Genomic DNA, 51,182 nt, shown 5'->3' with positions numbered 1-51,182 from the left:
TCACACATAACACATTAAAATATAAAAATCATGAAAAAATTAGAGAATAAAATTCATTTAAGACTTACCTTGTAAGGGATGATTGAAGATCGAAGTCATTCTTAAAACCAAATGTTGTTTGTTGCTTGTTCAAAGTTGAAATCAAATGTTGCTTGTTGCTTTATGATTAAAAATAAGGGGGGCACATTTTTTATGAGTCTTTGTTAGAAAAAAAACAGAGGATATGAAGTTGAAGATTTTAATGAGTTAGTTCTAACATACTAACACAGTTGAGAGAGAGAAAGATGGGTTACCTCTTTGTTTTCCGACGAGGTGAGTGAGGGAGACGAACGACAACTAGGTTTTCTTCAAACTTGAAAAAAAGAAAAGTAGAAAATAAAAGAACGAAACTAAAAAAAGGATTTACTTATATATATGGGTTGTGTTTCGTGTACACATAAGGCAACTCATAAAGCAACAAATCAATACAGCCGTCGGATTAAAAAATGATCCAACGGCTTATGTTATAAAATAGAGAAATTAAAGCACGTGATTCTAATAAAAACACCTACAATTTTAACTACTTGTAAGTACCTCCCCCACACCCACAAAATCAGTCTCTAACGACAACCAAAGCTCAGGAAATCGTAAAACAACATCACTAAAGCCACCAGAACAATCCCCAAAATGCCCTCACTGTGATTCTACCAATACAAAATTATGTTACTACAACAATTATAGCCTCACACAACCAAGTCACTTCTGCAAGACATGTAGAATGTATAGGACTAAAGGCAGTGCTTTACGCAACGTTCCCATTGGCGATGGTTGTCGTAAAAACAAGGAGACTAAATCAAATTCAAGACTCACCAATAATACAAAAGACTTTACTGCATCGTCGAACATCTGTGGATTGAAGTTATTTCTTGGTCTCTCACTATCAATGGATTTTCAACTTGGTAGGCTCCCCTCTTTCTCTAGATTAAATCCATCAACTAGTGGTGTTTATAATCCTTATGTTTCAAGTGCTACTAATCCTCCAATTTTCGATGTCGATGCTTCAACAAGCAATGGTTCTTTAATGGGTTTTAATGGAGGGATTTAGGAGACTAGTTCAATCAATGTTAATATTAACCTTGCATCTTCGATCAAGTCTTTGAGTGTTATAAATCAAGATCTACACTGGAAGCTACAACAACAAAGATTGGGTCTGATTTAGGTTGGGATTCAGGAGACTAGTTTAATCAGTGTTGGATGATGGAGAAGAAGAAGAAGTTGATGAAGCGAAGCTCTGATTCCTCAATTGCAGCACCAAATGACAATCTCCAAGTCCTAAAAGGCCAAATCGATTGGGATTTTCTGAATTGGGCAAATGTTGTTCTTATTGATGAATTTGATGATATCATTCTCTATAAATTAGAAGGAGAGGGTCTTGTGTAGATGAGATTTGATTTAAGCTATAGAAGTAGGGGTCTCTGTTTTTTTCATCACTTTTTTTTTTTTTTACTGTTTTAAAAAGCCTTTGAGAGATTGCAGATGAATTGAGAGAAGAGGGTTTCGTCAAGATGAAAGTTTTCTTACGAGCAGAGAAACGAAGAAGACGAAGTTGAGAGAGGAGGATTTAATTACGGGGAGATAAAACTAATTTTGAAAATTTTATTTAGTGATAAATTTTTGTAAGTTTATAACCCATCTCGTTTGTAGATATGCGTTAAATCCGACGCTCCAAATGAGTTGTGACGATATGAGTAGAGATAAGTGTACACGGAACGCGACCCTATATATATATATATATATATATGGGTGGGTTCCGTAGACACATAAAGCTACAACGTGTTTGTCTTATATGGTTAAAAAGGTTTGGAATGGGCTGATTTTTTTGTAAGGATGATCTCTATGGTGAGGGGATTATCCTTGCAAAAAATCATTCAATTCCAAAACTTCTAACTCCATCAAAAGTGATTTACAAAAATTGGACGGTCTATAATTTTTTAACTTGTAAACATGGGACTAGAAATTTCATAATGGTCTGATTTTTGGCAAGGATGATCTCCTCACCATGGAGATCATCCTCATAAAAAATCAACCCATTCCAAATATTTTTGCCCATATAAGACAAAACATGTTATAGCTTTATGAGTAACTTTATGTGTATACGGATCCTAATCCTATATATATATATATATATATATATATGTAAAAGATATAAAAATTGGTTCGGTTCTCGAATTAGTTCAGTTCTATTATACCCCTAATCAGAAATCAAATCAAATCAATCTGATTTTTTTTTTAACAATCTGCACCCGAATCAAATCATGCTCAATCAAATCCAATCCAATCCAATCCAAAAGTCTCGGATTGGTTCGATTATCTGATTTAGCCAATCGAATGTGCACCCTAAGATTTACGCACCAGAATAAAACCTCGCTTGAGGTTAGTAAAATCCTAAGAAAATCCAGGTGTCGCAGCAAACACCACCGCACCTCCATTCTCAAAGTGATGGCGTGGGCGCATTGCGCCCTCCCTCCTTTCCCTCCATCTCTTTCTTCTAGCAATACTTTTATTACCAGTAAAACCCAAGCTTCTCTTTCTTCTCCCTCTCCATCAAAACCCACAAAGAGGAAAAACTACTTACGCCAAAAGCTCTTAAAAACCCTAACGAAACCCCAATCTACTCCTATCCTTCCTCAAGAGAACCCTAGAAATCTTAACGAAACCCTAGAATTTCCAGAAGAGGAAGAGCTAGATATCTATCCTGATCAAAATCATGGAGAGTTTTCTGGAGATCTTGATATAGAACAAGAAGAAAATGATGAACTTCGTGTACTCGAGACCACTGAAGCTGGATTCTCCGAAACTCCCGATATCATTTCTACCAATTCGGTGGTCGAAACGGTATTATATATTTTCGGCCTTTTTGTATTTCAGACTGTATGTGCTGTTTGGCTTTTTGGATCTATGAATTACGATAAGAAATCTGGAAATGCAGAAGGAGAAGCTGAATTGGGGATTTCGGAGGCGGAAATGATTAATGGGGATAAAAAGGACAATTTTTTTCTGGGTAGAAGTAACGAAGTTTTCGGGAAAATTTTGGGTTCTAATCACGGTGGTGGTGTTTATGTGGATAAATCTCAATTTGAAGAAAAAATAGTTGAAGTTAGGGCTATGGCAAGAGAAGCTAGAGAGAGTGAGGCGAAGAAGTCGAGCGCCAATGTTCAGGCCTCTTCTTCTGATATTATTGAGTTTGATGGGAATGACACTATGGATTCTAGAGTTAAAACCAACATTCAGAAAGAGGTGGATGGGCGCTTGAGTAATTTAGAGAAGCGACTTCGTTCACTTGGGGAGAACTCACCTATATTGGCAGTTAATTATTTGAATAATTCAGGCAAGGTTGAAGATAAGAAAGCTTCAACCCATTTGGATTCCAAACTGAAAGATGAGAAATTTGTGTTCAAGAAAAAATTAAAGTTCAAAAACTCTCTAGATAAACCTAGAGCTAAGCCCAAAGGGTTTCCAACCGTGAAGGATCATAAAATGCTTAATGAAAATATCAGAAGTGTGTCTCAAGATGCATCTTTTAGGACTCGTAGCGATGTTTCGGATTTATCGGTTCAAGAATCTGTGACAAATATACAGGAAAAGGGAGAGGAGACAAGAGAATTATCTATAAATGGGTCGAGTTCCTTTCAAGATTCTGGGAGGAATTTGGAGAAAGAAAGGGAAAACAGGTCTGGTAAGGCTCCTAAACCTTAATTCTATTAAACTGTGTAATTGTTAATTTCCTTCCATGACCAGTTGTTATTCAAAGTTCAAACCATGATTTTCGATTTTTCCTCATATGTTCTGAAGTAGGGTTAGTGTTCACCAGCATGATTTCATTGTGGTACCAGTTCTTGGGTTTTTTTGTACTACTTCTTTCTATTTTTATAGTAGATGCTTTACATAAAAGCATACTTCACTTTTAGAATTCTACAGTCTACAGGTGTAATTTTTGTTTTGTTTTGTTTTTATGAGTAAAATTTCATTTTAAAGGAGGTTTAGGTTGAGGAGACCAATCAAGGTTACAAAGAGCTAGGCACGCCACTCTATACCACAGGAATGTTACAAACCCAATCCCATCTACTAAAAAAATTCCTTAAAAAACTTACCCTAGATTTAAATGATAATATCTTAACGAGATTGTTCTCCATTCTCAAAAGTACGATTATTTCTTTCCTGCCATATGTCCCAACACATTGCAAAATGCATAGACTCCAAAGAATTCTCTTGGTAGCTGAGCGTTGCCCTCCTAAAAACAACCTACTCTCGAACAGGGAACTAGTGGAGCAAGGAAGGCAACACACAATACCAAAGAGAGAAATGAAATGGTGCTTAAGAATTAGGCTTGCTAGCCACCTTTCAATGAATGAGAGGTGATGAGCAAACTCCCCATCACATTAACATGAACACTTTAATTCAGCATCAAGACACCCCACCTAATGAGATTGTCCGAGTTAAAGATTTGACTTGAAACTGCCAACCTGACGAAAAATATAAATTTGAAGGTATCACAGGCGTAATCTGTAATCCAGCATAGAGTTCTGTGAATCTTTCTCTCGACTTTCTTGCACTTTGAACTTCCATCAATGTTTCAGGCCATAAAACATCTTATTTTGTATTTTTATTTGTTTGCTTCTCTTTGCACCATATATAATGAATAAGCTAATTTTCTTGAACCAGTGGTCTGTCAAGCTACCTGCCTGGTACTTCTAGTTCACCTCTTTCTTCTAGTATTTATCACTATTCAATATCATGGCTTTATTCACTTAAACTATCTTGTACATCTTTAAGGTCTGGGAACAACTGGATGGATATAATTATGTTATTTATTTTCTTTATTTCTTTTAGAGATTGAAGTATAAACTTATGATTATATTCTATACAAATTCACTTTTCAGTTCTTGCATATCTTCTAGGTGGCATTCAAGAAACTAGTCGGGAATTAGTAGAGCCGAGAGCATCAAGCAAGTTGAAGAAAAAAAATTCTCAAAGCTTCACAAAAGAAGTTGAATACAAACCAATGGTCAAGAAAATTAGAGATAAGCGAATGGATACTGAGAATGATTTGTGGTGGACAAATCTTCCTTATGCTCTTGTATGTAAATTGGCTTACTTGCTTAATGTTGACTTGATACATCCTCACTAGCATATGGGACTCTGCTATAGTATCATAAATACAATGTGATATCTGCCTTAGATGTGCTTCACATGCTCATTGATCTGGCCTAGTTTAACATGCCTTACGGAACATGCCATTTCATTTATTGATATTATATTACAAGCCATTGAGCTTATAAAACCTAATAGATGATCTTCTAGTGCGAAATCCAGATTGATCAATAATCTGAATCATTGGGTCATTTTTATTCTTTTGGATGGTTGTAGGCAACCACGCCTTGAAAGAGCCCATAATTGGATGGTTGGGTCATCAACTTGGGTCGATTTTTTGGCTTAAGAAGGCTCCACAATGGGGCATTTCGATTGGATGATGAAGACTATACAGCTTTCCACCTCATGTAGGTTAGATATACCATTTATAATACTATGTACCCTCTTTTCCTCAATATCTAATGACATCCGATAAATAACTAGGATAGTTTCTATCACATTTTTCTACATTTAATAATATTCAATCAGTTATTTACGAGAATGTCATAATATTTATATGAAGACCCACCACATCCCAATTTTCTTTTCTTTTGAATGTCTGTTTTATAAACACCCAGCTACAATGTACCCTATTTCAGGCTATTCTTTTGCGTAGAGGTTCTGATAGTGAAGGATCCAGAGGACTATATTCCTTGAAGATGGACGATGGTTCCTCATCTTACACTGTGGCCTTTGAGGACCGTCACGATGCCAGCTACTTTTGCTACATACTAGAATCATTTTTCCAAGATCTGGGTGATTTCAGTGCAGATGTTGTTCCTCTGTCAATAAAAGTAAGTGCAGATAAATTTACCTGGAATATCTGAATCCTAAATTTGTCTAATTTATATTTCACCCATTCGCTGGAATAGTCACCAATGCATTTAATTGATTGAAACCGTATCCTTCGTGGCGGGTCCCACATAAATTATCTCTTTGGTCAAAATTCAATTAGAGACTTAATTGGCTCAGGAAAACTTGTGGTTGCTTACTGTGATTTTTTTGCTATTTTCTCTGAATTTGTGCATGGTTTGGATTTGTTTCAGGAACTCAAGGACATGGTGAAGTCGGGTACCAAGAAGTTAATGGTTTTGAGGAAAGGGCGGATTAGGCTTTATGCGGGGCAACCACTTGCGGATGTTGAGATGACTTTGCGCTCTTTTGTGGGGTAACATCAGTGCCCAAAATAACACCAAAGGAAACCAAAGAAAAATGCTGCAAAAGAGGGAAATGGAAACCAGGTCTGCATCAACATATTGGAGAGCTCATTTTTTCGGTTGACTTTAACCCTCCTTGCAATGGAGATTTGCGAGAAACTGTATAAAGGTAGTAGGTATATAATCCAGTGCGAAGCCAATGAATCTAGATTTTCATTTCAGAACACACAGTATTTTACTTGAGATCCGCTGAGTCCCTCAATCTGTATGTATATGTGAGAATTTTGGTCTTTCAATATATCTGTTTTACTCGATCTTCTAGTTGAGTCAGACAGTCAAGTTGATTGATGTTCTGTAGTGTTCCCTTCCAACCTACTCATACATTTGGTTCTTTCATATCCTCCCAAACCCTTCTCTATAATTTATTTTTTGGTTTGATTGCCCAACATGATTTTATAAGAATAAGCAAGAACATTGAATCTAAATGGGTGACCACCTTTTATAATAGGAGCCATGGTCTCCCTACAAAATGAGGGAAGTTCAGTCGGGACTTACATGTGTGACAACTGAAGTGGACAGGTTTGAAAGCGTCCCTGTTTTGATTGGTATCCCGAGCACATTTGCATGAACTTGGGGATGTTTATTTACAGTGATATGTTGACTCTTAAAGTCTATGGCATGGCTTTTGGTGGAACACACTTCCCATGGATTAAGGGGAAAATGTATTTTTGGGGCAAGGGTGTTTTGGCCATGGCCTTCGATGGACCATCATCAAAGGTGGACAAATTATTTATTATGACTAATAATGAGAAAAAATATATAATATAATTTTTAACAATATTTGAAAGAAAATTAGATTGATTGGGCATCACATGCATTGCACATGTCCACCACTTGGTCTTAATAACAAGAAGGCCCAAAATCATATTTGGTCAGTATCATGGATTTTAATTCATGTGCGTCTACCCTATAAAAGGTGCCTTGTTCTGGAAACTATTCCTTCCATTGAAGTTAAAGTGGTTCTTGAAAGAACATTATTGAAAACGAAGAGAAGAGGAAAGACCATAAAATTAAGCCTCGTGATAATCTGACTCTTCCACATGGCATATAAAAAATACTCACTTGACATGGCACGTGTTAGAACCATAGATTTTATGTCTCGGGATACACAATTGTACATTTTCAAAAATATGTGTAATTGTGTATCCTGATAAAAGAAAATCTATGATTCTAGCACATCCCACGTTAGGATAGTATTTTGTGTATGCCACGTGGGGGTGTTAGATTGTCATTATTCTCAAATTAAAGTTATTCTTGAAAATGAAGAAATGAGAACTACCATAAAGTTAAAGCTGTCCTCCACAAAATATCCTTGAAAATAAATATAAGAGGAAAGATCATAAAATTAAAGTTATGCTTGGAAAGAAAGAGAAAGGGAAAGATCAAAGTTAAAGTTTTCCTCGTAACAAGATTTAACCTCATCTCCTCTTTATACTAAGAATACAGGTAGTGGGGTCTATTCTTGTGTTTTATTATATAGGTTTATAAAAAGAAATATAAAGAAGCTAAGATGTGTTTGATTTCACGTGAAAAATTGGATTTTGGCAATTGATCGGGATCCAATAATGGTAAGAGTTCGCCGGCAGATTGCATCTTATTGGCAAGTCAATTTCTTGGTAAATGACGAGGTAACGTATGATAACATGTTTGGGGGGTGCTTTCGACACTTTTTATCCCCTAAAACTGCTTTAGGATTTCATATCTTGGTTTGGAAAGATCTGCTTTCCACTTCACATGGAAGGCAATGTCGGCTAGAAATAGAAGCGATCTATACCAATTTCTTGCTTCTAATGTTTGCAGGATTTGATGAATGATTAAAAGGATCAAAACTTTTAATATAATTATCAAAATTTCAACAAAACTGTTTACCAAATAAAGCATTTCCCATAATCTTGCCAAACAATAAATTACAAACAGTGATTCTATTGCTGAAAGTGCAAGCGTGCCGCATTATTCTCTAACAACACATTTTTCTATGTAATTGATTTTTCTTAACAAACAAACACACCTTAACAAACTAAGGATACTTGTGAGGGTAATTATAAAAGCACTCTACGAATTAATAAGGACAACTCACACCATACCCGAATTGTTTTGTTTTATATGGGTTAAAAGTTTTAAACTAAGCTAATTTTTTATCATCCTCACCAAAATTCAGCTCATTCCAAAACTTATAATCCTATCAAGACTGGTTTAAAAAAAAAAAAAAACGATGATTTATAGTTCTTGAACTTATTTTGACGGGGTAAGAAGTTTCGGAATTAGTTTATTTTTTATGAGAATGATCTCGTCATCGTAGAGAAAACAATTCGACTATGGTGTGGTTGCCCTTATTAATTTGTGGGGTGCTTTTATAATTACCCAACTTTGAAGTTATTTTATGTTGCAAATTATAAAAAAGTGAGTTTATGAGATCCCAAAGAATGTTCTTCTTTTGCTTCATAGTTCCAAACTAGGTGGGAAAGGGGGAGAATAAACATATTGGGTAAAAGAAGGCTGTCAGTTATGAAAAGGACTTGGAAAATGATAAAAGAGGAAAATAATTCAATAGAGGGTAACTTTATTCCATTATTTATAGGAAGTTAATAGAATCCAAAGAAGGTTGGCTGGAAGTGATTAATATTTTCAAATATTTTAGAAGAAAAACTTATGGGGAGGCCTTAGAAAATAATACAAGTTGAAAAGAGTTAAAAAGTTGGAAACTTCAAGGGAAAGTTAGTAGTACCTTATGAGGGCAATATTTGACAGATTCCTTGACTATGGTCTTCTTTGAGATACTCATGAAATGACCTAAATGCCCTCATATTCAACCTCTCACCAAGAAATAACCTTGATTTTTTTTTTCTTTTAAAAACAACCATCTTCATCCTCTAGGCTCAGCTTCAACTTAAAATTCTCTCTTTAAACCTACAATAATAGGAAAGCTTGCAATCGACTAAATGAATCTTGTTCTTCCAGTCCACACTGTATAAAGCCGATTTTTTTTGTTATTGAAAGTGAGGTCATGTATACTTTTATCATCTCCATCCACGTTAATTTTATTATTTATTATAAAAAATGTAAGTATTTTTAATAAATTACTAAAAGAGATTTAAAACGCTAGACAGTCCAATGTCTTTTGAAATTGTTAGATTGTCCAACATTTTAGCCTCGCAAATTTTATGAAAAAAATAAAAATAAATACTCTTCTTACAAACTTAGTGAGATTTGAAATATTCGTTAAGCTCAAATTGATACCTACATTGACAATCCAACATCACATCCTTCTAGGCTTGATCAAAGGTTTGAAAATGGACGGTTAACGAATTTCCATGAAACTCTCAAATTTTAAAATAAAGCTCAATGGTGAAAAAAATAGAGGTTTTTTTTCTTCAAAGTTCGTAAATTTTGTCCTCTACAACCTTGTGCCTTCAGACCATGTTTTGGATGCCTTAAGGTGAGTTCAATGGCTTTTAGTAAGATATGAAATCTTACTAAGTTAGTAAAGATTAGCCTTGCTAATCTCCAACGTTCAACCTAACACGCTGGACAGTTCAATAATTTTACAAAACGTTGGAAAGTCCCACATTTTAGTTCTTTCTTGGTAAAATTTTGAATTTTGATATTTTTTTTATAATTAATAAGAAAATTAACCCTCTTTTGATAATTTTTCCTAAATGATATTTGACTATAGATCGAAGACGAAGGCATTTATGCTATTTTCTATTGGTCTCTTTAAAATAATCGTGAATGAAAAAGTTTTTTTTTGGGATGGTAATGAGATCAGTAACTTGGTGCTAGCTAAGCGAATATGAGTCTATCGTAACATCATCCTGGGGAGCATCATGAGATAAAGACACGAGTCTTACCCAAGCCCACAAAGCAAAGCTTGACTTCAAGACTTTGGCTCAGGAAATATGCAAACAGTAGGGGAATTAGTCTGGAAAGGACTAACACATGGGATCAATTTCGAATAGTGGGAAAGATCAGGTGGAACGAGAGTAAACTAACTCTAAAAGACAATTGATATTCGATCATGAAGCCATATCTATCCATTTAACGTAGAATCCACGACTACGAATCAAGGTAATGCTGACAACAACGTTCTTTGACTCATCAACTCCAAAACACAATAAGTTCAACTCAATTCACTAATTAATGCATTGAGACACCTCAAATCAAACTCAAGTGCAAATATTAACAAGGCATGTGAACAAATCCCAAGAGCGCGGCTAGCTACACTATCGAGCTCATAATCCACATGGCTTGTACATTTGGGTAAATCATTTGGTGGCATTTGTCCAGTTATGGGATTATAAACCCCTACTCAAAGTAAGGCAAGGAGTTCAGATTTTGGATGGAAAAATAAAAGTTAACAAAATCACCCTTATGAGTTTCATTATTCACCATCTTTTATAAGTTATATGAATCTAGTTTTATCCTCCAATATCATTCCAATTTAACTTAATTTTCGGAGAATCATTGGTAAGCACCACATTGGGACCTCGTCCTTCTCCATCATCAATACCAAAAGCTCGGATCCGACCTTACCTCTTGGAGCAGAGGAGCAAGATTGAAGGGAAATCCATTGGAGTAGAAGAGTCGGCAGATCAAGGCTTATTAAGAGCATTACATATCTCGAGTAGGGGGGCTTAAAAATCCTTCCACAATCACCTGTAAACTTTACCAACTAAGTTCTTTGGTACCTGCAAAATTTTATTTATTTATTTTTCATTAATCTAGAAGATGAAATAGTATAAACAAATTAATAATTATTGAAATTGGGCAGATAATAAGTGGTGATTTTGTCACCAAAGCCCAAGGTAGAAGATGAAAGTTTCATTTGATAATAATCAATGGTGGGTGATTTAGTCATTTATCTTGGTCTCTCATAAAAGATCACGGTCAAGAGATGTGTCATCAGCTTGAAAGACACATGGGATATTTCAAATACTTTCCAAAACCAGAAAGGTAAAACCAAGGAATATCGTACGGTCAAGATCTTGAGATAACGTTCCTACATTATTCACGTAAGGGAGTACAGGATATTTCCTCACTTCTAAAATCTTCCAAATCCCATGCTCTATATAAACCCCCTCTCTCTCTCTCTCTGTGTAAGAACAGCAAACAAATTCAATAAAATTCTTAAAATCGAAGTTTATTATTAATTGACCTTATTAAGTTCTCTCTCATCGTCTCTGATTCTCGAATTCGATTTTCGATTCTCTGCAACAAACAATCGGAACGAAGAAGAAGGGAAGCCATGGTCGAGACCAGGCGAAGCTCTGCTTCATCGAAGCGCACTACCCCCCCTTCAGACTTGCCTCCTCATCCTTCAAACGGCAAACGCGCGAAGGTTCGTTAATCTTAGATTACATCCAGGAATCTCTCCATATCTGTGTAGATTTGGTGAATTTTGTGGGTTTTGTCGGTTTGATTGATTTGGTTGAACTTTAGGTGGCGGAGGCATCGCAGTCGACAAACGACGTTCCTTCTGTTTCATCGGTTGAAGCCGTGGAGTTGCCGAACGAATCGAGTTCGAAATCTAAAGAACAAGAGCTTCGCTCAACTGATCCTTCTGTCGTTGATCATTCAAAGGAATCGAATGGCTGTGATGCGAAATTGACGGAAAAATCTCCAGATGCTAACGGAGAAGACGAGGTTGCGAGGTTGCCGTTAACTATAGGTTGGATCTCGTTTTCTTTTTTCATGCATGTTGAAATTTTCTTCGATTTTTATGCTCTCTTCTTCTTCTTCTTCCATTTTATTTTGAAATTGGTTGTTTTCTTGGGTGAGTATCAGAGGATTCTATTGCAGAGGCGAAGAAATCGCTGAAGTCAGTTAGTGAGGCATTGAATCGGGCACTGAACCGGCCATTGAGGAATTGTGCGAACTTAGCATGGGGAAAGCTCCTATCTTTGTCCTCTCAGGTGAGTTTTAATTTTCTATTTTGGATTCAGAGTTAGGATTTAGTAGTTCAGTTTGGGTGGAATGAATGGGCTTAGAATTTTTGTGTGTGTTTTTGGTTCTGTTTGTTGATTTCTCTGAATCTTAGTTCCCTTTTTGAATTTGCATGTTTCAACGGTTCTATATCCTAGAAATAGGACTGAACTGATATGGGTTTTAATCTGTCTAGAAATAGGACCGAGTCCTAAGTATGAACATGAGGAGGAAGGTGTGACCCGGAGGGAACAATGATTTTGCTGATTTAAAAGGTTGAACGTTATGAGTGTCTATAATGTAAAATGAAAAATGGATGACATGGTTTGATTATTGTCTTCTACTCAATGTGCTGAATTGTTCCATTCATCGAAGTAGAGTTCTTAGAAAGCAAGTCATGGTGGAGAAGGTATTGTGTAAGCTTCTGTCTCATAAGTTACTATGTATTTTGATGGAATTCTATTGCAATGTATGCGAAGGCAGGCAAGTCCATGAATTGTCTTGCAATGTATGCGATTTGTGCTACTCATGACAATGTTATTAAGATCATGACTGAGATTCTATAAGTGGTAGGATTGGGAAAGAATCCTTGACACTCAAATAAGAGAAGTAACATTAGGGTCCTTTATCTTTCCTAACTAATCTATTATGGGGATTCATTAGTTTCATCTAAGGTGGCCTCTTTTGTATAGACACAAAGCATGAAAATCCTCATAATCGATCAATTGATGAGTAGGGGGATCTTTATGGCTAATAGATGTGTTCCTTGCAATGCCAATGCAGAAACAGTCTCTAGAGTTTGTTTGGAGTCTATCCTTTTTTTGTTTGTTTTGTTTCAGAGGTTTTGGATCCTTCCGTGTTTTGTGGCTATTTTAGTGAGATTTTAGCCGACTGTGTGACAAATATGCTTGCTTACTTGTCATGAAGTCTTGACATGTTTTATTGCTAATGAGGATAATCACCTCATTTTGGGAGCATCATCATCTTTTCATACCCACATTTCTATAAATAGGACAATTAGGTTCATTAACAAGGGAATCATCTTCTTGAGATAAGAGACACCTCATTGGTATCAAAGCTCCTCTCTTTGAGAACTCCTCTTGAGCTAGCCTCCATTCCTTGAGATAAGAGCCAACTCATCCATTCCGTACTTGATGTATATGCCCACACGATCTTAGCCTTTTCCATCTTTACAGTCACACAGGTGCAAAGGAGTAATCATCAGTTCAACAATTATCCCTGCCATTTTAAGTGTAATTTCATTACTTAAGCAGTATTTGCATTACTCCTTTACTTAAGCAACATATGCATCAATGTGCCCTCCTCTAGTAAATCAGAATAAATTAAAAAGAAACCCCTGTGTGTGTTGGTCATTTGGGTGAACTGATGCATTTATTGGATAACTGGAAACAATGTTGATTTGACTTCTTATACGTAGATTCCAAGTTCTTTCTTTTTCTTTGTCGCATACCTTTTTTATTCGGCTGCCCTTTAATTTTTTTGTGTGCCACAACTTTTTATTGAGCAATGGGAGTCTTTTTTCTAGAAATTCTTTGTTACTGATCTCTTGATATTTGGCCATTTGTATATTTAAGCTTCTATCTCTTTTTCCATATGATTCATGATATTTTCCAGACTTCAATTCCGGGCATATTTGTATTTTTCTTCTTGTGAACATTTCTTTCCCTTTAAATTCCATGTTGCAGTTTGTCCTCATCCTAGTTATTTCCATGTTTCAGCGTCTACACATTGCCTGAAAAAATAAATTTTTTTTTTCTTCTTCATGGAACTCAAGCCCTGAATCCTTTCTGTTTTTTTGCTAGGCACTTAGAGATGTTCTAATTGTAAAATCTGCTCTTATGTTAAATTAGATGTCTTTATTTTGTCATAAACTAATGATCTACGTGGGTAAGTATACATCACACCCTTTGTTTAGATTTGCTTGTTCTTGGCCCTGCTGCATTATTATTTGGCTGCTGAAGATTATAGTAACCTTGATTGTTAAAGATACAATGACATTTTTGTGTATGTTCTTCAGAATCCTCACTTGCTCATTCGTGGGTCTCTGTTCACTGTTGGTCAAAGCCGACATTGCAACTTATGGTTGAGAGATCCATCTGTTAGTTCAACTCTGTGCAAACTGAGGCACTTTGAGGTACAATGTTGGATATACGATACCCTTTGCAACAAAGATAGATTGCCCACTCTGGAAATAAATTCAGAGCACGGCGACCATATCTATGGGCCCAAAATCATTTCATGGTATGGATCCTAAGAAGTAACACTTCTCTTTTATTGAATGGACAGGGAAGAAGTTCATCTTATGCTCTTCTAGAAATCTCAGGAGGCAAAGGTGTTGTCCAAGTGAATGGAAAGATTATCGAGAAAAATTCAACTGTAATCCTCCACGAAGGGGATGAGGTGGTTTTTAATTCATCTGGTAAACATGCTTATGTATCCTTTTTTTAAAGTAATTTTTGGTCCATTGTACGAGGTATGGAGTATTTCTTCAAATGTAGCTTGAAAACCCCTATTTTTTAGTTGTGGTATAAAAATAATCCCTAGGAACAAATTCCTTAACATATGATCAGATTTTCCAGCAACTCGAGAATGAAAACTTGACTTCTCCTTCAGTGCCTTCTGTTAGTATTACAGAAACCCAGAATGCTACACTTAAAGGAACACATATTGAGACAAGGTCTGGAGACTCCTCAGCTGTTGCAGGAGCATCAATATTAGCATCTCTGTCAAACCTTAGTAAAGATCGCTCGCTTCTTCCACCACCCGCTGAAAATGGTGAGGATTTACAGCAAAGTTTAGAAAGGCCTGCACTACCGTTGGGATGTGAAGCGTCGGAAAGCTGTATTCCAGATCTTGATACCAATTGCTTTATTAGGAAGGATAGTTCCGGACATAATGAGGGTGCTGGTGTTTCTTCAAGTGGTAAAGCTACTGATCTTGCTGCCGAAACCTTGAATCTTGATGAAGTTTGCTTGGATGCTCATCTCAATGCAGAAATTAGAAAGAATCCTACAAAAAAGTACGAATTGAGACCACTTTTGCGGATGCTTGCTGGATCGTCTGCCCCTGACTTCGAATTAAATGGAAGGATGTTCAAAACACTTGACGAGTTAAGGGAAGTTAGGGAACTTCTTAAAGATGGTGATCCATCAACAATTTCGTCCTCAAGTAGATGCCAAGCGTTTAAGAATAATTTGCAACGAGGAATTCTCAGTTCCAGTGATATTGAAGTGTCCTTTGATAATTTTCCTTACTATCTAAGGTATCCAGTTTTGTTTTTGAATTGATTTTCTTTTGACTGCTAGCCCTACGCAATTGCTTGGTCTTTTAATTGCTTTGGACATTAAGAGGTTTCGATACTTAATTTCGTCTTCGTTTCTTTTACGTTTATGATGGTTTTCATGAATCAAGAAGCATTTACAAATTATATATTCTTGTAGTTGTATTAGTACCATTAATCTTTATTTGACGTTCTCCTTGGTTATTAAAAAAATTGATGCTGGACCGTTGGGTGTGGTTTGAGGAACTGCTTGTTCGCTGGTCTCCCTGCATTATTAAAGATAAAAATAGGATCGATTGCATAGTTGCCATCTTAACATGTGTATTGCTTGTAGCGGTATGTGCGTTATTATAAGTTATTTCCATTTCATCACACATGATGATCCTTTTTTCGTGAAGTATCTTGTTTTGAGGTTCTTCCCCAAATCTTTGGGATAAGGCTTTGATGCATCACCTAGGCTAGCTGATCACAAAGACAAGGTAGTTGGGACTCTCTTCGTCAAAATACCGAGGATACTTTCGAAGCCCATTGTTCTACATTACGGAAGCTGCAGCTAGGAAAAGTTTAGTGGGATGTGGGGCTTGCAAATGAAAACCAAGGCTAAGCATGTGCAAGGCCAACTTCAGTTCACCAAAGCCAGGGCGCTATCCAAATTTAGATCTCATGAGAGGATGTTGGATTTTTCTAATCTCAAATGTACATTTTTGGGACTCAATAAATATCTCTCATCTTGACGGTTCGTTAGATGGAAAGGCTCATCTCATTTGTACATTGGATACCGTCCGTCAGACATAATTAGAGATTATAATTCTCCATCTTTTTTATTTTTTTGAGTTTCTTGACCAAATTGAATAATGGTTTTTGGGCGTTCTTAATTTTAAATCTGAGGCCTTTTGATCCATGTAGAGCTGAAATATTTTTCTTGAATGTCAAAACCTACTTTTATCACTTCTTGCAAACCATTATCTTCTTTAACTTTTATCCATATACTTAATATGTTCTTCATTTTTTGCTGTTCCATTCTAAGCAGGCTTATCATCTGTAGATGCACATGCAATCATAAAATAGAATAAAACATAAGCAAAATATAGTGTAAATACATGCGGAGAGTTGTGTCGACAATCATTTACCCCAAAAGACCGATTTGATGGAGAAGGCTTAACTATGAATACAAGAGGGTCACGGGTTGAATTGGGGCACGATATGTGAGCACATGACACCTGGGAGCGGAGGCGGATAACACAACACTCAACACTCTCCTTCACCCATAAGGGTGGAAAATTCCTTCGAGGAGACTCGAACCCGTATTAAGCCATATAGGACAAATTTTGTCTCCCAACGTTGTCCCCCTAAGATTGTCTGCTGAATGCTACCTTATATATATAGATATAGTGTAAATACATGCAATTCCTTTGGGGTCAGCATCCGTTATAAATTTGAATTTTGTTGGTCAAATGCTTGTAGGATAATGGGTACATCTATATTATTTTATTAGTCCCACCTGTATTTCTTTTTGGTGTTTTGAAGTGTGTGTACTCATTGCTGTACTATCTTTGGATCTGTTATCAGTATTACTAACTGCAAAGATACTAAAATAATACATCATCAGCTGTATGTAATGGTACATAAATATTTATGTGGGAATTATTGTCACATTTAACATTGTGTTTTGTGACAGTGAGACGACAAAGAATATTTTGATTGCGTCTACATATATACATTTGAAGCGTAACAAATTTGCAAAATACACCTCAGATCTTCCTACTGTAAGCCCACGAATATTACTATCTGGTCCTTCAGGTATCACCACCATTTCTGTAGGGCTTTTCTTCAAGGTTTTGCGCTACCATTATATTCCCTCTCCCCTTTCTTGCATATGCTGAACTTAATGATCTTTATTCTATTAACCCTCTTATAGGTTCTGAAATTTATCAGGAGACCTTGACAAAGGCACTGACCAAACATTTCGGTGCTAGAATGCTTATAGTTGATTCTCTTGTGTTACCTGGTGTAAGCTTCACTAACTTATCTATTTTGGCACATTTTCTTCTGGTTCTTGTTCATGATCCTTCTTTATGGTATTAGTGTTCTTAAAACCGCAGTTAAAGAACCAGTTCTAATGCTGTTATAACAGTAACACCCCTCTCTGGTTATTTATGCGTGACATAATGACTGAAATATAATATGCCTTTTTTACTATTTATAATGTCCATTGTTCTCAACATAACAGCTGGCATAGCCTATAGCATCTTTTGAAAACGTTATTTTAACTTCACATTTTCAAAGATTATGGATTGAAATTTAAAATGATATTTGACAACTTTTATAACAGCTATATTTTAAAAATGGGTTTTTTTTTTTTAAAGTCTTAAAACTGGTTTGAACTCAAAAAATAAAATTATTTTAAATATCAATTAATTTATTTTATTTATTTTTTATTTTTTATGTAGCATGAATAGTGGGCCTCACTTATCATCGTGACCATGGTTTGAAATCTTATTTGTCTTGAAATGTTTTGGTGGATCCATCTTGGTTTTGGAGACGTGACCTGAGACATTGGGGGTTTGTCTTGCATTTGTGTAGCTATGTTTCAGTTGAGATGTCTCATTCTTTCAAAATACCAAGATATACTTCAAGATAGGGACTTCAAACCATGGTTGTGATGACGATTATAGTGGCCATGACTTGTAACTCTAAAGTCATTACGTAATGCCAACCCACTGGTATACTTCAAAATCATGTACACCCTTGACTGTAATTATGTAAGTTTCAGTTGACTGTAGAAGTTGGCTCACATATAAGACATCCAAGTGTGGCTTAAGACACATTCAAATGGTTTCAGGGACCGCCTTCAAAGGATACAGAATCCAGCAAAGATAGTACAAAGTCAGAAAGATCAGGGATGCTTACAAAGCACCGTGTTGCACAGGCAGATGCATTACAGCGTAAGAAACCAGCTTCTAGTGTTGAGGCTGATATAGTTGGTTCGTCTACACTTAGCTCTCAAGTTCTACCAAAGGAGTCATCGACTGCATCATCCAAGATCCACACATTTAAAAAAGGCATATATTTCCTACTTAAAACTCCCATAACCAATAGATGCTGGGTTATCTTATAGACCTTTAATTTACTGTATTTTATCTTTTGCTCCTTTCTTTAGTTTGCACCCCGCAGTATCTTAGCCATGTCAACGTTTGTTAATTTTGCAGGTGATAGAGTAAGGTACGTTGGTTCACTACATTCTTCTGGATTCCCTCTTCTTCAGCCTGCTTCAAGGTAACAAATGGTCCAATTTTAGTCCAGTATGAATGCCTTTCAATTGATCACTTTACCAGTAAATTGGTCTCTAATCTATGTAGCCTAGCTTTGGATTTTATTTTTCCATAAGCTATAATGGGTAAGCTGTGTATTTTTTGCTCTTGTTAAGTTTTTTTTTTTTTTTCTGTGTATTTTTTTTCTCTTGTTAAGTATGCTTTTTTTTTCCTTCGTTTGTCTTCTTCCGGGTCTCCAAATCCTCCTTAAGTATTGAAGTTATCATACATATGTAATGTAGGAACTAAAAATATTCCCTTCCTAGGGATTAGCAAAATAGGTGGCGGAACCCCTTTATTACTCCCTCTATGAGGGGCTGACCCCCCCCCCCCCTCTCGATTTCACTAACGGTTCAGCCTCCTTGGTTGGCCCCCCTCTCGATTTCACTATAGGTTCGGCCATGATGGCCAACCCCTCTCTTGATTTCACTATAGGTTCGGCTCCCTTGGTCGGCCCCTCACTCGATTCCACTAATAGGTTCGGCCCCCTTGACCAACCCATCTCTTACTCTCACCATGAGGCTCGACCCCATTTGCCAAACCCTTGTCTATACACGTCTAGGTATTTCAATATCTAATTATGTTATGAGGTTTGGCCTTCTTGAGCAACCCTTTTGTTTAGACCTCAAGATGATTTGCCATCTTGGGCAACCTATTTGAGCATAACCATCTAAAGGTTCGGCCCTCTAAGCCTACTCTTCTCTATCATAATCAATTACAGTAGACCAATCTACTCGGTAACAAAAGATGTAATATTGTACAAAGTTACTTAAGTGGTAAAGATACTACAATTGATCATTATCATAAACAAGACTACTCAGGTAGCACAAACTCTATTGCCAAGGAAAAAAAAAAGGTGCCCGAAAGAGTTACAGTGACATAACTCGATTGAGTCAACTTGGGGAACAGATTAGTCGCTGAGTTAGAGCAATTACATATTTAAGGCCACTCCTTATGTATGTTACAAGAACTATGAGGAGTGGGTCTTCATGATCATCAAAGCATCATGGACTTTTATTATAATAAATTTTATACAATATGGGTAGTGGTTGCAACTGAGTTGTTTCTTTAAGGACTTTGTACTTTCTTGTACTTCATGGTCAAAGCCTCCAATACCATTGAAGAAATTGATTCAAAAATTTACTTTATAGATAGAGAGAGTTCTCTTCCCAAACCTCGCATTTAATATACTTGCCTTATAAAAAATAGATAAAATCAAACTAGTTTCATTTATAAATCTATAAATTATTGCATGCCTGAACACTCAATTGACAACATTTGCAAAATATTTTTCTTTGGTGCAAGGGCTGGCCTCGTGACTCACAAGTTTCCTGTATTTTAATTTGGAAAAAAAATATTGCATCATCATCAAATCCTTATCCTCAAGATTTAATGTTCCTCCATTCCAATCTGTCCAGAGCCGCATCATTTGATGTTGCAAGATTACATGATATACTTCATTGTATTGGGAAGTGATTAAATTTGGTTCTTTTGATATTTAGGGTGAAAAGTCTCATGTGTAATATGTTACTTTGTAGCAGGGGACCAACTTATGGTTATCGAGGCAAAGTAGTCCTTGCTTTAGAAGAAAATGGGTCCTCTAAAGTTGGAGTTAGATTTGATAAAGCAATTCCAGAAGGAAGCGATCTTGGAGGCCTTTGTGAAGAAGACCATGGTTTCTTTTGCACTGGTGATTCCCTTGACCAAGTCATCCTTTATTTCCTCTTTGATGATATATTTTGGTCATGTACTCTATATATACTAGTGCTGATTTTTTTTGCCTATGCAGCCGATTTACTTCGTTTAGACAATCCCAAGAGCGATGACACTGACAAACATGCCATCAACGAACTGTTTGAGGTGAACGCTTGCTTACTCTATATAGGTCAAAGGATTGTTGCAGTTGTATTATTTACATTTTTAAGTGTTCTCTTCTAAAACTTTATGTTATCACAGGTTGCTTCCACCGAAAGTAAAAATAGTCCTTTGATACTGTTTATTAAAGAAATAGAGAAATCTGTGTTAGGCAACTTAGACGCGTATACAAATTTCAAAATTAAGCTTGAAAATCTGCCACAGAATGTAGTAGTCGTTGGCTCACATACCCAGATGGACAACCGTAAGGAGAAGGTAAGAAATTGATATCTTTTTGCTTTGGCAGTCCCTGCTTCTTTTTCAGATTTACTTTAAATTCTTCTGGTCATTGGGAGCATCTTTATGGATCTATAACATTCTCTTCCTTTTTGATGCTGACATTAATTGAATTTGCAGTCACATCCGGGTGGACTTCTTTTTACTAAGTTTGGAAGCAACCCGACAGCTCTACTTGATCTTGCTTTTCCGGTACTGCTGACTTTGTCTTCCTTGCTGTTGTGTAATTGTACGGTTGTATGGCATGTGTACAAATTGTTTCATCTTTTATTTTCTGCCCATGGATTTTTCTTACCTTGGTGATTGTCATCATCTCATGGCTTTAACTACCTGCATGCTAGACCTTTTATAATTAAAAAAAATGTAAATAGTAAGCACCACTTCCAAATTCTTTAAAATATAATCGGTGATCACTTAAGACTTGTGTTTCCAACTAACAAAATCCCGATCTCCTTTGAGACGTGCTTTACGTATATAGTGGAATTATATACTATTTGTATTTTATATTTTGAAGTTTGAATCCATGTTTGCAGACGTGATGTAATTGAAACTTTGAAAATTGTTACATGACATCTATGATTTCTTTTCTAATGCTGGAGTATTTTCGTTACTGTTTAATCACATATACAATTTTAAAATCTTTAATAATGTGATGTATGTGTTCAACATTTCACCTAGATATCTCTATGTTTGGATTCACCAAAAGGGGAGAAGCTAGTAATATTGACCTTTCTTTTTTAAGGGTGTGTTTGAAAACCGGTTGTTGGGCGTGAGAGTCAGGAAATAGCGAAAGTTACACATTTTTGCATGTTTGAGAGACTCAACCCACGCGAGTTTACAACTCTCCGAGTCTCAACTTCCATTTTTCTTTGTATTTTAACTTTCATTGATTTTAATGAAAGTTGACAACTCTCAAGTTCAAGGAGGCCAAGTGCACACTCCCCCCTACCTCCTTCTTCTTCCCCAGCCCATACTCCTCCTCCTCTCTCTCTCTAACCCTCCCAAATCCCAAACTACAGCTGTTCTTCACTTCTCCTTTTGAGGTTGTCTCTAGTGCTGCTTTGCCGCCACCGGGACGAGGGTGGGTAGTGAAGGTGGTGGGTCTGGTTCTGCTCAATCTTGTCGAAGCTACAATTGTAATAATAGTAGGCCATCCTGGCTTCAAGCTACCCTTTCAGGTTCTCTCTCTCTCGACTAGAACCCAAAATGGGTATGAGAGAAATCTGATCTGGGTTGTGTATGAACCCAAAATAGTATGAGAGAAATCTGATCTGGGTTTGTGAATGAACCCCAAAATGGGTATGAGAGAAATCTAATCTGGGTTGTGTATGAACCCAAAATAGTATGAGAGAAATCTGATCTGGGTTTGTGAATGAACCCAAAATGGGTATGAGAGAAAATCTGATTTGGGTTTATGGCCCCCCCCCCCCCCCCCCCCCAAAAAAAAAAAAAAAAAAAAAACAAAACAAAAAGAACTGATCTGATCTGGATTTAATTAAATTCGGATCTTTATCTAGTTATAATACTGATTATAGTTTTTATTTTTATGGAATGAGGTTTTTAACATTGATTTGGGGTTTGAAACCCTCAAAATTTTGTGGGGACGAAGGTAATATAAGATCAGGTGGTGGTGGTGGTGGAGACGAGGAGAGGGTGTCGGCCTTTCAGAATTCAAAGAAGAAGAAAAATCTGGGTTTTATCTCTCTCTTAATTAAACACTTTGAATTGCCTTCATTGGTTCACATTTTTTTTTTTTTTTTTTGGGTTTTGAAATAACTTTGATTTTTTTTCTTCAATCTTTCATGGTATCCAATTTTAGACTTGAATTGCTATTGATTTCTGGTGGATTGGGGATAATCCATTGAGGGTTAAATTTTTTTTTTTTTTTTTGATAAAATAATTTTTGGATGAATATTCATTGACGACCAAACAAGCAAGTTATAATTAACTCTCATCATCAACTTTCAAGAGTTCTACATCAAAGAGTTGAACTTCTGAGAGTTGAACTCTTAGAATGGACTCTCACTTTTCATACACACTAAATCTTGTTTGAGAAAAGTTCTTCAAAAGCTCACCATTTTAGAGACGTTAGAGAGTTGTTGCCAAAACAATGGGAAGGCACACGACACCAATAGCTCATTATATCAATTAAAAAGTCATTTGTAGAGTACATATGGAAAATGAATAAAGCGCACATGTGCTTGCATCTTAAAGATTGAAATTCGAAGGCAACCTTTGTGATAAATGTTATGGGTAATGTCATTTAAGTGGACAAATTCAATTACATCATCTTTTTTTTTTTTGGCCAAGTATTCAATTACATCATGGAAGGCAAGTGATTCTTAACTTTGTCACGGTTCAAGGTTTTGATTTCCCTGGGATGTCTCAGCTGGAACGTCTTGGTCTCTGGGGCTTTTAGGTTTGTCTTGTACCATCTCTTTCGAGAAATCTCTCCTTTTTTTTCCCCAACTGATCAAGATATACCTCAAGATGGAGACACTAAACCATGAAAATTCTTATTCATTGAGACAATTGTTAGATTGTCCTTTGTGCATACATTTTTCTCCATTCAGATTCCCTGGATACATCCGTAATGTTGCATAATTCTAACTTTGTCTTTGTTATTTTTCATCATGATTTTCTTAGTTTCGTAATATTGAAATTAACCTCAACTGCTCAATGTGTGTCATATAGAAATGCTTGTCTTGGGTCTTCACCCTTAGGGACCACTGCTTTTGGATTGTTGTGGGAGGGTTCACTTCCTTTAAGAGCATCATAATCTTGTTTCCTCGTATCGTGCAGGATAACCTTGGTTTGCTACATGAGAGAGGCAAAGAGATTTCAAAGGCAGTGAAACAACTCACCCGACTCTTTCCGAATAAAGTGACCATACAGCTACCACAGGTTCTAGATGTAAATTTAGTTAATAGTCTAATATTTTGGGCTTCTGTCATTTCCTGTCAAAATCATCTAGTTTTATGTGAAACTGTGGCAGGATGAAGATCTACTTTTGGATTGGAAGCAACAGTTGGATCGTGATGTTGAAACTCTCAAAGCCAAGTCAAACCTCATAAGCATTCGCTCCGTAAGTGAAGCAATTTCAGGATTTGATTTATTCCAAATCTTTATTATGGCTTTTTCAATGCATGAAAGAACCTAAACTTTTAATTTTAGTAGTACAATAACTGTGCCATGATAAGTGTGCCTACCGGGAATAAATATTTAACTTCATAGGTTTGAAGACCTTTGTATTTAGCTTCAGTAGTAACTTGGTGTGTGTTATTTTTATGTTCTATTTTTTAGTATGCATTGGATGTATTTTTCTAGGAATGAACACATTCAGGGATGCAGTAGGTGATCAAGATGAACAAACTTGTACAACAAGACTAATGACAGCAGCATTGATAAGAAGTACGTCTGAACAAGTTAGTACTTCAAAAGGGCTAAAGGATGGTAAAAATTGAATTGGGTTAAGATAGTAAAAAAATAACTGATGACAATCCTTGACAGAACATACAGCTCCAAATGGAGTTGAATGGTAAAATCAGTACATGTTGGCGACCCCAAATAATTGGACAAGGCGTAAACGATGATGATGATTATTGATGCATGTTTCTCATCAAGCTTTTGTATGGTAAAAATCGAACGGGTGGGGTTATTGCTTGGACATGAAGAGTGTAGATATTACTGTAATTTAAAATTCAGAATCTCAGTTGTGCAAATTTAGATGTTTGAACTGTGGATGATGCTAATGTTTTAAATATTGTCTGCAAATTTGAATAGTAACTTCCATCTATTAGATGCATTTTCATGACTAACATCACATTTTACACTGATAGCACATTAGTGCTATCTGGATTCGAGAATCATCTTGCCAGTTTGCTTATGATAACCAAATCACATTGCTGTCGTAATATTTTTTACCACAAATTTATTAGTGCTTCCGGTAGCCTGATGAAGCCTATCTAGTCTGTTATTGACTTGAATACCATGTTAATCTTTTCTTGTTTTCCCTCTTTATTTGATGTTTACTCCATGGATATATTAGGTATTTCATTTCTGCTAACCACCTTCATCTTTTTAGATTCTAAACCGAAGTGGATTGGAGTGTGCTGACCTTGAAACACTATGCATAAAAGATCAAGCACTCACAACTGAAAGTCAGTACATTCGACCTAATATGTTCATGTTCTACCACATAGCACCGAGCAGATCTTAACCTTTTTTCTGTGTGACTGATTCATTTTACAGGTGTGGAGAAGATAGTGGGCTGGTCTTTAAGTCATCACCTTATGCATAGTTCTGAGCCTTCTGTTAAAGATGCTAAGCTTGTGGTTTCCAGTGAAAGGTTATTTTATTATTTGTGTTTATTTTTATCTATTGTGTTGGTAAAAATGAACTTTATGGACCTCTGTATGTTGGCATTTTGATATCATTCCCATCGATTTATGGTGCAGCATTAGATATGGGCTAGACATTCTACAGGGTATTCAAAACGAGCCTAAAAGTTTGAAGAAATCACTGAAGGTGAAGTGTTTTATCTCTTTAGGATAATTTACAAATCATCTTATGCTTTTCGCACTAATGTTTTCTTTTTAAACTTTTGAGATGATAGTCATAGGTTTTAATGTGTTCTGGTTGTTCTTATTGAGGTTTTTCAGGATGTGGTCACTGAGAATGAATTTGAGAAGAAACTTCTGGCTGATGTTATTCCACCTAATGATATTGGAGTTACTTTTGATGATATTGGAGCCTTGGAAAATGTCAAGGACACCTTGAAGGAGTTGGTGATGCTTCCTTTACAGAGGCCAGAATTGTTTTGCAAAGGGCAACTGACAAAGGTCTAACTATTTATCCCTTTCCCTTAGTGGATCTCCTAATGTAGAGTCTGCTTTTGTGATATACTCATGGAAGTGTACTAGGTCACCTCATAAATGATTCATAGCTTAATGAAGTCTAGTCTGTTTTCAGCCTTGCAAGGGGATACTACTCTTTGGTCCTCCTGGTACGGGGAAAACAATGCTTGCAAAAGCCGTTGCTACTGAAGCAGGTGCAAACTTTATCAACATATCAATGTCAAGCATTACATCAAAGGTAATTCTGCAAATTTTAGTGGTATCTATTCAGCTTTTTTACTAGTGTGGACTTCTTGAATTTAACAAACAACCTCATACTGCTTACAGTGGTTTGGTGAGGGAGAAAAATTTGTCAAAGCAGTGTTCTCACTAGCAAGTAAAATTGCTCCCAGTGTTATTTTTGTTGACGAGGTTAGTTGAAAAAGCAATAGCTTCTGTTGTATCCCTTGGTTGATGAATTGCCATGTTCTTGTATAAATTGATAAAATATTCTGTAGTCAAGGTTTTATTCTGATGTCTATTTCTATCAGCTTGGACATGGAAATATTTTGTGAAACGATAGTGATTGGGTTGCAAATATTTAAAATTTTGTACTGTATCATATAATTATTGGGGAAGGGGAAATGATAACTTGTATTGAAATTTTACAGAACAATAAAACAAGCATGAAAGGTAATTAAAAAGTCATCAAACTATAGTTAACAACCTTCTGGACCAAGAAAAATAAAATCAATAGCATTCTTTATACGTTTGTGCAAATAATTTAAGGAGTGAATACGTTTGTACATTTAATGTAATATAATAGTGTAAACTAAATAAATCAAAGGGAAAAACTACCAACGACTTGAGAAGGTCATATCATATGTACTGTATGCATTTGTTTCCGAACTGATTTCTATTTTTTTCGTTCTTTATTTATTTATTTTTACTTATAAATAAAATTAAGTTCGTAAATGAAAACTGTCGTTTAAGAACTTAAAATATACCTGTGGTTATCTAATCATGTGTGCATGCACTTGTGTCTCTATGGATTTCATATTTTTTATTTTGGTATTTTCAAATAAAATGATATTTGTAAATACAAAAAACTGATCATACATTTCTATAACCTACTGAAATTCAAATAGAGGTGGTGCAGTTTCGTAAGAAAGCACTTTCCATGGAAGCCTTCAAATGGATATAATTTCAAATCCTTTTTCTCTGAATTTACATTGTTGTAGAATAAGTGAGAGCTTTGGAAGCAGGTGGATAGATGATGGTTCCACTTTCCTCTCTTTTGGTTAAATTACTGAGCGACTTTGTTGGTTTTAGAGAGATGATGGCGTGACTTTTTGTTTCCAATCATCTACCCTTTCTCCTAACAAATGAAATATTGTGAAATGCCAATTTTCGAAGAAAATATTTTTATTAAATTTGAGGAAGATTTCCTGTTTCCGCCTTTTTTCCTCCCTACTGATTCAAATGACATGAAAATCTTAATTTCTGATTATTTTTTTAATGGGAGGAGTTCCTCCTATACCATATTTTTAGCTTGTAAATCTCTGGTTTTCATTTGTTCTCGCTTCTATTTTATAGGTTGACAGCATGTTGGGAAGACGTGAAAATCCAGGAGAACATGAAGCTATGCGTAAAATGAAAAATGAGTTCATGGTAAACTGGGATGGTCTACGCACAAAGGACAAAGAGCGTGTACTGGTACTTGCTGCAACCAATAGACCTTTTGATCTTGATGAGGCTGTTATAAGGAGGCTTCCCCGAAGGTAAACAATTTAATATTGAGTCACGATCCAGTACAGTGCCCCGTTCCAATAGATAGGAACAGTGTCTATGTGGCATGTTTTGCTTGGGAGATAAACATATTGGGTTGCGTGCATGATTTGGTTAGGATCCCCAGGTGTTTTAAACTCCAACTAAAGTGTGCCACATAGACTGGATCCTGAGCCTTTAATATTTAAAGGTTGGTTTGACACTGTTGTGGCTATGCACTTCATTGGAAACCTTTCTCATCAATTAATTTTGTGCAACAATTTCCTATAGGTTGATGGTAAATTTGCCAGATGCCCCAAACAGAGAAAAGATTATGAGAGTCATATTGGCCAAAGAAGAGATGGCAATCGATGTTGATTTGGAAGCAGTTGCAAACATGACTGATGGATATTCTGGAAGTGACCTAAAGGTTGCCTAGTTTTTATTTTCTTGAATCAGCAATATCTTAGCCTGCTTTCTAATTGAGAAGCTTTTACATGTATTGAGTTCTAATCTATCTTTTGGTTTCAGAATCTTTGTGTTACTGCAGCACACTGTCCCATAAGAGAAATTCTGGAGAAGGAAAAGAAGGTGGTTATCTCATTCTTAGAATCTGGAAATTGTCACTCGTTATTTTAAAGTGTTCCATGTAATTATGTGGACCAATTTTTTGTTTTCCATGTTCACTAGTACCACATGCAGTTACCAAACATATTTATTTTATGTGTTAAATTCTATTTATCAAAATTTTGATAGAGTTTGATGGTTTGCCAGAAAATCTAAAGCTTTCATTGACCTATTTTCAGGAGAGAAGTTTAGCACTAGTGGAGAATAGGTCAGTGCCTGCACTGCATAGCAGTGAGGATATTCGTCCTCTAAACATGGAAGATTTGAGATATGCCCATGAGCAGGTATCTTGTTATAAACTTCTCCTAAGCATCCTAGCTTACTGACCCAATTATAAGTTGGTGCAATGTTACGAGTTCTTTTAATGTTCAAGTCCTTCGTTGTTCATCGACCACTTTATGTGTTTTCTTGTAGTCTTGTTTACAAGGATTAAAATATTGACACATTAGCATGCACCATGAAGTACCAGATGATGTAATGTTATGTATCAAATAGCAAATAAATTTTTTTAAAGTATTAAAATAGTAGTGGATGCCAAAATTGAAATGCAAAAGTAATTATCAAAACTTAACCCACTTATACTTGGCGATACTAAAAACTGAGTTGTATTGTACTATATCTAACTCCATGCCCATCAGCATGCTCACATACTACTGACAAATTAATAGATTCAGGTCACACATTTCATGGTTCAAATCATAGTATTAAATTTCGACATATTTCCATGAAATGTACTGAAATATTTCCATTTCCCTAAGTTCCGAGACGAAATTTAACCGACAGTTTTCTTTTGTATATATTTCGGTGGAAATCACTTTTCATTTCACGAAATATTTCGATGAATAGTGAATTTCGACCGAAATATCAAATTTTAAGTATAAAAATGCGATATTATGAGGAATAGTAGACTTCGATCGAAATATTCTTTTTTGAAAAAAATTAAATGCTTTTAGAAAGAAGTTGTAAATTACATATTGTATTTACTAATAAAATATTACTCATAACATTCATCTGTTGGTATAAATGAATTATGATTAGTTAGTTATCTTATCTATTTCATTTTATTTTAATGTATTCTAAGCATATAAGTACGTCTATATAAGCACGTACACAATTAGCTATGGTTTAATTAGTTGGATACATTAGCAACTTATTCATACTTATTCAAAGAATAAGAAATATAATAACACATGAATGCAATTTAATAGTTTCTTTATTTCAATGTTTTACATATTAAGTTTTATGTAGTTGGCCTGGGACTAGTCCTTGGACAAGACCATGGTGCCATCTCATTCGACATGATGTGTTTTCAATAGTTTTGGGTTTGTGTGACTCAATTCATGTTTTTGTTATGAAGGTATGTGCAAGTGTATCGTCGGAGTCTTCAAATATGAATGATCTCCTCCAATGGAATGATCTATATGGAGAAGGTGGATCAAGGAAGAAGAAATCACTCAGCTACTTCATGTAGAGGAGGTATTGCAATTGTACAGCCCATTTTTTTTTTTCATTTCTCTTCTGCTATAAATCCGGAGAAAGGTTAGGGATTGCTATTGATGGGTATACATTGCAGGTTCCTGTGTATCATATATAGTGATCCATATTTTATCATTTGATATTTATCTTACTTGTAAGTTACATTTAATGAAAACTTACATTACCGAGAACTTAATTGACTTGGCTTTTGACAGAGTAGAATGGAGGAATGGGATTCAATTAACCATCTTTGGAACTAGATTTTGTTGTTGTTGTTGTCCTCCTTCTCCTTCAAAACCTCATTCCTTATGTTGGATGCTTGGTCAGAAAATGAGCACCTCTTGTCTGTTTCATTGACCTATTTTTCTTTTGGCAAAAAGCACCAAAGCCATCTATTTTTAGGGCTTGTCTTACATTAAACAAGGAGGTTTGAAGTTCTCCATCAAATGTGTTTGAGAAAAGAGAAAAACAAGGGTTGTCTACTTAGATTTTCTAAGGATCCACAGCAGACCTTTAGCATTTATGAAGCAGACCCACATTGGAGGAGGTTGATTCTTCTAATAATAGGTTCTCTACCAAACAAACAGCTGAGACGGGAGAATTGTCCCTGATGTGTTTTTTTTCCTCCCTTCTCAGCTGTATGTTAGATGCCCTGCATCAAACCTCATTCTGATTTGAAAATGCTTTAAATTATTGAGATCGGTTTGGGAAGGACTGGTCGATTCTGATTTAAATCTGCCTATTTGGATCAATTTTAGTATTTTTTATATGCACAAGGTTCTAAATGTTGGCGGTTGAAGTATATATAGAGATCATGGTTTGGATCGTTCTTGTTTGTTTCCTTTATGCATTAAAAGAAATTTGAAAATGTATGTTTATGGATTTAAATCAACAAAATTGAAATTGTTGATATAGAAGCCAAGTCAGATCTGAATAGACTCATAAAAAATTAGATGCATTAGCAACTTATCAAGTTGGCACCTTTGCTTAGCAAAAAAAATAAAAAGTTGGCACCTTTGTAAGTGATGGAAGTGTAGGGTGATGTAGACAGACCCATCCACGATTTGGTGAATATTTGATGCACGCCACCCTTTAGACTAGACAAGCGGATATGGAAATAAATATCCTCATCGCAGATCTTTAGCCAAAAACCTCAAGAATTACATCTCTTTGCACCTTCAAATGATGAAATACCTTTGGATCGAAACACTTTTCATATGATGTTTAAAGCTGCTTCTACTAAAAGGTTGAAGATGGAAGTAGCTAGGTTAGAAGAGAATCAATCACAAGGTTGCAACTGAGGGAATTTAAATGATTTTATGTTAGTCTCTCATAGAACACCACGATCAACTGTCGAAAACACAGATTTTTCAAAAACTATCATGGAAAATGTGTTTTTTCATGTATTTAAGTGATTTTTTCAAGAAAAAATGAATATTCATCTTCGTTAAAAAATCTAATAAAAATTATCCCCATGGAAAAAAAAGAAGTCATTCCCAAATTAAAATCCTAATCTCTTTTTTCCAACTGTCATCATCGTCTCTCTCTCTAAAAACTGGTGGAGCATCCAATTGATCATTGGGGCACCTCCCTGCCCTCCACACACACACACTACGTAATTTTTGAGATAAATCTCTTAGGTTATGATTAGATTGAGAGAAGTGGAGAGAAGAGAAACTCATTAAGAGAAGAGATGAAAAATTCAATTTCTCTCTATCATCTTTGAATTGACAAGGGAGAAGTTGGAACAACTTTGAAATTTTAAAATATCTTAAAAAAAAAATAGGGATAGAGTGAAAATTATAAAATATTTTAAAAGAAATTCCCTCATCTTCTCTCCACTTTTGGAAAAAGAAAACGTACATTTTTATCTATCGTCTTCTCTCCAATTATTTTCTCCTCTCCCCACTTAACAATTAAACTTGAAAAAAACTCATTTATTTTCTCTTCCCTTCTCTTCTCTTTTCTCCATTTCTCTCAATCCAAACACAGCCTTAGGGTGACCTAAGAAGGAGGGGAGGCCATGTCCCCTTTCCTCATTTGCTTAGTATTTGAAAAAAATTTCAAATAATTACAAGAATTTTTATTTATTTGAAAATTTTAGCTTTCGTATTTTTTAAATGCAATCAAATATTGAAATTTGATTTTTCTAATCTTCCCACAACTTTCACTAGCAATTTCCAGTAGATGGAAAATGAATTTTTGATGTAATCACATCGACCCTTGATTTGATAATTTAAAAATCCCTTTAAAATTGAAAACAGGGGAAAACCAAGGTCCACGCCTCAACACACAAAAAAAAAAACAAAAAAAAAACAACATTATAGGTACATATCGTCATAATCACCATCACATAAAACACAATCAACATCATCGAACCACGACCCTCACTGTCCTTCGACAGCTTCACCCCCTGCAGAAACAACAGTGGGTCCAGTCCCTGTCCCTGCAGCTTCTCCAAATACCTTCGCGATCCTCTCTGTGGGTACAAGCGGGAGATACGACGACACAGTGTATCCTTTCTCAGCCGTGTAACACACGGCTTTATTATACTTGTTAGACCAGTAGGCTGCGGTAGGTACCACTATTTGTGCCGCTTGGGGAAAGAGAGGAAGTCCGTTCAACTTGTGCCAAGCTGACACGGCGTACATCTCCGCCACCGGCTCGTATTTGGCGTATATCACTTTGGCTGTCGGCTCGCACTTGGTATACACGGTCTTCACAATCTCCGTTGCGGTATCTACCACGCCAGTACGTTTAACTTCTGAAGCCACTGCTCGAGCCAACTCTGGAGCTTTCTGAGCTGCTGAGTAAGCTTGGCTCGATGCCTCCTTTACCAGTGGAGGCATTTGACGCTCCAACTCGCTCACCGACGTGTCGACCTGCACAAACGTGAGAAATAAATCAAGGGAAATTTAGTCAGATCTATCCCCCTCCGGGTGGCATCGAATAATTTGAGCAAAAGATGGAGGGTGCGTGAAGTTAAGGTTACAGAGGATATTAGCAAAATGCACCACATACGGATTCTGGAAATCGATATAATTGCGCTGGGGGGGATAGGTTATAAGAGATTCGGTCTCTCACCTTGAGATCAACGAACTTGAGGAGTTCGAACGGCACGTCGTGGAACTTTTCATAGACAGGGCCAACGACGGTCTTCACGGTATCCTCGACGGTCTGAACTCCTGGTTTCAGAGGACCAGAGTTGTCTTTGGCATAGTTGTAAAGGAAAGAGAAGTAGACGAATAGATGAAGACTCGCGATTTGAACGAAATCCAGATACTTAAGCCTTTGTTGCTCACTTTCTTGAGTCTGTATAATCAGAAAAGAGAATAAGAAGAAACCCTAGAAATCTCGTTTAGGTTAAAACCCTAGTGAGATCGAAAACGATCAAGATCAAATCATCTTCTCAATCAATTTCAATTAAATCAAACGTAAACCTTCGATCTCTACACAACACAGATTTGTATAATTGAACAAAGTAAACAAATGGATTCAGACATCTCCGATGTTTCGCAAGAATTTCTGAAAACAAAGTACATAACAGAGAGACAATATCAACAAATCCTAATTCCTTCGTTAACAAGCCCTAAAGAACAAAAACGACAGATCGAAGACGAAGAAGAAGAAGAAGAAGAGATTCTTACCACTTCTAGTTGCTGTTTCTCATCTCCTTCCGCCATTATCGCACTGTTTCAAAAGCTCTTAATGGTTAAAATCTCAGTCTGAACAAATTCAACTTATATAGGAAAATATTAGAGAGAGAGAGAGAGAGAAGATCTTTCGCCACAAAATCATATAGAGGTTACAACAACTTTCTTTTATAAGACCTCAAAATTCCAAGTTGGCAATCTGTTTAATTGGACGGACACGGTGCATACAACTTGACACGCGGCGTCATGTTATTGGTTGATCTGGTCTTACGACTTACGAGGCTTCATTGACAACTTCAAGGCTAAGTTACTTCGAACGGTGCATTTGCTGGTGTGAACGTAACCATGTCGGATGAGATTGTCATTGACACGTGGCGTATATTGGAGGTATCATGACATCATTTTGATCCTGTTTTGGCACGGATATTAATGCTTTGGATTGGCACGGTTATGAAGGTGCGATTTATTGAAATTCCAATTTCCAAAAGTTTTTGGTTACGAATCTCGAAGACTATATGTGCGGTCTAAAACGATTCAACCTTTCAATATTAAAAACTCGCGTTTGCTTTTTCATTCGTATCTCACATAAAAACATCTATGATTCCCATACATTTTTCCGTTACGGTGTACAATATGGGATCCAATTTTGAAGTCGATTTAGCATTATTCTTAATTGTATTCTCTTATAAGAAATATTTTTCTCATTTAATAAGATTTTAAACCTTAATAAGAGTCAATTTTAATTCTCAAATAGGATTACTATATCATGGTGTGCAATGTGATTGTCCTCTATAATCTTGAAGCATTTGACCATGTGTTTAGATAACACAAAGTGAGACTAGAGATCTTAATGAGGTTGAAACCTTTACGAACTTAGTAAGGTTAGTTGGACTCTTCTTGTATTCTAGAAGGTTCTATAGAGGTATTGTTTGAACAACTATTGATTTTGATAAAAGAAAATGTTGAACTCACTTAATTCGCCATTGTGTTGATGTGGCTATGCAAAAAAAAATAATTTTGGATTGACCTTAAGATTCACACCAATTCACACATTGTTAATGTGGATGTGTGTACATAATTATATAGGCATTTCATCAAGATAAGAGTGAAAAACATATATGGTTGTGTGCATACCTCCCATGTCAACAAAGTATCAATAGTGGTCGCTCCAACACCATTCTTTGATAAATATTACTAATTTATTTTTTCAAATCTTTTAACATTTAAAAAAATTATTATATACCTGTTGTTACTTGTTTAAGATATACAATCTATTTGCCTGATCAAAATGAATTTTAGGGTTGTTCAACGAGTCTAGTCAGTTAAAAATTACCTAATTCAGACTAACCCTAACTCAACCTAATTTTAGATCCTTTGGTTGAGTTGAGCTCGAGTTAAGAGTTCTTCCAGCTGAGTTTACCCAATCCACCCTAGTTTCAGCCTTACTTTCTAGGGATTGGTCTCAGCCATTTGGTTGAGGGAGAGGCAAGTGTTTTCCTGAAATTTAATGGGTTTTGTTAACATGTGCCCTAAGGGCACACGTTTAGGTGCAATAAATACACCTTGAAAATTAAAATTCCTACCAAAAATACCCCCCAAAACTTTTTTGAAAACCAATGAAAATGATTAATTACATAGAACCAGCTTGTAAATAATTAAAAAAAATTTAAGACTCCAACCCAATTGATTTGTAGAAAAACAATTTGGGGATGGAAGAGGAGCAGAAGCGAATTCTTAAAGACGTGTTTGGGGAATCTTCTTCTGACAGCGAAGAAGAACAACAACGACAACAGCAGTTCGTCAATTTCAACAAAGTAGATTCTTCAGTAAAAAATAAGGAAATTAAAAACCCTAAGTGGGAACGAATCAAAGAGATCAAGGGTTTATGGTTTTGTAGCGATTTCCTCTCCTTGGTGCAGCAATCTTCGCTACTTTCCTCAATCGAAAACGGTACTTCTTCTCTTTCTCATCTATTAATTTTCAATTTCATTTTATTTTTGCAAGAATTACTATCACTGCTAGACATCAGCAGAGCTTGATTTACTTTTGTACCAACATGTTTGAAGTAAATATTTGTGAATCTCAAAGAAAAATGATGAATTTCCTGTAGAAACTGAGCAAAGTACCCATTTTGGATGATTTTTTTTTCTTGATGTTTCAGAAGATTGCAAAGATATTCAGAATCTGTTTAAACCCATTTCTTATACGCACATCCATAGTGACAAAATTGGGGTTCGGAAATAATTCAGCAAGAGAAACATAAGGAAAAAGTCTCGGGAAAACTCGAATAAATTAAAATATAAAAATAAATTTTTTAAGTATAAAAGATGTGAAAAATATGTGTTTCATATATTGAATGATAAAATAACGCTTGAAAAATAATAAAAATAAAATTAATCTATGTTTTTTTTTGTTTTTTTCCTTAAAAAAATCTTCGATTAAATCAGATTAATCATGTGATATTTTGAAGGAAAAAAAAAACAGAATTTTTTTCTTCAAAACTTGCTATTTCATCAATAATCATTAAAATTGTGTTTTTACAAAAATCATAGATTTTGTCACTGTGCCCTCAGAAAAGGGATATCTGCTGCACATTCAAACCTTGCTCCTCAAATTTGTGAGAAAACAACTAGAACCTCGAATCCTAGGATCACCTCTAGGCAAGCCATCTGTATCCAATTTGGTCCATTGACACGGTTGGGATGACTGATATGTATTTCCACGAATAAGTTTTCAAATTATTGGGACCATGTTCAAGGTTAGGGGTGGTGTGTGCCAGGTTCACTGCTATGTTAACAATGGCTTGTGGGTAACTTATTAAAATGACTTCAATTGCGTGGTCCATAAGACACAATATGAATATTATCTTCAGTTCTCAATAAGTGTGTTATGGGGCAATTCATGAAAACAGAAATCTATCCATGATTCAAGAGTTGGAAATGAAACATAATCACTGTGAACGTGTGAAGAAGTTACAGGCTCATGAGTCAAACGGCATCGGTAGTGTTGCACGTAAGGAAAAGATGGGTGGTTCTTCGTTCTCTTCATGGCAAATGGAACCACTGTCACTGACCAAGATACCTCTCCTAACTAAGGGACATGATGTAGAGAATATGGATGCCTTAAAAGAATGTATAACTATTCTTAACAATACACAGGATATGTGTCTATAAATATATTTGGATTTTGAAACAGAATCATGTTTCCAACCCCCAATATTTGGGACAAGGCATGGATGATCATGAGAAAGTGAACTACCGGTCATTGGAGATGATGGATATTTATTTATATATTGGAGTTTTTGTGAGCTTTATATTGTGGCATAAAATAGAAGAGAGTTTTGCAAAAATGACAATCTTGCTCGTGAACGTCCGCGTCCTGCCCCACTTCATGGATATTTATCAAAACCCTTCACTTCATTTTATTCTTAATTTTCTTTAATATGCTTCTTTGAGTAGCCATATGGTTTTGGCTCTTGCCAACTGATGTCATCTGGCTTAGTTACGAAGCAGAAAGTGAAAGATCCATTTTTATTCTTCTCAGGCCTTTTGAGGGGACTCTAGCACTCAAATCTATTGTCCCCCAAGCAGCCTTGGACATCTTTTTTTTGCTAGGCAGGGCCAGTGGTTAACAGTTAGCATTTAGTATAATAAGAAGTGGTTTAAGGGGTTTGAACCTACGACCTTGCAGACAACCTCCACAAGGTCTTACCACTTAGTATAATAAGAAGGGGCTCAAGGGGTTTGAACCTAAGACCTTGGGGACAACCTCCACAAAGTCTTACCACTTAGCTAAGTGGTCCTTCTTAGCCTTGGACATCTTCAATTTTCTTCTTCCTCTTTTTTGTTTTTTTCATTTCCTCTTTTCTAGAAAAAATGTAGTGCAAGATTTTTTTTTCTTGTTATGATATTATTTTCGTTATTAATCATTCAGTGGGTACACACAAACTATCAGGCCTGTTCATTTCCAAAATGTTGATTTATTCATTGGTTCTTATTTATACAAATGTAGAACATAATTTTGTATCATTTAGTTTATAATGTTAAACTCCCAAATATTTTTTTATTATTTTCTTTTCATATTATGTGCTCGCAGAAGGATGGTTTGCTGGAGCCTCTAATAATCAGGTAAAAGGTTCCAACTTTTCCAAATATGGTATTCTTTATCACTGTGGATCCCGCTATCACTCAACACAATATCACTGGAATTGGGGCAATGTAATTATCTCTATTTACCTCGCAGGGCAGGTTTTTATTTGCAGTAGGGTGCACCATTAAATGTTCATTTAATTTCTTGTAAAATTATATGTTCCATACTCATTTCTTTTTGCAGGCTATGAGGTTTGGAGATATTCCAGCATGGGCAACTGAACTTTCCGGATATATCCGCAAAGGAGTGTGTTTTAGTGAGCTTGTTTCAAAAGGTGGGGATTTGGAAAATGGTGATCTGGATGAAGTAGATGATTGGCCATTGCCATTAAATTTATTGTGGAGAGAGCCACTCTTTGATCAACTAATTGTCAATGTATACCAACCAGGTGAGGTGCGACACTATCTTCTTTGTGATATACAATGTAGTTAAGGCTTCGCCAAGCCAGGACCCCTCGGCCCTAGTGCAAGAGGTGTCACTTAAGGCGCAAGGTGTTTAAGCATTCTCCTTGGCTAGATGAATAAAATCAATATTCACATTAGAAAAATTGAGAAATATTTGTGTACGCAGGCACCCTTGTTTCTTCTTTTTCATCATCATCATCATTTGATCATTTTCATTATTCTTATTCTTCTTAAGTTATTTATTATAATAAGTAATTTATGGCTAGCAATAATTCATGTAATTGGATTAGACTTTACTGGCTAGCAATAAGTAATTTTCTATACTGGTTATAGTTCTTGTATGCAATTCCCTCCATGTTATTGTTTATAGATAAGATAGTTATAGTCTCTGAAGAGAAGAAAACTGCCTTGTAATGCTAATGCAAACTAGTATTTTTTTTTATTTTTTTCCCAAATTGATATAAGTTTTTTTTTTGGTTAATCTTCGGCAAGTTTTTGCATCTATTTGCAATTTGCAACACTCCTACACATATAAAGAGATGGGACATAGATATCATTGTGTATTTTTTATGCTAGTTAATACAAAGTAAAAGGAGATGATTCATTTTTTATTTTATTTTTTCAAATATCTTGCTGGTTAGAAAAACCCTTCTTTGAACTTGTGCAGGGAATATGTGCTCATGTTGACCTATTGCGCTTTGAGGATGGTATAGCCATTGTCTCACTAGAATCTGCATGTGTGATGCACTTCACACAAGCTGAGAGAGAAGCTTGCAGCATTGAAAACGGAGAAGAGAAAGAAGATCCTCCTGTTGAAAAGATACCCATTTTCCTGAACCCGGGATCTCTAATTCTTATGTGGGGAGAAGCTCGCTATCTTTGGAAGCATGAGATCAACCGGAATCCTGGGTTTCAGGTTTGGGAAGGGCAAGAAATCAATCAACAGAAGAGAACCTCTGTGACATTGAGGAAGCTCAGCCAATCAAAGTAAGCACGTTTTATCTCAGTAATGTGTGCATCAGAGTATTAGCTACTTTTTGGTGCCCGCCCTAGGCTTTTGGTGCATTTGAAGATTTGGGATTAATGAGGCGAAAAGTGCAACTGGAACATTGTTCCTTGTGATTTTGTGTACCAACTTTTTTACCATGAGAGGCAATGTTTTATTTTTATTTATATTTAAATTTTGTATTAAATATCTGATCAGGAAAGTGGATACAAACTTAGATGTGGCTTTTGACAGTGGAATGACTCCAAATCCTTGGGATAAAACTTTGATGATGATGATGAGCTTTTGTATGAAATCGTGTTTCTAAAACCAGGGGGGTAAAAGTTGGGCGGGGTTATTAAGTCAGTATGTTGGAGTTTAGGTTTGGTTTGTTCGAAATTCTTGCAGCCATGAAAATTGATTTCCAATGGGGTAAATCATTTATCATCTTAATATGATTTTCCTTGTCAGCAAATTCACCATTGAAACACTTTTAACTGAGAAACAATTTTCACCAGATTTGCCTGGCAATCAAACAAGACCTAATAAATGATTTATTTATTTATATATTTTAAAATTATACACAGAGAGAAAGAAATCTTCTCAGGAAAGAAACACCTAAACATCACAAGGAGAATCAATTCTCAGACCACCATTGCAAGCCTTTTAAAAGTGTCCTTTCCACTTGGAGCAAGGATTGGATTAGTGAAGAAGATTAGACTTCCATTTAACTCCTAAACTGAAAATTGAACTTCAAAGATGAAAGATAACTTTTTTTGGATTTTTTTTTTGTTTTTTCCTGAAGTTCATTGAATTTTCTCCCCTACGATCCTGAAGCATCAGATCATGACTTCTGTTCTTCACAATCAACCTGTCTTTATAATGGGGTGTACAATGAATGTAGAAATAGTCTTGATTTCCAAAATTGTTGAAACTTTATGAGGTACTCCTAGTGTTCTCCATCTCCCGGTCTCTTCAAGGTCATCAACTTGTGATTGGGAACACAACTCATACGGATTCAAATTCATACAATCATTACTTCATCCAACTTGTTTCACTTACTGCAACATGGAGTATGGATGCCTGTCGGAACTTACAAATTTAATGGTCTAAGTGACGGGGGTCTAAGTAAATGAGTGGAAAGATGAAAGATAAAATTAGAAAGAACGCTTTTGAAGCCTATATTGTATGCGTTTTGGTTTCTTTCTTTCTTTTTTTTTTGGAGTGGGGTGTAACCCACTACTAAAGGAAATACCAGAACAACATATAAATAGATAAATCTTGCATCAGAACGCATACGATATATGCCTTGTAATAGGGAATTTCCATTCTTGAAAGCTGCAAAGTTGCAGGATAGCAACACCACAAAAGTGAGATTGGCTACCTTTGGGAATCATTATAATTTAAACACTGATGACATATAAGAAGATAAAAAATAAAAATAAAAGAATACAAATCTTCATGCCTACTACAAGACATAAATAGCAAAACATTAATAGCATAAGATATGCTAAAATTTAACAACAAACAAAATCATCAAGAGAGAAAAAGGCAAATTCGAACCTAAATACATTGCAACCTATCAAGAAGACGATACCTTGATGGCTTTGAAAGAGGGATGAAGCAACCCAAGCTCATCCTTGACCTCCAAAGGATTACTCGTCTCATTCCGAGTCCTCTTAACTCTTCTACTAGCTAACGATTTATGAGTGAATCCATAAATTTGTAGAATCTGATTATCACCGAAATTGAAAGCTCGATCCATCTGCTTCAAGCATCTCTCAACAGGGTAATCACCAAACTTCCCACACGGTTTACAACCGACAAAGTGGGTAACAAGGGGCCATCGATGATCACCCAACCCTGGGTGGTAATTCTCAATCATCTCCTCATACCGATCAACCAAAATCCCCCAATACCCGTGCAAGTAGTACGCACTCTCAAGATAAACCTTATCACCCCATTTATCTCTTTGTGTAACTAAAAGATAAACCATTGCAGACTGATCATCAGCCTCGAACACAGGCCGGTCCTTGAGCTCCCTTGTTAGGATCTTCCCCGCCTCTGTCCTAATCTTCCCTTTAGGGCCCATTGGCGCCCAAGCGTCAAGAATATCGAGCGCCCATTGAGAATTCCTCAACAGGAAACTTCCCGTGTTCAATCCAATCCAATTCTTTTGATCGTAAACCATTTCATTCCACCCGTGCATCACAAAATTATGATCTTTGTATCGTTCCCACGGGACCTCAAATGCCATATCGGTGAACATTGCATCACTATCCATCCACCATAAGAATTCAATTTCCGGGTGAGACAACAAGAGTTTCCGAATAAGCGGAAGCTTCGCCCAAAACCCAGCCATCTCTGCATCGAGAAGCGCCATATTGTAAAAGATCTCAATCCCATGAAGCCTGCAATAATCAATCTTGTTCTTGATCGACTTCAATAAGTAATGATCACCAACAGGATTCTCACACGGTTTCGGAGAAGAACCAGTAACCAACAACACCCTAGGCTTATTAGGCCCAATAAAATTAGAAAAATTAGGGTTTTTTTCCAACCATTTTTTTCTCTGCTCGTCCCAATCTGAGATCTTGGGACCTAGACTATATGGTTTGTTAGGATCGGGCTTCTCGTCCTCTTCATCATCAACGACTAGCTTCGTTGGATCGAAGGAGGCGTAGCTATTACTCTCAGTGGTAGTCTCAGTAGTCTGCGCTTCTTTAAGAACGCGATGAGGTTCAGATCGCTTATGTAAGTACAAATGATTTCGAATCTCTTTGAAATCCTGCTCTGGTGTGCCGAATTTTCCAGCACCAATAGTTCCGCGAAGAACAAGAACAGTCATGAAGAGACAGAGAAAGGTGATCTTACCATGGCGAAGAGCTCTCTGGATCTGTCGAATTCGACGTGATCCCATGAACCGATCGAGCATTTTTGTTTCTATTCTTCGATCTTCTTCTGCTCTGCAACTATCAATCGGATCAGAAACCCTAATTTGAGAAGTTTCGTTTGTGTATTTAGCTCAAGATATGAAGATCGAGCGTATTAGGGTTTCCAACATTGGAAACTCGATTGAAATTTCTTTCCAGATTAAATATTTCAAACCCTATATGAATCCGTAACGATTGAAGAATTTAGGGTTTACTTACTATCTCTTCTTCTTCCTTTGTGTGTCTGGTAGAATTGCCAAAGTCGGTGCAGAAGAAAGAGAGATTCTGAAGTTTTTATTTCCTAGAACGTGCGGACCAGACGTGGTGATCGCTACTCTGTCTGGTACCACGTGGTGATTTTTCATTAGGTAAACATTTTATTGGGCTCCTCGTAAAGTTTTTTAAGAACATATACCCAATTAAAATCCACCACGTGTGATAATTAGACATTGACCTGTTATTGGTTGCAGTATGGGATAATTTCTAAATACGTGTTTGAGGGGTCCGCAAGCAGACATGAACTGGATTAGTTTCCATGTAAATTGAATTTGAATCAAGTGGGACCCACCTCGTGTTTCTTGCGAAACAGAGTTATGCGAACTGGACCACTTCATTAGCGCGTTTCGCGATCCTTGAGATCAAGGAAAAAAACATCTGGTCATGATAGATGGTATAACAACACCGTCCAAGGACCAGCACCATTAGATCTTCTTTGAGATTTGAATAAATCAGTATCTTAGTTGATAGTTGGGTCGGATTTGAAAAATCATATTCTTTGCTTTTACTATTCAAGAGTATAAATTTTAAGAGATAAGATGATTTGAACTCATGATCTCTTCCTTCTTAGAAGGAGACAGTAGCCATTACAATCAAACATTTGTTAATTAAAGAAAATTATCTAATATATATATATATATATATGGGTCCCTTTCAGCAACAAACATTTTGACAAACATTTTGGCAAAACATTTTTCAAAACATGGGTTAGAGGTTTTGGAATGGGCTGATTTTTGGTGAGGATGATCTCTATGGTGAGGAGATCACCCTCTCCAAAAATCAGCCCATTCCAAAACTTCTAGCCCCATGTTTACAAGTTAAAAAATCTTGGACCGTCCAATTTTTGTAAACCATTTTTGATGGGTTTGAAGTTATATATATGGGAAATGTTCAGCAACAAACATTTTGACAAACATTTTTCAAAATATGGGTTAGAGATTTTGGAATGGGCTGATTTTTGGTGAGGATGATCTCTACGGTGAAAAGATCATCATCACCAAAAATCAGCCCATTCCAAAACTTCTAACCCATCAAAAATGGTTTACAAAAAATGGACAGTCCACGATTTTTCAACTTGTAAACATGGGGCTAGAAGTTTTGGAATGGGCTGATTTTTGGTGAGAATGATCTCCTCACCAAAGAGATCATCCTCACCAAAAATCAGCCCATTCCAAAACCTCTAACCCATGTTTTGAAAAATGTTTTGCCAAAATGTTTGTTGCTGTAAGGGACCTTATATATATATATATAGGGTCAGGTTCAAAGGACAACCATTTCTACACACATATAGACAACGGGTTTTGTCTTATATGGGCAAAAATGTTTGGAATGGACTGATTTTTTGTGAGGATGATCTCTGTGATGAGGAGATCATCCTTGCCAAAAATCAGCTCATTATGAAACTTCTAGACCGTCCAATTTTTGTTGAAAAATTATAGACCGTCCAATTTTTGTAAATCAATTTTGATGGGGTTACAAGTTTTGGAATGGGATGATTTTTTGTCAGGATGATCCCCTCATCACAGAGATCATCCTCACAAAAAATCAGTCCATTCCAAACATTTTTGCCCATATAAGACAAAACACGTTGTCTATATGTGTGTAGAAATGGTTGTCCTTTGAACCTGACCCATATATATATATATATATATTTTGTCCAATCAAAAAATTATCTAGAGATCATTCTTACCAAAAATCAGTTTATTCCAAAATTCCTAATCCCATCACAAATGATTTACAAAAAGTGGACATTCCACCATTTTTCAACTTGTAAACATAAGGTTAGAAGTTTTGGAATGGGCTGATTTTTTGTGAAGATGATCTTCTAACTATAGAGATCATCCTCACCAAAAATCAGCCAATTCCAGAACTTCTAACCCATGTAAGACAAAACATGTTGGGTAAATGATTGGGTGCCGAACATTTCCTTATATATATATATAGCCTGGGTATAAGGGTAGATCTGTATCCAACCTGGATCTGACTCAGGTTAACTAACATCAATCCATTTTTTAATTTGGATATACTTGAAGGAGTCAAAACTCCTTAATTTGGATTCGGATCACTTGAACTTTGGATCTTTCCATTAGAGGATACTTGGTAAATTTTTTGGACCCTTAAGCCTAGTTTGAAAAAAATTCTTGTTAATTTTTGTTAGTTGCATTACCTTTGTTTGGCCCAAGGGATTGCTAAGTTCACCAAATAAAATCTAGAACCTTATATTCATGGCCTAGATTTGGTGTTAAAAAAAAAATTTCCTTCACCTAAAACCTCTAAAATGACTGAAAGCAACAACATTCATTTCTTTTTAGAAAAACTTCTATTTGAATTCTTTTACGGGTTCGATTTTTTACTTTTGAAATTTATAATGTCCAACAAACTCTTAAGTGGAAAGGGCCTCTGATTCTCCATGAAAAATGATTAAAAATAATTATCTTTTTTAAACATGCAATTTTAAGGTGAATAATTATTTCTAGAATTCATTTATTTCTCCTAAGTAACTTGTTTTTGTTTTTTATAGGTAATAATTTTTTTTTTAATAAAAAAAAATACTATCCTTTTGACCCATTTCCCATGTAACTTTAAAAAAATAATAATAATAATGTGATTCATTTTTCTTAAAATGTATTTTTCCTTTATCTGTTCTTTAAAGAAATTTTTTTTTTTTTTAAACAAATTTCCTCCAATCATACAAGTCCATGAGAAAAAATGATGTAAAACCTTAAGGGTGGAGCCGGATTTGGCCCATATGGGGGCAACTAAGAGTAGAAAAAATAATGTGTAGGCATAATAGTGGGGGATTTTTTTTTATCCGCTAATATTTACCTCAATAGCTTATAAATCTATAGACTTTTAAAATTCTAGTAGGGAAAAGTGTCCCATTGTAAATCCACCCTTGAAAAATCTATACATTTCCTAAGAAATCCCTATTTTCTTTTTTCCTTGGTTGAGCTATTTACATAGAAAATTCTAGTATACACAAGGAAAAAATCTATGATTCTGTGCCCAAGACACGTTAGTTGATTTTGTTTTTTTGTCAACTTATCACGATTCAAAAATTAATTGTCATATGGGACTTACTAATTAGAATTATGATTTTCTAACTCCCCCTTCTGACATATTCCCCCATACTCTCCTGACGTGGCATGTGCACAGAATCATAGTTTTTCTTTTTCTCAAGATACATAATTGCACATATTCATGGGGATGTGCAATTGTGTATCTCGGGGAAAAATTTATAGTTCTTTGTCCATGCTACGTCAAGGGAGTATGTCAAAAGAGTGAGTCAAAATTATTTCGACTCTACTAATTAACATCTCTTTAAAAATGCACTATGGCACACTCTAATAAAGTTGAGATCCTATTGGAACACCAACTTTAGTTATGACACACTAATCCTTTTGAAATCAAACAGTTGTTTACATATAGATTGCCATGTTATAAGAAAATGTTGGTGTGTTATTAGAATAATAAAAAAAAATTCAAGAAAATATCTAATTTAATAACTAATAATTACCAACTTTAAGTTGATAGATCCATTAAATGATCCCCCAATAAGATTAGTTGGCCCAACTGAGTGACACATATTGCATTTTTTTAGAGGAGAAGCACCTAACTTTCTGTGTGTCTGTGAAGATGTATCCGTCCAACCGAACACTCCACGTTACATAATAAAGCTAAAAAGTAATTTAAATGTCCTCCTCAGTGTTTTGGTGAATACTTGAGAAACCCTGCATTTTTATAGATACCCTTGTTCAAGACTAAATGAAATAGAGAGAAAATTACTAATACGTATAAAACTTTTATCAAAATTCCCATTTCTATACAACATTCATTTTAATTTTCAAAACATGCATGATCTTAGGTAGCAAGATCATGATGTCTCGTTGATTATAAAAGTGACGGTCTAGCTAATATTTATATTGTAACTTTTAAAGTCATATATTTTTTAATATTTAACAACACGATCAAATGTATTTATTATTCTAAAAGCAACGATCTCACTGATGAAATAATCAACTAGGTTAGTTAAGAAAAACACGAATTTACTTCAAATTCATTACAAATCTCGAGGTCTTTTTTTATGTATCTCGAAGTCTTTTTTATGGTGAATGAGGTTTAGTAAGGAAAGGGTTTCTCCATAAATAAAAAAATTCTAGTATCCAACAAAGTTTCACTTAATTTGTCTTCCCATCTTAGCTGTTTATGACACATTTCTTGGGTCATAGAAGTTAATTTTCATAAGGGACCTAATAATTAACATCTCTTAAAAAATGTACTGTGGCACACTCAAATGAGCTACTGCTCTTATGACATTTAAACCATCGTCAAAAAAAATAATTAGTGGGCCCAACTTAACGATGAATTTGAATACGAAAATTGATCGATTAAACAAATTCACACAAATATAAATTTGTAAATAATAATTACCCATAAAGTTGATAGCTCTATAAAATGATCGGCCAATTAAGGTTTGTAGGTCGGATTAAATGTCACATAATGCATTTTTGAGAGAAAAAGCACTTGATGTGCATTTAATAAAGTTTAGGGTAATTAAGACTATTTCTCAGTGTTTTGGTAATTCGTCACATTTTTCGATAAATGTAAGTAGAGACAATTACTTTTCAGTAACTTTTGAATGGCCGTCTATAGTTTTCATAAGGTTTAAGGTTTTTTTTATCTTCTTATAATAAAATGCGAAAAGTCCAAATGTAGGAGTAACACTTTGATACTAAACAAAAAGCATGTAATTATTTGAAAAATTTTCATATTATAATTATTATTTTGCAGTTAATATAGTTGTAAAAAATGATAATCCTATCATTTACGAATAAATGACTTTGTAAAGGGAGAATTCGTAAATAATAAGTTTAAAAGAGAGAGGTTTGGAAAATATTATTTCAACTTTTAAGGAAGAATATGTGAATTTGGGGTGGGTACATTAAAAGTCCATGATAAGTATTATCTTATACGTATAACTCTAGGTTTTAGTGTATATTTGAGATATCTCGTGTTTCAAATCGATGCCCTGCCTTTAATTTTTCTCCCATGATTTGTGATCGTAAAATTGTTTCGATTTCTGGGGTAATATTTTTTTACGACTTCTAAGGTAATCTTTATTTATTTATTTGACACTAATAGAATTGTGAGATTGGAATTTGAGAACAAAAAGATTCTCTTGAAGGTGCATATGATGGGTTTTGGAGTGAAAATAAATTTAGAGGTCGAAAACGATAGCATTTATACCAATTTTCTAATAGAATTCCGATGGAGTGAGGTCAAGGGATGTGTTGTCGGTTTGAAACATGGGCTATCTCGAATATTCACCAAAACACGAAATGGTGAACTATATTTCTTTCACAGATATTTTTAAAAAAAACCAAGGATTTTATTATTGTTGTGTAATTACATTAGCAAAGTCTTGAAAGGACAGTGTTTGATAGCAAAATTATAGACAAAGTTGTAGGCAAAGTTTTGTTCTATTTGGTTAAGAAGTTTTGGATTTTTTGTGATAATGATCTCTACGATGAAATTTATGTACTAAGCAAGGTTTTAAAACTCAATTTCGTGTCTTGTCTTGTCCATGTCAGATATCGAGTTATCTTGGAAGAGTTTTCCGATACATTTGAGACGTCCCATCTAAAAATTTGAAAAATGAATGTTTTAAAAATTGACTTGTCCTTCCATCTCATTCATGCCTGATATAATATCGAGATGACTCGGACAATGTGTCTCAATCTTGGATTTGTTTTGAAACCATTGAACTAAGCTGATGAGCTAACTAATGGCACATGAGATCCTAGGTTGGGTCCACTAAGAACCAGAAACCCAACCCTACCCGGATTGATGGATCAGTCGATAAAACCCAATCCATTATCACAAAGAAAGCAAAGAGAGAGAGATTCTCTTTCAAGTTTTGAATATAAAAAAAAAATTGAAATTAAAGTGAGAATCTCAGTGACAATGGTGGACCTATGTATTAATTTGGAAATGTGGTATAATGGGTCCCACTAGCTTTGAATATGGGTGAGATGGATCCATTATTAACAACCCCAACCCACTCAGCTAAAGAGTATGAGTTGGTTTAATATCTTTGGAGGTTCATGACTCTTGGCACGCCATTTTAATCAAACCATGTCATGTGGTTTGAATGAGAATGTGAATTGGACCAAAAACCCATTGATTTTGATTGCTTCATGGATGATGATAGAGATCTAAAAACATATATACAAGTGGGTTGGATCATAACCCATTGATTTTGACCGCTCCACAGATGGATAAAGACCTATAATGGCTTTGTAGGGTTAAGGTTTCAAAATCAATCAAATTCCACAACTAACCCAACAAAAGATCCTTCAACCCACCAATCTTGGGCTTCAGGAAAATATTAATTGGTCAATAATAGTACTTCAATTCTTCGGAAAGTCTTTGATGGTGATGGTGAAGATCTTCGATTATTCTTTTATTTTGAATTATTTAAAATAAACGTTACTTAAAACTTAAGCTTTCTCCATCTTTTACTTGACAACAGAGAAGAAAAAAAAGGTAAAAGAAATCATTTAAAACAAAGAAAAAAAAAATTCAAATCAAGGACTACCAAATACCCACAAACCACATATTCCTCAAAAGAAAATTTTACAAGAACACCATCCAAAAAATTCAATTTTTCTAAGATCCATATAAAAAAAAAATTGAATATAAATTGATTTAAGAGATCATTTGTAACCGAGATTCAAGAATAAACAATTTTAAAAAGAAACCCATGAACCAATTAAAGATATAAATTACTAAATTCAGCCAAAACCCAAAGATTTATTACCGACTATAGCAAATTAATAGATCTTCACTCAGATCTTTCAATCAAATTCAAGAAAAAAACCACACTACCCAAAACAGAAAAAGAGGGGGGAAATTGTAAATAAACTACCTATAAAAAAAAACTGAAATTAAAATAAAATCATATAAAAAGAATGTTTTACAGAAACACCCAAATATAATTATATCAAACACCAACATAATCAGCATATCCCCCATTTTTCTTCAAATCAAAGTTACCCAACACCTTCCTCCTCCTCCTCCCCATCTCCAAGTATGACCAAACAAACCCCAAATTTCACCAAAATTACAACAACAAAAAAAAAGAGAAGAAAAATGAAGATTTTTTTTTTAAGAAGTAAAGATAACTAACTTCGGCATCGAGTAATGGCGTTGCAGCCACGGCTGTAAGGGTTAGCTTGAGCTCCAGGTTTGCAATTGTAGTACGAAGCGCCACGTCGAGAGCAGGGTACAGTGTTCCTCTTCAGCGCACCATAGCTAATGTACTGGTTTGTTGCTAAAATCCGCCGATTGATCTCAGAGTCCATTTCGAATTCGTTTCCAGACATACACTCTGCGATGGAGCCTTGGCAAGCTGATGTCGTCGGGATCCAACCCAAACTGTGTTCTCCAGTTGAATCAACGGTGGAGATTGAGAGGATTAGAGCGGTGATGAAGATTGGGAAGATCACGAGGAGGGTTGAAGAAGATGTCGTCGCCATTGTTGTCCTCTTCTCTTTGTTTCTCTCTCTTGCAGTATAGCAGCTGTGCTGAGATAGAGATGAGAAGGTTGTGTGTTATAAGGTAAAGGTTTGGAAATTTGACATTAGTTTTGTGGAAATTAACGGAAATGCCACTCTCTATTCCTTTCGTTGAGGTCCTCCACTAATATTTGACTTTGTTTTTAGCTTAGATCAATTTTTTTTAACTTTTCTTTTTCAACCATAAAAAAGATAGAAAAAGTGTGAGATGTCCCCCATTGATGTTGAAAATGTGGGTCACCAAATCATCAAATTGATCACATGTTATATGGAGTCATCCTCACACAATTGGACTCATAAAGTTTGTTGGAGGTACTTATGGTTTGTTTGTCTATTAAAATTTTTCATGAAAATTAATTTCTCAAAAAATGCAATTTTATTTTATTTTCAGCATTTTGTTAAGAAAATATAATATATTTTTTTTTTTGAAAGATAATAGTGAAGTTGGATTTTAAGAGAGTTGAACCTAAGCCGTGGCAACATTTTCCACATTTCTTAAGGCCTTTACAAAAATAAGAAATCGATTTTCTCACATTGATTCATGTTCTCTCTATTCGTATAATGAATCGTGCTAGAATGACCTCAAGATTGGACCTCATATCACACATCTTAACATGAAAGTGGATATGAATCATAGATGCTTTTTCACTCGTATCTTGAGAAAATGCATCTATGGTTCCCATACACGTTCATGTCAGGGTATGCAATGTGAGGTCTAATCTTGAGGTCATTTTATCATTATTCTCTTATAAATTTTTCATCAAAATTAAATATTTTTCGTAAAGTCAGATGCCAATATACAATTTATTGAGAAAGAGAATCTTCCCAAGAACAAATATATCCTTGTACACACAAGCTGACATGACATCCAATTAATTACATGTTGAGTGAGACATCACCTCACAATAAGATAAATAAAAACTACGTGGGATTTAAGGATTTTTTTTTGTGAGAAATCAATTTCTAAAAATAAAAATAAAAAGTGATTTTCCTTGTTTTTTTATATCATTAATCGATAAAATTGATTATTTTTCTCTTCAAGGTATAGTGTAACATGCCTAAAATAATTACATGTTTTATCTAGAGAGTTGTTACAATGAAATTAGAAACACTCCTAAAAACATGAAAATTATTGCAATGTCATTAGAACCCTCCTATTCAATGTATCTTAAAAATGTGGGATTTCTTTTTCTTTTTTTCTTCTTTCGAAAGTTTAGTTCTTTCTATATTTGATAAAATAATAAATTATTTTAAAAACTAAACAAGAAAATATCTACCATAAGAAAGTCATTGATAATAAAAATCCATCTAAAAAATTTAGTGTCAAATAAAAATGAAATACATTTCTTCGCAGGGAAAGAGCTAGTAAGGAGTTAGTGGGGACATGCCCCATCTGTCCCTACTCCCTTGTCTCTTGACCGGTCCCTTCTCA

The 51,182-nt window shown here is 35.4% G+C and overlaps 5 protein-coding genes, 1 non-coding gene and 2 pseudogenes across 10 annotated transcripts; 5 read left to right on the top strand and 3 right to left on the bottom strand.

Moving 5' to 3' along the window:
* The first annotated feature begins 284 nt into the window (after nt 1-284).
* LOC147402450 (dof zinc finger protein DOF5.7 pseudogene) lies at nt 285-1,198 on the top strand (annotated as a pseudogene).
* A 1,207-nt stretch (nt 1,199-2,405) lies between these two features.
* On the top strand, nt 2,406-6,679 carry LOC147402449 (ABC subfamily C protein). 4 transcript variants are annotated; one of them, XR_015178887.1, is made up of 4 exons: nt 2,406-3,715; nt 4,920-5,116; nt 5,407-5,537; nt 5,769-5,909. XR_015178887.1 is itself a non-coding variant. In XM_086444110.1 (4 exons), exons 1-4 carry the CDS (start codon nt 2,479-2,481, stop codon nt 6,339-6,341), a joined length of 1,755 nt encoding a protein of 584 aa, XP_086300236.1. In that variant the 5' UTR covers nt 2,413-2,478; the 3' UTR covers nt 6,342-6,679. The 4 variants fall into 4 exon arrangements, 2 of the variants coding, with proteins under 2 accessions (XP_086300236.1, XP_086300237.1); XR_015178886.1 differs by having other exon boundaries at nt 5,407-5,541; nt 5,769-5,908; XM_086444110.1 differs by lacking the exon at nt 5,407-5,537 and adding an exon at nt 6,216-6,679 and having other exon boundaries at nt 2,413-3,715; nt 5,769-5,963.
* Nucleotides 6,680-11,468: 4,789 nt separating this feature from the next.
* Nucleotides 11,469-30,032, top strand: LOC147402448 (uncharacterized). The gene is made up of 27 exons (XM_086444108.1): nt 11,469-11,721; nt 11,823-12,051; nt 12,168-12,295; nt 14,344-14,460; nt 14,613-14,759; nt 14,897-15,588; nt 17,285-17,406; nt 17,525-17,616; nt 18,449-18,668; nt 18,816-18,882; nt 20,459-20,607; nt 20,707-20,777; nt 20,874-21,047; nt 21,189-21,260; nt 23,871-23,972; nt 24,064-24,153; nt 25,153-25,228; nt 25,320-25,416; nt 25,526-25,595; nt 25,730-25,909; nt 26,040-26,162; nt 26,252-26,335; nt 27,500-27,684; nt 27,962-28,100; nt 28,202-28,261; nt 28,477-28,581; nt 29,655-30,032. Exons 1-27 carry the CDS (start codon nt 11,629-11,631, stop codon nt 29,766-29,768), a joined length of 3,798 nt encoding a protein of 1,265 aa, XP_086300234.1. The 5' UTR covers nt 11,469-11,628; the 3' UTR covers nt 29,769-30,032.
* A 1,906-nt stretch (nt 30,033-31,938) lies between these two features.
* Nucleotides 31,939-33,580, bottom strand: LOC147402447 (stress-related protein-like). Its single transcript, XM_086444109.1, has 3 exons — nt 33,421-33,580; nt 32,858-33,085; nt 31,939-32,655 (listed from the first exon to the last, which is right to left on the bottom strand). The coding sequence occupies exons 1-3, from the start codon at nt 33,454-33,456 to the stop codon at nt 32,161-32,163; spliced, it is 759 nt and encodes a 252-aa protein (XP_086300235.1). The 5' UTR covers nt 33,457-33,580; the 3' UTR covers nt 31,939-32,160.
* A 1,414-nt stretch (nt 33,581-34,994) lies between these two features.
* Nucleotides 34,995-39,218, top strand: LOC147402445 (2-oxoglutarate (2OG) and Fe(II)-dependent oxygenase superfamily protein). Of its 2 annotated transcripts, none has more exons than XM_086444105.1 (4): nt 34,995-35,376; nt 37,522-37,643; nt 37,759-37,968; nt 38,647-39,218. In XM_086444105.1, exons 1-4 carry the CDS (start codon nt 35,136-35,138, stop codon nt 38,968-38,970), a joined length of 897 nt encoding a protein of 298 aa, XP_086300231.1. In that variant the 5' UTR covers nt 34,995-35,135; the 3' UTR covers nt 38,971-39,218. The 2 variants fall into 2 exon arrangements, with proteins under 2 accessions (XP_086300231.1, XP_086300233.1); XM_086444107.1 differs by having other exon boundaries at nt 35,007-35,376; nt 37,522-37,553.
* LOC147402446 (small nucleolar RNA U19) lies at nt 36,917-37,028 on the top strand. Its single transcript, XR_015178972.1, has one exon. It is a non-coding gene; the product is annotated as a small nucleolar RNA U19 (small nucleolar RNA).
* A 1,074-nt stretch (nt 39,219-40,292) lies between the features above and the next one.
* Nucleotides 40,293-42,165, bottom strand: LOC147402444 (xyloglucan 6-xylosyltransferase 2 pseudogene; annotated as a pseudogene).
* Nucleotides 42,166-49,106: 6,941 nt separating this feature from the next.
* Nucleotides 49,107-49,772, bottom strand: LOC147402443 (protein RALF-like 33). The gene has a single exon (XM_086444104.1). The coding sequence runs from the start codon at nt 49,709-49,711 to the stop codon at nt 49,358-49,360; it is 354 nt and encodes a 117-aa protein (XP_086300230.1). The 5' UTR covers nt 49,712-49,772; the 3' UTR covers nt 49,107-49,357.
* Nucleotides 49,773-51,182: the final 1,410 nt, after the last annotated feature.

This window comes from Akebia trifoliata, chromosome 5 (assembly GCF_017979445.1).
Source record: "Akebia trifoliata isolate Shusen 1 chromosome 5, ASM1797944v1, whole genome shotgun sequence".
In the NCBI taxonomy this organism is placed as follows: Eukaryota; Viridiplantae; Streptophyta; class Magnoliopsida; order Ranunculales; family Lardizabalaceae; genus Akebia; species Akebia trifoliata.
The sequence above is the reverse complement of the archived record's forward strand: the minus strand, read 5'-3'. Positions and strand labels throughout refer to the sequence as shown.

What these genes read in the sequence shown, in the direction of transcription:
- LOC147402443 (XM_086444104.1), bottom strand. Translation starts at nt 49,711, where the DNA reads ATGGCGACGACATCTTCTTCAACCCTCCTCGTGATCTTCCCAATCTTC.
- LOC147402445 (XM_086444105.1), top strand. Translation starts at nt 35,136, where the DNA reads ATGGAAGAGGAGCAGAAGCGAATTCTTAAAGACGTGTTTGGGGAATCT. An exon ending in ACTTTCCTCAATCGAAAACG is followed by an intron (nt 35,377 to 37,521) that starts GTACTTCTTCTC and finishes ATGTGCTCGCAG; the next exon opens with AAGGATGGTTTGCTGGAGCC. An exon ending in ATCACTGGAATTGGGGCAAT is followed by an intron (nt 37,644 to 37,758) that starts GTAATTATCTCT and finishes TTCTTTTTGCAG; the next exon opens with GCTATGAGGTTTGGAGATAT.
- LOC147402447 (XM_086444109.1), bottom strand. Translation starts at nt 33,456, where the DNA reads ATGGCGGAAGGAGATGAGAAACAGCAACTAGAAGTG. An exon ending in AGAAACAGCAACTAGAAGTG is followed by an intron (nt 33,086 to 33,420) that starts GTAAGAATCTCT and finishes CTGATTATACAG; the next exon opens with ACTCAAGAAAGTGAGCAACA. An exon ending in TCAAGTTCGTTGATCTCAAG is followed by an intron (nt 32,656 to 32,857) that starts GTGAGAGACCGA and finishes ACGTTTGTGCAG; the next exon opens with GTCGACACGTCGGTGAGCGA.
- LOC147402449 (XM_086444110.1), top strand. Translation starts at nt 2,479, where the DNA reads ATGGCGTGGGCGCATTGCGCCCTCCCTCCTTTCCCTCCATCTCTTTCT. An exon ending in AGAAAGGGAAAACAGGTCTG is followed by an intron (nt 3,716 to 4,919) that starts GTAAGGCTCCTA and finishes TTCACTTTTCAG; the next exon opens with TTCTTGCATATCTTCTAGGT. An exon ending in TTGTTCCTCTGTCAATAAAA is followed by an intron (nt 5,964 to 6,215) that starts GTAAGTGCAGAT and finishes GATTTGTTTCAG; the next exon opens with GAACTCAAGGACATGGTGAA.
- LOC147402448 (XM_086444108.1), top strand. Translation starts at nt 11,629, where the DNA reads ATGGTCGAGACCAGGCGAAGCTCTGCTTCATCGAAGCGCACTACCCCC. An exon ending in CATCTGGTAAACATGCTTAT is followed by an intron (nt 14,760 to 14,896) that starts GTATCCTTTTTT and finishes ACATATGATCAG; the next exon opens with ATTTTCCAGCAACTCGAGAA. An exon ending in CTTGTGGTTTCCAGTGAAAG is followed by an intron (nt 25,417 to 25,525) that starts GTTATTTTATTA and finishes TTTATGGTGCAG; the next exon opens with CATTAGATATGGGCTAGACA.